The following is a 72,089-nucleotide window of genomic DNA, read 5'->3' as shown; positions in this document are numbered from 1 at the left end:
CAACATATGGTGGAAAATCACTCTAATGTAGTAGAGACTTGGAAATAATTGAGATTCTGATTTGGGAAAACCATTCCCCAGGGTTGTTGTCAGGATAACAACTCCATGTAAGCAACCCTGGGAGGAAGGGTGGGATGCAGATGTTATAAACTAGAAGCTCAGATTCATTCACATATCCACTTTTCGCCATGTTGTAAAGTATGAATATACTGACATTCATATACCTACAAAATTGGTTGAAATGTAGAGGCAATTTTGTCTTTCTTCCACTTCTATTGTATGACACAGAAAAACAACCCCATCATTTTCATCTTTTGTATTTGCCAAGCTCTACAGATTTATCTTAAGCTCCTCGATCATGACTCTCCATGATGGGAAGTAACACTTTGACAGTTGATATGATCGGTTGTCAGATCAGAACTGAACACACTGTGCTGCCTTTTGGGCCAATGAGAACTGAATGAAATGCTTCTGTCTGCCTACATTCAAATGCCAACATGGCTTAGATCTGGAAACCTACCAGGAAAAACATGGAACAAAAGTTCTCTATGACAGTAGTACTCCATGCTTCAAAGTATGTTTTGATGTTTATTGGCAAACAGAGCCAAACCCAACAATCACTACTCTGTTTTCAGTCTTCTGAAGCGACTTCATTTTTTCGCATTTTTTCAGCCAGAGTTGAGCTGGACAAATTAGACAGAGGGTTAGACAGTGAACTTAAAAATGTCAAGTTTTTTATTTTAAAAAAATCGGAACAGCAAACATGTCACTTTAAAAGGGATTTTTAAAACAATTGACTGTAGCCTCTAGCACAATGTAAGCTTGTGCTTTCAATCTGTGAAGCTACTGCACCATCTGGTGGTCACATAGTGTGCATTTCTTTTTCATTTGCAAGTTCCAAACACATTTTTCTGTGTCCTGTTTCAAGCAGGGACAAGTTTTTGCACAGTTCTATTGGAATTTTGTGTCAGAATCCCTGATCATAGCAACTTGAATGCAGACTTTCCGGTATATTCCATTTATCACAGTATTTGGCTCACAGAGTACAATGACAAATTGGTGGTACATATACCCCTGCCATTGTGTTCTTCCTGACTCCACTGAGTGACCTTGGGGTTCTAATTAAAAATACAGTTTAGCTACTGCAAGCTATACACAAGATGGGGAAGCTAATGTGACATAAGGAATTGCCCCATACATTAGCCACCACTATGCTACAGTGATAATAGTGAGGACCAACACAAAGGGAATAGACAACCTAGAACACATACCCAGATCCTCTGAAATATGTACCAGCTCCACAACAGGAACAATTGTCTGTGACAGGCAAGTTGATGTAGAAAATACTGTCCTTAAAGTTTTAAAACCCATTATTTCCTCTACCATCACTTTGCTCTCTGAAATCTAACTTTACCAATCTAATTCCTACAACAAGCTAAAACGCTTGTGCCAAAAGTATCTAAAAGGCCTATTTCCTCCCTTATATCTGAATCTCTCAACTAACATGAGTCCTTGCCAGGGATGGAGGGGCAGGTGGAGGGGGCAAGTTTGCCAGGGATGATGGGGCAGGTTCAGTGTAGTTTTTATTGTTAACCTTTAATTTCCACCTTTCAACGATAAACTACCCCAAAACAGTCAATAGCCACAAAACTGGATAGTAGCCAGTACTGCCTATCTAAACGAATGTTTAATCGCCCTCTAAGACCAAGTTATACATTTCCAGATGCTTTTAGAGATCTAGAATTGCCTCAGTTCTCACATTTGAACCCCAACCCCAATCCTAGCTGGTAAACATAGCCAAGTGGTTAAGCCTGAGTAGGCATAGCTGCTTCAAATCACAGGCTCAGTGGCACAGTAGAATGATAAGATGAGCTTCCTCTGCCAGTCCAAAATTTGCTCGAGCAGGCTGGGAGACGATGCAGGAGGTGTCACAAGAAGCTGCAGGGAGAGCAGGAACCAGCAGAAGTGACCTCCTCAACTCTCTGTAAGTGATTGCCTCTGCTATGTCCAAGGGGCACCGTCTGGTCATCTTCAGGGAAAGACCACAACTCAGTAACAGAGCACCAGCTTTGCCTGCAGAACACCCCAGATTCAATCCCCAGGGCCTCCAGGTCAGCTGCAAAAATTCCTGCTTGAAAGCCCAGTAAGCCTCTGCCTGACCGTGTTGACAACACTGGGCTAGATGAACCCTTGGTGCTCCAGTGATGGAAAACTAGATGTATCACTTCTTGATCCCACCCTTCATCAAAGGAGCTTAGGACAACTTATATGACCATTCTCTCTTTTATGTTTACAACGCCTCTGTGAGGATCACCCAATAAAGGCTTTGAGGCTAACCAGGGATTTGAACCTGGATCTCACAGGTCAAAAGACCAACACTGTATCCATTACCCTACATAGTTGCCTGATTGGGCACCTGTTATGTCCTAACACAACAATAGCAATTAGCTGATAGAGCAAGGCTGGGGGCACAGCTTGGATTCCTTTCTAAGCCAATTACAATAGGTTGTGCAGATGTAGGCAGAACATTTTTTTCTATTAGCACACATATGTGTGCATATCTAAAGTTGGCCAAAAGAGGTCTCTTCTCTCCCTCCATTCTGCTGTAAGCAATGCTCTACTTAATACCTTTTTGTATTATATTTAGCATTGTTTATTTTTTAAGATAGTTTTCTGGAGAAATTTATTGATGCAACTTTTTCAGTGATCTCATGTAATGCTTGAGGTATCTTGCCCCATTCTTCATAAATGTTACCTCAGCCTGAATTTCATCTTCCTTTTCCCTTCAAATCATTCCCCTGCAATAAGTTCCCCTGGCCTTCAGAATAGGCTTTTTCTGAAGTTCGGGATTGGGGGAGTACATATTCATTATATCTATTTATATAAGAACCTTTTCAATGGATTCAGGCAACCAACAGAATCATAGAATCATAGAATAGTAGAGTTGGAAGCGGCCATGAAGGCCATCAGGTCCAACCCCCTGCTGTTGCAGGACACCAAGTTACACCATCCCACTCAGATGGCTGCCCAGTTTCTTTTTGTATGCCTCTAGTGTGGGAGAGCCTTCCACCCCTCTAGGCAGCTGGTTCCACTGTCATATTTCTCTGACAGTGAGGAAACTTTAATATTTAAATATTTAAAACTTGTTTAAAAAATGACAGCTCTTTTCATGCCCTCACCCAGAGTATTGGAGTCTGCAGTTCTCAGCATACAGAGTACTCTATTACTTCGAATAAGCCAAATTCTAAAAGCAAGTTTGTCATAAAACTTGTGATAGTGGAATTCGTTTTTGTTGGTCAACTTTCATCATTGCTCATCAGGGACAAATATAACACATGTGAAGATAAGATGAAATGCAGATTTGTATTCAAAGTTCCAAGTACAGGATTTGTTTGTCTTAATTCATGTTAACCGTCACTACTAATGCACTCTTACTAGATTCTAATTTGTGCTGTAATCCATTTAAAGTTCTGTCACATCAATTTGGCAGCAAGCTGTGTTATGTATAGGGGAAAGCAACTGTGAAAAATGGGCATACAGTGTTCCATCCTTGAAATCTAACCTTTCGGTTCTGTTATTGTTTGCCCTCTTAATGTACTATAGACACTTCCACATATAATTTAAGGGTTGAAGGATAGATCACTGAAATTTGTGAAATTCCACCAATGCCTATGAGGATTACAAAATCACAGTTAAGTCATCTGTGAATTGCTCTTTTACAGCTTTATCCTTAAATTTGTAGTGCCAGCACATAAGTGCTTAGGAGAATGAGGCAAATCAACTGTTGTGTCAGCACTTCATGGGCCACAATGCGCAATGGTGTTGGGGGATGTTCTAGTAAAATTATTAGCAGCTAGAGAGACACAGATAGTCAGCCCTGAGCTCTAAATGGGAAGTTTATTTTCTATTCCATGGAAATGGTGATATCTAGTCTTTGGGAGACCTAAACATGGAACACGGCAGCAAGGAGAACCTAGTTTTCACTGCCTCAAGCTGATTTCCTTGATCACCAGATCTATAAGAACTGTCTAGTTACACATTGCTAGAAAAGAGGGCACCAATTTCTGCAAAGATAGAAATAATCACTATGATTTAAATATCTTCTTAGTGAGAAGACGGAGCAAGTGATTCATGTGTCTATTCAGTCTACCATCCAGGAGCTAATTCTTGACTGGCAACTTAAGGCACCTGATCTCCCTTCTTATGGTCCTTTGACTTTAAAACAGACTTGGGGGTGATTTTTTAGAAGGGCATTTTTGCCACCATTGTAATGCCTAAATCCCTGACAATGATGCACTCCCCAATCTGTTTTTCTTTTGCTATTTCTGCCAGAATTTCTTGGATTTCTTCAAACCAGTCATATAACTACTTTTCTATGTGTTGTGTTTTCCCCATGGTATAGATTTCAATGTCTGCTAAACATGTGGTATTGCTCTGTGAGGGAGAGAAGTAACCCCGCTGGGCTGGAGGGTGGGAAGTGGCACTGCAAGGGGACAGGGGGGTTCACATGCCACGAAAGGCCATGGCGGCTTTTCAACTTTGGTGGCCTGTCATGCTGTCTGAACTCAGTTGTGCTATTTCAGTGTGGGAATTTTGCCTTCAAGAGTCCATAAACAGAAGCAACAGTCTGTTCTATGGTTCTCAGTTCCTCAGAGGCTTTCTGTGTCCTTCAACCTGGAAAACACACCTCATCACGGTGCCAAGGCCAGAACTGTGCAGCTGCTTGGCAAGCCTATTGCTGCTCTCACCAAACAGCTAACCAGAGATTGCCTTTTAGGTCAGAGGTGTCCCCACTGCTCCCCATTCCTGCTCTAAAGATCTTGTTTGGGGCACAGATGGGCAATCAGCTGCTTGGTGCTGGGAGGAGAGCACAGTTGAATTTGATCTGAAGAGCAGATCAGTTGAATTTCTGATGCAGCTCCTGCACAAGCAGGAGCAGCAAGAATCCTTCAGGTGGCTGTGTCCAGTTGGGGTCTGCTCAGGTGCCCCCTGTGCTGCCCGTCTTGCTCACCAAAGTGAAGCCCCTTGTGGGACTGAGTGGGCAGCAACAGGGGTGGGGACCTGTGGGCAGGGCTGTGGAAAGGAACAGCCCTGCTCTGCCCCTTCCACCAGTGCCAGAGTGCAGCTCCTTGCGTGTGCGAATGAGCCAGCCACAGGGGTGAGAAGCAGCCTAGCAGTAGCAGCAGCACCAGTCTGGGGGCCACGCACAGCAGCGGATTTCCCCGTGCTGCCCCCTCATGTGAACTGCAGGGCGAGAAGCAGCTGGGCAGCTGTGGGGCAGCAGCAATACTTGGTTGGGGGCTGAATGCCACAGCAAATTCCCACACTGCCCCCTTCTTTCTCTAGCTTGCCAGAGAGTCATTCCCTCCCACAGCTGAGGGGCCGTGATGAGGGGGAGGAGGCTGGTCTCTCCTTTCTCAATCTGGCTCGCCAAACAAGTGCTCTCAAGCCAGGCACCAGGTTCAGGACTCCCCTCTGGCAAACCAGAATGAGGAAAAGGGTGTCAGGAGAATCCACTGCAGTGTGCAGCCCCCAACTAGGCCCCACTGCTGCCTCCCAGGTGCTTCTCACTTGGTTGCCTATGTACAGAGGGGTTCCACTCAGGCACTTGTGGAGGGGGGCGCAGCCCCTTTCTCTAGTGCCACCCAGCTAATTTCTTCCCTTTTACCTGAACATGGACTGGGCACCTCCCTCACATTCAAGCCATCCCCTCTGGAGCAGGAGCAGAGGGTGCCTGACCAAGTTCTTTCTGCTCTGCTTCATAGAATGAGTCCTGTTTGTGCAGCACAGACTGCTTGACCACCATGACAAGCTGAATTTGGCTCACACTCACAGCTGTCCAAACGAGGAGCCTCATTCATCACCTCAGTGCCCCTTGGGACACCCCCTGAAGGACCAGGAGAGAAGAAAATGGCATGTTACCACGATGAGCCTGACCATCTTTCATATCCATCCATGCAAAAATTTGTACACATTGTGGAAACTGTGCAGGATTGCTTGCTGGGACATGCAAACCTGACCGCAGTGTCTCACAGCCTCAAAAGAGCAGGATCTCTGGCAAGGAAAGAAGGCAAATCAGCTCTCAGTTGCTTTCTCTCCTTCCTGATGTGCCCCCTCCCACGTCTTCTCTCTCTGACTGGCCCAGTAAATTGAAGACTAAATGCAGTACTGATTCCCCCACTCTGTCCTTCGAAAAATAAAGTTTGGAACATCTCCAAATACCTCCTTTGTTCTGTTGTTTCAAAGAACAGCTAGCTGAAAATACTCCAGAAATGTGTCTATTTAGCCATAGATAATTATCCTCAGTAGCATCAGTAGTGGAAAAGTCAGCATAGGAGAAGAGTTGCACTTGCTTTCAAGAATTGGGGGTATTGATCCCACTGGCATCACCCCATTGGAGATGGGAGGAATACAGCGAGCAGCAACACAATCTCCCCCTTCTCTCACCACACTTTCTCCCTTTCTAAGATTTTTCTGGGGTAGGAGGAACCACCCGCTCTTTTTAAAGAAAACCTCCACTCCTTTTCACTTGCACATAGTTAATAACGGAGGTGGGAAGCAACCTTTTTTAAAAGGGCCATTTACTGCCACACATAAGCTTTCCATCTCCTCCTGCTTTTCTTTCAATGACATTCATGTGTGACACAAGATCATGTTTTCAACACAGTGATGGATGTCTTTTAAATTTTGTGGCAGTGGTTGCTGATAAAGGGAAAGGGCTCTGAAGCCAACCTGTGCTCCTTGGACTGGGGAGCCCATCAAATAGTCTTCTGTGAAGTAGGGCATCTGGCATGTATGCCCCTATCGAACAGAGATAGCCCAATTTCAGTAATCTACACTCTGGTAAGCTTTAAGCTAAATTACTGCAATGCACTCTACTTGGGGCTGCCCTTGAAGACTATTCCAAAGTTGAAACATGTGCAAAATGCAACAGCCAGATTAACAACAGGGACCAAACAGGCACAAATTCTGGTCCACTTGCATCGTCTGCCTATATCTTTCAAAATGCTGGTTTTATCCTATAAAGCCTTACATAGTTTGTGATCTCCATATCTGATAGCAAGCCTCTCCTAGCCACAATTTATCCAGATCTGGGGCCTGCCTCCAATCGCCACCACCGAGGGAAGCTCAGCTGGTGGCAACAACGAAAACAGACTCTCAGCAGTAGTCTCCCAACTATGAAACAAGCTCCCCACGGGGGCTCACCAGGCACCAACTTTAATATATATTTTGGCACCAAATTTAGTCTGTTCTTTGCTACAGGGCATGGAAATGGTTTACCATTATATTTAGGATTTGTTAGCTGCTTCTACTGAACTTACAATTTTATTTGCATAAGCTGCTATAGCTTTTAAAAATGTGTTTAAAATTTGGTTTTAAGTTTCATATTTATTTATTTACTTACTTAGGGAACTTCTATGCCGCCCCATTCGCCGAAGCCTCGGGGCGACTCACAATCATAAATAAATAACATATTTTAAAACAATATAATTTAACAGTATAAATTAAGTCGCCCTGGCCAACAAATAAAATAAATAATATTAACAATTAAAATAACATTTGAATAAAAAGGTCTTTGCCTGGCACCAAAAAACAAATAACGACGGCGCCAGGCGGACCTCTCTGGGGATCACATTCCATAGATTGGGCGCCACCACAGAGAAAGCCCTCCTCTGAGTACTCACCCTCCTAATACCCTTCACAGAGGGTTCCTGGAGAAGGACCTCTCCCTCTGATCTCAAGGGGTGGGCGTCCTTATGGTTATTTTTATTATATTTTTATTGCTATCTGTATTTTATGTATTGTTGTAAACTGCCCAGAGAGCTTCAGCTATTGGGCAGCACAGAAATTAGATAAACAAACAAACATGTATGGGACTATAATTCAGCATGATAGTAAATATACATTTATTAATATATCTACATGTATAGTTTTTAAAAAATTATTAGGCTCTACCAAAATTTCAAAGCAAGGCAATTCTTTTCCCAAATAAACCATACGAAATAAAATGCATTTTTCAATCCATTTGTACCCCAAATCACTCCAAATGGATAGCTCCTCTTCAACTGTATTTAATTTGCCTGTGATCAGGTGCAAGAATTACTAAAAAAAAGAGAGGCCCTTGTAGGTTTTTTTCAGCTCCAGTTCACACCTGTGGCATGCAGGCCTGTGCCTTGTGGCCTCAATGCAGGTAAAACTCCAAACTGGGAGTCATATGCTTCCTATGCCAAGAATGAAAGAAGAAAGCAGGGAAATTAGGGGGTGGAGATACGTGGGCAAAGAAGGATGGAATAAGAATTTGGCAACCTAGTAGAGACAGAGGGTGGTGGCTTTCCATGCTCAATTCTCATGAGAAAGGGTAGTTTGGGAGGAAGGGAGTTATATTGCACAGACAGTAGAGCCTTCTCTTACCAACGGCACCCACTTAAAACTGGTGCCCTCATGGTTTGAGAATTAAGGCAGCTTTTGTTTTGTTTTTAAACCATTCTATAGGCACCAGTGGAAGTTTTTTCCCTTAAGCAACACCCCTGACTATTCCTGTCCACTTTTTGATATAGGCCAGATGGTACAATTTACAGTTGTGACAGAGCAACCAGTTTCCATTTGGGTATAAATTGACCAATAGCTTTAGAAAATCAGTGTAGAGTCATCAGTCATGCATAGCTTTAAAACTATTCCCAGAAAGCAGAGGAGAAAAATAGTCTATGCATTTTTCATCTGTATTGCTAGTTGCTACTAACCCCTAATCCTTAATTTTATTTTAATGACCATGTTATTAAGCAACTGGTAAGCCTCATGTCCATTTGGAGGATGTGCAATTGATAAATTGTATGATGCTTATCATTGCTTTGTGGACTGCTTGTTTAGGATGATCACACTTTAATGCTGAGTGGATGGATTTATTCAGCCCTGTAAGCAAAGATTTATTTACGAGAATTAAATCAACTAGTGGATAGTGACTGTCTTTGTATTTTTGTTTTCTCATTCTTTTAGAGCACTGATGAATCCTGTTAGGTTATACTTGTAAATTCTACACCTTCAGGTTTTAATTTGTTTATCTTAATATATTTGACACTGTTATAGTATTATAATGTTTGCATTAAAGAATATAGTTCAGGTGTATAGACTATCCTTAATTATGACTTTTGTTTATGGTACATTTTGTTAGGTCATTGATAGGTAGGAGTAGCAATCCTAAGTACAGAAAAAAAGAGAAAGACGAAGCCACCAATGCCAAGGAACAAAAGATGCCGCAGCTAGAAGTTAGAGTACAGCCAGCTACTGCTATCTCTTGCATTTCTTGGCCTTTTGGCATCCCTCCCTTGCACCTGATTCAGAAGCATCAGCTAAGTGCAGCATGTAGCATCCAGGATGCAACCAGAGTATTGTAATGCATTTTATGTGGAGCAACACTTAGCTAAACATGTATTACATCTGTGTTAAAATGATTGCACTGGTTATTAGCCATGCTCAAGGTTTTACTGTTAACATGCAAAGGCTTAAATAACCCTGGACCAAGATACTTAGCAGACTGCCTCTCCCTATGAAAACTGACTGACTGGTGGGATCTTTTGAAGATGCTTTACTGGTCGTTCCATGACCAATAGAATGTTGCCAGGCAATTAACGCACAAGTGTTCTCTCTCAGCAGCGGCAATCACCTTTTGGGATGCTCTTTCATGTGTGGTTGTAGAGGCAGAAACTGTGGTGAGTTTCAAGTGACTCCTGAAAGCATAGGTGAGAGCCAGTGTGGTGGTTAGAGTGTTGCACTGGGGTAGGAGAGATCCAGGTTGACCCCACTTGGCACCGAAGTTCACTGAGTTACTTTGGACCAGTCATTGACTCTTGGTCTAACCTACCTCACAGGGTTGTTCTTAGGATAAGACTGAGAGGAGGAGGATTATGTAAGCCGCTCTGAGTGCCCTGAAGGAAAAAAAGGTGGGATATAAATATAAGAAATAATTAATCAATGTGTTCACACAGGATTTCTTTGGCATATCATGGATTATGTCATACCTTCATTGTTATTCTTTTGTCTGTAAAGTTTTCAATGTATTTATTGCCTTAAGATTGTTTCATTTCGCATTATATATCTAACACAATAAAAAGCACCTTAAAGATTTTTTTGCACTATTAAGTTGTACAGATATATTAACAATAAAGAAAAATGTGTTAAGAGAGATTAACATATTTGCCATTTCAAAGTAAATATCTACATGTTAAATGTGCTCACAATGTAAACGCATTCTACTGGCTTTGCTCTTACTTCTCACTGCAATCCTAAACTTACCTGGAAATTTTGTTTTAAGTGGAGTCTACTTTTGAATAAATGTCTATAGGTTCTTCTGTTAAGATTTTAATCACCAAATAGCTAGTACTGAATTATAAATCAATGCAGGTAACCAAGCCACTGATGATACTTATGTTTTTTCTCCTTTTTCCAAATGATTGAATTTAAGGATGATACTAGATTTTATATTATATGTTAAATTTAGTGCTATCAGAATGTTCTGTTTTCTCTTGTGTATGTATCACGAACAAAGTTACTGACCGTAGCAACTGAGTGTCCCTGGCCAGTGGTTCAAAGGATTTGAAAGATATTTCAGGAAAAGAAAGATGTAGATTTGCGAAGCACAGTCCATCTTCTGCATAATATACAGTGCTCTGTATAATATACATGAACAGCACAAATCAGTAATTTTATTTTGGAGCCAAGGACCACTTAGTTCTGCTGTCTTAATTTAGTTATACAAGAAGACAAGAAAAAGATTTCAGAAACATTTTTTTTCTTCAGTCAGAAAATCAATACTGAAGCCAAGATCAGATGTCTTACCGTTAAGTGGCTAAAATGTTGGGTCATGCTTGAACAGCTTAAGCATACGCATTATGTTCTGGTAAATATTAAAAACACATAATTGGTTACTGTCATTGCTGTAAACCCACAAATACCAATCTTATCCTCAGTGGAACATCAAATGAGTAAATGGACATTATTAGAGGCTGAAAGATTAGATTTGCTTTTGAGATTTCATATGGAATTGTTTCCTAAGTAAGCTGCAGTTGTATCAAGATAAGATCACACACACTCCACCTTTGATCAGCTTACCAGAAACTTGCATTTGAAACATTCTGATTCCATCAGATGGTTGCCTATTTTTATTTATTTATTACATTTATATACCACCACATAGCCCATTGGGCTCTCTGGGCAGTTAACAAAAGACAAATAAAACAATAGTCATAATTAAATAGAAAATAGTTGATAAAACCTATACAACCAAAAAATAAACAACTCCACAGCAACTATAATAAAATGAATATATGGCATAGCAGCAATAAAAATACAATTCAAACTAAAGTTATCTATTAACATGCCTGGAAAATAAAAGCCTTTTTGGCACAAAAGAGAACAAAGTCCAAGCAAAATATAAATGTGTAACACACTTCTTGCTTTTTTTCCCAAGACTTTCAAGAACTGGGGCAGGTGTGGATTACACAATTGTTGAGAAGTTATCAGGATGAATTTAGACAGAATTAGTATACAAAAGACAGAGCAAAATAGATGTTGATTGTTTTAGTATCTAGAAGTGAGTCACTTGGTAATATCTCAACACATTTTCATATTTGAACCATATTTATCCTAAATCTGTTAGCAATGTGGATATAACTGAATAAACTGTAGCTGTAAGATTATGTTGGATTGTCCCTAGCAGCCAAGTGATTTTATCTATACAAACTTGTAAAACACAATGCATCACAATGCATTATGCATCACAATGTTATGCACAAACTGATTTCATGGTCACAGGCAAAGATGCTTTGCTTTTCCTAAGCATCTTGCAGAAGTAGAGCAGTCAGCATGGGTGTTTTTGTTTAGGTTCCTATCTTCCCACTCCAGAGTAAAGTTGACCTTCAAAATTTATACTTGCATACTGGACAAGAGGTAAGAGTTTGTTTATAAACAATTTCTTGGAATAAGGAAACAATACTTTAGAAAATTACTTGTATCATACTAGACGTATTCTTAAGTAAATTGTATGAATGTCAATCTAGGAAAAAATAGATTTTGGGACTAAGGTCTGTCTGGAAAGAACACCTTATGATTTAGACTCTAGATTCTAGAGGTCTTTACTCAAATCCATGATGTGCTGGGTTTCTCCCTCTTTTTCTCAGCCATAAGGAAAAATTCCTCAACCACTCAGAGGCATTTTCATTTTTCCAAATATCACCATAAAACTTTGGCCCTGAAAACATGCCAGGGCTGACATAGTAGCTCCTAGCAATAGTTAATTTGATGCTACCCACAAGAGAAAAACAATTTCTCTTCTAAACCAAGTTTCAGAAGCTATGCTTGAGTTACCCATGTGGATACCAAGGGTACGTTGCTGTGTTGATCAAACTGAGACCACTTTCCTCAAGCTGGTTTGTACTGGGGCAGCAGGCACTCTGACAATCAATAGCTTGTTCTAGGAGTTGTTCAAAGATTTCTGTGTCTTTCAAACATGGCCAAACAATTTCATGGTGGATTCTATGGATCAGCTGGTGAGGTGCTCAGTAAGGGTAGCAAAACCACGTTGCTACTCTTTGTGATCTCACCCATGTCACCTCTGGTGATAGCTCCTCCACAATTGTTAGTTAGCTACTTTAAAAAATGGTCCCAGATATGAGCACAAGTAAATCTCTTTATTTTTTAAAGTGTATTTCACAGTTGTGCAAGTGCACTCTTGTTGTTTTCCAATATATACAGTCTTTTCTGGTCAATGACCGTGTCACTTTCAGCTGTCAACCACTACAAGACTGATCGAATGTGACTGCATATAGGTGAGATTGCAGGTAGCTGATAGCTAGGAAACAGATGGCAATCAATCAAAACGCACAACCACGGGGAGGGGGGAGCTGCAGAGTAAGTGCACCTCAAAGAAATGAACTTAAGATCTGTGCCTTAGCAATATGATTCTCTTGAACTGACACTTCTCAATGCCCTCCATCTTTTCAATGCTCCCCTGAGTCTCAAGCTAGCTCAGAGAGGAAAGATTTGAAAGTCATCCCCTTTTCAGAGACATTCTGTGGCTAATTGACAGCTGTCAAAAACCCCTGAGAAGGTGGTTGAATGGGGATACATTGAGGAGGACAACCCATTTGATTCATCACATTCTGCCACCTCTAAGGGCTTTTAAAAAAAATTATTGAGGAAATTTGTGAAAAATTTTTGACACGAAATATATGCAGACTTCAAAGATAAGAAGTAAATAGGGGAGAAAGACATGCAGAAAATGCAGGTTGTAATACCAGAAAGTAAATGGAGGGAAAATATAATACACATTGTAGATAATTTTCTGCAATCTCATCTACCTGAGAATCAGTGCTTGTAGTAGGTGTTTGAGGGTGCCTTGGTTAATGAGCAAACAATTAAATTGTCACAGCTTCTTTTCAGCTGTCATGTTAACCAGCCCTATGTCTGCATCATACTTTAAACATATATGATAGTGGTAATTGGTTCCTTCTAACGGTTGTGTATAAGAATCAAAACAGCACACTGATTAGTGACTCAACATGGGTGGTTTTGTTTCTTACTTCCTCTTAAAAAGGTCCTCAATCATCTCTGTCATTAATTGAATGAATCACTATTGCACATTTCTAAAGCAGTTGCTTAAGTTGCACAAAATTCCTCTTTTCTTGCCAGACTTCTGAATTTGCACCAGTTTCCACTGTATTTATTCCATGTCTTTACATTTGTGCAAATATTTCCAGTAACTAAAAGCAACAATAACAAAAACCTACAGCAACTGCAGCAGCAACTGCTGTGAAAGGGAGCCATGAAAAGAGGGGAAGTGAATATCTCCCCTTTCTAGACTTACTGAAGAGTTGGGGGTAGAGTTTTTCCTCTACCTTACTATTATCCCCCCCCCCCCCCCCGCAATTCACTGGCAAGTGTGAATATATTTGCCTCTATGCAGTCTCACCTTGTCCACTTCCTTGTATGTCACCTATTGAATTCAATTCCTTTGACAGGTGAAACTTGCAAGGCTGTTTCCAAGGCATTAGACATAACAACTGTAAGTGCACATCTGAAAAAAAAAACAGTCCACAAACGTTTTTTTTAAAAATGTGAAGACCTTTGTGCAATTTTCTGGTACTGAAAATCATAATTTAAAAAGAATATGATCCTATTTGGATATTTCTGAGGCACTGGGGTCACAATCAGAAAAGAGGAGGGGATCGGATGAGGAAACAGGAAGGGTTCTACAGAGAAGGACACTGGGATACAAGCTAGAAGGACAAACAGCAATAAACACACTTGATTGTTGAGTGTAACATGAGTTATTCCATGAACAAGCCACACTGCATACCTATCTGGAAAGAGGCTTGATGTAATGTGTAAACTCAGCCACACCGTGCTGCAGTAACTTGAAAGAAGAAGCTTCTCTTCAAAGTATCACTTAAAAGAAAACAGAAAACCTATAATGATGTCTCGTTTAGAAAAATTCCCAGCTATCACTGGTCAAGATGACCAATGTCTGACATTCATTACTGCTTTGTTTATATTTATCACCCAACAGTAACAGCTCTCTGGGTGCTTTGCAACAGCTACCTTAATCAGTACTGGAAGAGATAGAAAAAGCAATACAGAAAAACTTAATGCAATAATTTCAGATTATAAATTGATCATTTGGTGAATGGAGCATTAACCTAATGCTCAGCCAGTGCAAGTTACAACACCTGACTCTGTCAAGCACTATTTTGGAATTCAAACAATTACATTGGTTTCAATTCTTAAAATGCACTTGCAAATTACAGTCTGCCTATGGGAAGCTTTGCCATGCAGTATTGTCCATGACTTATAACATAGTTCTCATTCTAAGGATGAGTCACAATTGAGCCTGGAGATAAAATGTTCTAAAATTAACTACATATGGAGCTAATCCAGAACTCCAGTGCATCCAAAGAATCTGAATACTCTACATATGCTGCTTAACAGAAGTATATCTAGTTTTAATTTCTTAAGTAAACAATGGAATCTCAGAAAGTTAACAAGGGGTCAAGAACCAGAGATGGAAAATCATCAGAACAGTTCTCTGATTTTATATTTCTCTTGCCATATGAAGGAAAGAAAAGAAGCAGAATCATTCTCTGGACTCTGTAGAGAGCAGCTCCATTTAACTCCACCTCTCCCTGAACCATTGTTCCCCAATCTGGTGCCTTCTAGTTGTTTTAGACTACAACTCCCAACATGTTCAGTCAGCAGAGATGATGAGATATGTAATCTAGAACATCTGGAAGATGCTATCTTGGTCTATACATTTAAGAACTATACATTTCAGAACTGTATACATTTCAGAACTTGTATCAGAATATGCTTCACACACACACACACACACACACACACACACACACACACACAGAAAGAGAGGGGGGGATTATTGATCTCTAAGCCACTCTGAGAGTCTTTTCCACTGAAGTGTGGGTAAAAATGCTTTAAATGCTTCTTATATTCCAACCTCTCTTAAAAGTTGTTAAGCAAGTTTTGGTACTAAGATAAACACACTGACACTCACACAGGGAAGTTAAGGACTATTCATTTGTTTCTCATATAGTCGCAATGTGCCTAAGAGCTGTGTACTGTATTCTCAATACAAACTGATGGAGCATACTAATAAGAAATTAGGGCAAAACCCAGTGCGGTACACACCAATTCTCACTTGGGCAATGGCTTCCTTCTCTCCCCTGCCCCCCCCCCCAAACTTGCTGCAGAAGCTCCCCAAACATCAGAAGTAGATTTTGAAGGCTATGAGGATGCAAGTGTCTTCAATTTGCTGATGAAAGTTGTTTTTCAGTGGTATGAGTTAACTGAATATCACTTTCTATCTTCAAGCAAATGATCATCACATCAATGTTTTATAAAGTGTACTAAGAGTATTTGGGTAAAATCTACAACATCTCAAATGCACCATCTTCATGCTCAAAGTTCATAATATGGCTGTTACAGACCTGAATTCATGTAGCACAGCATTTACTTCTACAAAGTTGAATCTTAGTACCTACAGCTGATCATACTAGAGGGTAAAAATCAATAAGCTGTACTGAATTTAGAGAGAAAAGGTTAAAAAACTAAATCAGAAATGTTGATATGTGGCATGAAGGGGAAATGAAAGCTTTGATGGCATTACTGACAATTATGAAGACAACAGTTGAGTATAACTGGCTGACAGGAATATGAAAATGTTGGTAAATATAACAGCAGATCTCAACAGCTCACACTGTGTGTGTATTTGATCAGAGTTGTCATATTTAAAACACCATCCTGCAACATGTTCCAAGGTTGACTAAAATAACATGACTTGAAAAGATTTTGTAGGCTATGGCTGCACTGCAAACAACAGTTAAGATGGCAGAGTTAATAAGGACGGGTTTCATCCAGCTTTCTGAAGGTGCAACATTCCTTCCTTGTTCCCTCTTCCCTCTGGCAGCCCCTCTCCATTCACCTGAAAATGCTCTACAGAAGGTCAAGCAACCCTGCTGAACAGGGTGAGTGTGGTACAGGAGAACAGTGGAAGGCAATCCCTGAAAAATCAGGCACAGACTTTTCCTGTGAGGAATTTTCCATCAATGGAAGGAGGATCCTAGTATCAAGTCAATGAATTTGGGGGAAAGTATTCATATTAATTAGTTTTAAATTGGTACTACTTTTTGAAAGACTGTATCCAGTATAGAGCAGCAACATTTCATTGTAGATTGTCCAAATAACTTTGACTATTGGAAATACATAAATTCATTGAAGACCATGCAGATCCTTATTTAGGCACAACATTGGAAGCAGCTCTTATTTATTTAGGGCAGAGATCTAGAATTTCCCTCAGCTCAGCCTCTGTCTCATGCCACTGCAAGATTTAAACATTTGCCAGCATGAAGGTTGCCATGGAGTGGCCAAAACATGACTCACCAATGTGGTCAACAGGCAACGTAATCTATAATATTTTCCAAACACTAGCAAGTCAACATTTGTACAGTCTAGCCATGACTCATTCTTCAACTGAATACTGGCAAATTACAATATAAATAAAAGGATCCAGTACGTTATGTAATTTCTAAATCCTCAAAATCTAGATATTCTTAGAAACATTTAACAAGGCAGCAAGAGATATTTGGAAAAGATAAAGACTGGAACTCAAAGAAAATTTAAAATTTAGAACTTGAGAAAGACCAATAGGCGTTTTGCTTTGAACAAGCCAACAAACTGAATTATAAACCACTTTTGAAATGCCTCTCCCCTTTTCAGAGATGTTTGCTTTGGGATCTCAGGAGCTGCTGTTGATACAAAGAATTCTAAAAACTCTTTGAGCTCATGAACATTTTGTATGGCTCTTTGAATCCTGGCGGCAAGACTAGCAGGCAAAGATACAGTTGCCTAGAAAAAAATGCTGGAGATGGGAAAAGAATAACAGAGTTGTGATGGGATCCAATTGCTCCTATGGTAAAGAAAGTGAACAGTCAAGTTTGGAAACCAGCAGAAATGTAAACATAAAACTTACCAAGTATATATGGTTGGGGCAATAGACATCCATTTAGAACAAATCGCAAAAAGTTTCAGACTAGTCTCTGCATATTAGTTTGAGGAAGAGTAAGTAAAACTAGAGATCAATGCCCTACTGAAGTTATTCTATCTAAACTGATAAACATTTACTAGAAACATAAGATGCTGATCTCATGTATTTCTACTTACACATATTTCAATGTTTATCAAGTAACACAGAGGTAGAACACACCAGAAGAACTTTCAATATAAGAACACTTTCAGAAATTCAGGAGAAGAAAAGGGCGGAGGACAGAAAAACAATTTCCCCCTTTATTATAATTTTGCATGTTTTGCCTGTATTTGAAATTTACTCATGTATAAATATTCATTATAAGCTTGATTTCATGTTTTGAAAAATACTGGAATAATAATATTCTATTATTTTTGATAGATTCTAATGGCAGGACATGTTGCAGCAATAAGATTACGGCAGTTTATAGATCCAGCACCAGAAATTCCTCCAGGGTAAAGTATCAAACAAACAAAACACCTCAAGAATTGGTTCAGACAGCAGAATAATTCCTGTTTGATAAAAGATTTTGTAAGAACATGGCAAACAGAACGTTCAGCCCAGACAGCATGACAAATTCTGAGTGTAGAGCTTCAAGTTACTGCCATTTCCATGCATCACATGTAGATCAAATTAGGATCAAACCCAATATTTCAGAACATCACTTTGTGAAGTTTGAAAACTGCAAATAGAAGGCCTTGTGATGAGAAGAATTTTCCAATAACCAAAAATAGACTTAAAAATGAATGTAAACACACTTAAACTTCATACTAAATACTGAATACTTGAAGCTATAAGAGACCTTGAGAAAACTATAGTGATCTTATACAGGTCTAAGGACTCCTAGCATTCTACAACATTGCAATGAATACAGTGGGTTGGATCCAGAATCTGCCTGCTGAGGACAGATGGCTCCTTCTGCCTGTTGAAGGCTTCTGATCCTGCAGAGGAAAGCTGTGGGTGGAGTACAGGGAAAGCAGTCCCCCATGCTATTCCCAAAACCAGGAGAGGAGAGCTGGGGAGGACCTGAGTAACAGTGAGAGGAGACAAACACGGCACTGAAAAGGGAAGAAAGATTGAACAAAAATGCCTCACCCCTGTATTTTTTCTGGCAAGACTCTGTTCAGGGAATACATATGCTGGCAGAAAAGAAAATGAAATGATGACTAATACAAAAGTGTATTTACTCAGATAAAATTGTATTTATATCCAAGTGAAGGTGAATATCATTTGGCTGCTTATACTATTCTTATTTGCACAGAGCCATGAATGTGCATGACTCTTTACATAGTGTAGTGTGCCAAGTTTTCCTTCCTTCACACATTCAAGGCAACAAACCATTTCTTTGCAAAAGTGCTTCATTAACAAAGAATACCCAACAAATGCACCCCCTCACAGAAATTATCTCTGTGCATGCACAGAGCAGTTTGTTGAACCCAATCTAAACAACTACTTCTGGAAACTCTCCTTCTGAGTAATTCTGGGCCTGATCCCTTCTGAAGGGCCTTTTGGCAGTGACCCTGCCTCTTTTTGATAAGCCTATCCTCTAGTTGGCATTCTCACCTTTCCTGACGCCACATCATGGGGTCAAAGAGTCATACCAGATCAGCCTGACAGCTCCTCTCCCATGTTCCCACCTGACACCTGTGCATCTTACCTATTCTCGGAGCCTGCCTGAGTGCTTGGGAAGAGTGGCTGTGAGAAAGCAGCACTTCTATCATCTCAAAGTCTTAAGCTCCATGTTCCTACATTCCCTCCACCTCCTCTCCTTCATCCCCCATCTCAGAATCCAGATTGCTGTGGCCCATGAGTCAATTGCCACCTTAATTACCAACACATGGCAAAGAGGATGTGTCCCTAGCCAGAGGCATTGACCGCCTAAAATTCACCACAGAGGAAACAGAGAAAGAAGGAAGAGCAGCTGCGGTAAACAGATGAATGAGCTATTATTTCAGTTATGCATAAACAGACTTAGTTACAGGCTTAGTTGTCGCTAATGAAGATGAAACAAAATGCATCATAATTGTAAGGATGCGTATTGTCATTGCAGTTATGGAAAGCAGTGTTTGTACTTGTGTGGCAGAGATGCAGGAAGAAGGGATAATCAGACACCATAATTGAATGTGGTGGTATTGTATTGCTGTATATCTATGATGCCGTTCAGTCAACCCAATATAATCCAGTAGTTAGTATTTAAGTATTTCAGACAATTAACATTCTATTCTTCCATTGAATGCATAGCACCCAGACCAGGTTACAACAACTGGTTGTAATCCTATGGCTTCCTGACATTCATTGGAGGACCCATAGGATTTTTCCGAGTTTCGGCCATGTTTCCCAGATCCTGTGTAACCCCAACCCCAGCTTCTGTCTTTCCTTCCCCACAGTGCTTTGGCTAGATGACCCAAGATGTCTACCTAGAGGAAATGCAGGGCACAAGGCACGCGATGAGTGAGATCACCACTGTCATGCTTTGGTCCCTGCATCAGATGCATGCAAGTCTTCAAGCAGAGATTTGTGTGCATTTAGCACAGAGGGTATTGAATCGTGCCCTTAAAAAAATTACAAGCTCAACTAAAAATGCAAAAAATGTAAAAAAATGAAACTCAGCTAAAGCAAGATTTCCAGTGTTAAGAACTGAAAAAAAAAAAATCCTCCCTTAATCATTGCATGAGAAAACTTGCTTTATGACACAAATGAGTGAACTGGCATTTAATGCAAATTGTGCCAACTGACACAGGCAACCAGATACCTCACCTGACAGAAGGATAATAACCTATGATTTTGCCATAGTATTTCACATATTTCCACTCTACTTGTGTGAGTCCTACAAAAGTTAAAGAACTGAATTTTGTTTGTTTATAGATATTTGAAAACTACAGTTGGGAAACATATGTGGAATTTGCTTTTAATTTAACATGCAACGTGAACACCCAGTTTAAGCAAAAGTATTTGAAGTATGGAATTCTGACAATGCTTTATTTTTTTAACCAGAATTATTCATCATCAGGGAAAGGATGTGCTTGGTTACCATCCAGGGCAACTGGCACGACTTCATATTGAATATCCTCCTGAAGGGCAGCCAAGGTAAGAAAATATTTTGTACAGCTCATCACCCTTTAGGTGTTCTAATGGTTTAAGACAAATTGTCAAAAACAAGCAAATACCTAGAATGTTCTGCATATGGCCTTTTAAAGCCTCAGCTTAGAAATCATTGTGAAGGCAGAAGACACACCATTTTTTCCTGTTTGCCCTGCAGCTCACTCCCTTATCTGATCCCAAATGTCCTTCCTTGTATTTTTAACTACTTGATAGCACTATCATCTAGCTAACTATCTGCTGTCCAGGATCCTTATTCTGTTATGAGAAGAATCCCAATATTACCTGAGGTTGTTTGATTTGCACACATTAGGTGGGTATTGTGAAAAACTTCAGGTGCAGAATTGTAGCAAGGAAAGGAAAGGAAAGGAAAGGAAAGGAAAGGAAAGGAAAGGAAAGGAAAGTTGCATGGCATTTTGATTTAAAAGGAAGAACAAAAATGGCAAAATGCTTACAAAGACCTTTGCCTGACAACTACTTTTCTCCCTACAAGGCTAGATGAATGCACAGCAAGAGTCCCCTTAAATCTCCACAAAGTCCTGAGTGGGGCTGGAAAGGCAGCATGGGGTAGGCTTTGGTGGCGCTACTGGCGGCCCTCCACACCTCCTCCTTCCCAGGACCTGCTCAGGTCTAGAACTGGTTAAGTTGACAAAACGTGAACAATCCACCTAATTTCAGTTGCTGACCACAAGAAAGTGGAGGATCTCAGAGAAAAGAAGAAAATGTACCCTAATGGTTAGACAGGATTAATGTCTCCATTTGAACAGACATCTTTACCTCTCATATGCAGAGCCACACCTTCATTTATTACTGGTCAGAAATGCAGGCCACTGTGTAATTGTATGTAATACTGGAGGTTCAAATAAAAATGTCTCAGGAAGACCCTTAATATAAAGCAACAACCCTCATACACACAAAAACACAAGACAGCCACACACCCTCTAGTGAATATTGGAAGAGATTTATTGTATGTTACAGTAGGCTTCTACAGTAGAATAAGTCAATGCAGTTTATACAGATTACCTACAAGATCCACAGCCTCATTTGCCCTATTTGAAGAACCTGATAGGGCCAGTTGAAGAACAATAGTTTATTATTAAACTCTCACTCTAAGCTGTCATGCTGCTAATGCCTATTAGACTACATTTGGATTATAGCTGAGGGGTCTATTTCAACAGGATATTTGAATAAGCATCCTGATACTTGGCTGATATGTGTTCATGTGTTATGAAGCCAGTTGTCAACATGAGATTATTAAACTATTTATGCTTTGCATTTAGACCTTTTACAAGACTGCAACCAGTTCCAGTAAAACATGAAACTGTACATCACCATGAGTATGACTATTTAGTTCTGAAGCAGTATATCCATTACCAAAGGATGAAGAAGAGAGTCCATGATTGGTATACACAAACCACATATAGAGAAGCATTCACATTGCCATGTTACAAGTCAGGTGGGTAAAGCACAGCCATTTAATATCTGCAATTCATATTTTGTTAGGAAAGCTCCTAGTGTTATTAAAAATTATGCATTGATTGACATGGTCACTTATATATTTATCTGTTGCAATAAAAAGGCCAACAGAACCTTTCAACATTACACAGACTATAGTCAAAGCTAGTAACTTCATTTGTAAGGAATAATTGAAAAGATAGCCAGTAGGTTGGGGTTAAAAAAAACCCTTTACCTTTTCTATTTACTTTATAAAAACATTTTATATAAGACATGGATGCACATTACAGGCTTCATCATAACTTGGAAGGGAGCCAGTAACCTCATTTTCCACTTGGAACTGACCAGAGTAAATATCAGAACAAACCAAGAACGAGCCCCCAACAGCACCACTGCATGTAGCTATACTAAAGTTTCACATGGCATTTAAAGGGTTTTGTTTGTTCCAACACCTAATTCTTACACTCTTAAACTGTACAAGCAATTAAAATTAGTATGAAAGCCTTCTTCAACTTTGCTTCACAAATCAAGTAAAGCCATTAGACCATGGATTAACAGGCTTCCATCAGATAATCCTTGCTCTAATATTTTGGCAGAAAGCCTTTCCCCTTACAATTGGCTACAGAGTTGAAGAATTCCTCCTCGTCCTTTCCAGAAGATAAGCTTGCACTTTCTTTGTCCTGCTATGAAAATATATAGGTCTGGATCCAAAGTTCCCTGGGCAAAAGGAAGCTTACATCTCTCAAAAACAAGCAAACTCCCAACAATCCCCTAAACTACATGGTAACACTTTTTTCAAACTGTGGAATCGGCAAGCATAGGAATCAGCAAGCATTATGACACTGTGTGTGTATCTTTTATTCAATGAGAAAAAGAGTCATAATAACAGTTCTTTTTAGAAGCATACACAACCTCTGTCCATTATGTTTTTCCAGCAGTCGAGTGGCTGCAGCTAAAGTGCTGGACTGATCCATGTATTTTTCCTCCCCAAGGAAGAGCTTGGTACAATTTTTAGTGGCTCCAGGCAAAGATCAACCATCTTAACAGTCCAAGCTATGCAGCTGCTCTTCTGCAATCTGGCTGAGATTCAGATAGGATTTATGAGCTCAGAATAACTGATGGAGAATTATTGGGCTGGGAATCAAATTAAAACACAGAATGAAGCAAATGATGAAATGAAACAAGAAAATGATACAAAAGCCTTATGCAGGGCATGATCGAAAAAGGGCAGTCTACTGAATCTTCAAGAAGGGAGCATAATCTAATGCCTAACTTGGTAATATTGATCTGAATGATCCAACGGCTGTTTGGGGCAGTTGTATCAGCAGGGAGGGGGCTGGGGAGAGGCAAGAGGAAATATTAGATGGTTCTGCTCAAGATTACCAACTTTTTTATTCATTAATTTTTCCTGAATTCAAGAAGGGCCTGTAACGACTTTTTTTTTTTAATTATAGAGGGCATTGAGGATAATCTTCGCCCAAGAACCACTGCTGAGGCATTGGCAGCTTGGAAAAGTACTTCTACCAAGAGGAGGGACAAGGTGAAGCCTTCATTTATGGGAGTCTGAGAAGTTATTTCACCAGAGCTTAAAAGAAAACATTATGGACATCCTTTCAAGATTGCTTGACAAAAATATTGTGGACTATGACTAGTGCTAAGCAAAATGGTGTGCCGTATTAAAAGATGGTCTGCAAGGATTTTAACCATTCTACTTTAATTATGGAAAATCTTTAAAATGTGTGTCAAAATGGAAAATGGAATTATAGTAAAATAGTTAGAACAGGGGAAATTGTAATGTTACCTTTCAGAATTGTAACAGTGCAGCACAGATTAGCCCATACGGCTTCACAGAAACAAACAGCTCTAGGCTCTCTGTCCTAGACAGACATCAGGGTTTTTCAAAAGCAGTTAATTTTACAAAATTTAGGAATGTGTTTCCCTCATTTGCTTTATCATTATACAGTTTTACTCTGCAAGGAGTTTTTCACCTGTGAATGGCGAATGCAGTAATTCTGGAACTGATGCCTACACTTTGCTCTTGCTAGAAATTTCACTGGAATTACTTGATTAGATCCATTTGGATTTCTGCACAAACACTCCAGTGCATTGACTAGCTATGCATTAAAAAATAAATCACCAGAAAGGTGCTCTTTCACCAGCAAGTGCTGTTATTACCACAATGTTCCTTACACCTATTCTGGTTCAATTTTTGTTCAAGTGCTCCAGTGCCATACAGGTACAAATGAGTTCACATCACCAACTTTGTATCTCTTTTTTCATTCTAAACTGCATCTGTTCACCCCATTTATTAAAAGTTAGGTTGAACTGGCATCACTGTTAATTTCCCAGTCAACACTCGAGAGAAGATGGTCACTTAACTACAGTATAACTTGCAGGAGTGCTAACAAAATGCTCCAGGTCTGTATTTAATGCAGCCAAGCAAAGGGAAAGTGATCTAACTTCTTGCTTCTACCTCACTATTAACAAGTCCCAACCAAAATTCCCCCATCAGTGTTGCCTATCATCAGATGAGGTGCTTATTATAACTTTTCTTGGAATGTGAACTAGCACAGCAGTTTGTGCTTCTTTCATACCTGCCTCCCATGCACATATTCATGAAGGTTGCATGGTCCATGTCCACCTCTGAGAAGTCCAAAGATAGTGCTTAATAGCAGACTATTAAAAAAATAAAACATGTGCCCTTAAAAAAAAACTTTCAGGGGTAAAGGAATGAGCTCTTACACAACACTATTAGAGCAAGGGCACTTCTACTTTACGCTTCAGTGGCCTGCAGAAGCCAACACAATGCTGGAGAGATCAAATGCTTGAATGCATGCAAGCACATTTGCTTTTGATTCTGCAATTGCATTCCTTTTAACAAAATCTGAGTCGTTAGAGCTTAAGGACCTGTGTGTGTGTCATATAGCCCTCCTCCTTTTTGTCGGGCAGTCAAGCCCACATACATCACAAGGGGTGATAGTTATAACAGGAATAAGTCCTAAGAAAAAAGAAAGCTCATTTATACCATCTGCGATATCATTCAAAGCCAAATAGGATGACACAGTAAGAGACTTTACAAAAGAAAAATGAGTTCTTCTTCCACTCAAATTTTTGACAGCTTTCAAAGGACTCTATAGGTGCACACGGAGTTCATCCTTGTTTGTAGTGTGCTGAGTATGGCATGCTGAGTATTCCCCATGTAAGCAAATGCATGTATATTGCAACACAACAAAACTACACCACACAGGCAGTCATTAGGTGATTGGAGGCAAGGTACCATCCGTATGCCGGTGACATCCAGCTCCGTTTCTCTGTAACTTCTGAACTGAGATAAACTGAACTTAATCTGAACCAGTGCCTGTATTTAATGATCAATTGAATGAGAGCCGACAAACAGCCTGAATCCTGATAAAATGGAGATTGTATGACTGGGTGTTTCCTAGCTACAGGAATTGGAAAGACAGCTTATTTTTCACAGGGTTGCATTCCCTCAGAAAGAACAGGTACATGGTTTGAGGGTGCTCAATATTGTCATTAGGAGTCCAAGTGGCTTCTGTAGCAAGAGGTTGCCTTTTACCAATTCAGACCGGCAACCGTAGCCTATGCACCCATGCTTAGATTACACTAATGCACTATCCTTATGATTGGTCTGAAAGCTGCAGCTGCTTCAGGAAGTAGCAGCCATTCAGCCCAGTGAAGTGTCTGGGCTTGTACCTTTATATCACATTTGACACAATTGCACCTGCTATTAGCTACTGAGCCAAGTACAAGGCATTGCTGTTGCTACTTAAAACCCTGAGCAGCATGAGATCAGATTGCCTTCATCAATACTTATGCAAGTGTTAAGGTAATTCTTCAAGATCTTGCTGCTTAGGCCAACACATACAGATTGACATCTTGCAGCAACCAGGAATGAAGCCTTCTCCATGATGGAGTCATGGAAGAATCTCTGCCCTCATATTCAGGGGGGTATCAACTATATCATGATTTAGGCACCAATGAAAGACCCATTTCTTTATTCAGGTCTCCCAGGTGATGGCTGGCCGGTCTATTTGTTTCTAATTATGGTGCTGTTTAAACTAATTATAGTATTTTCATTAATGTTCTATACAAATGTGTTAGCAATTATATGCATTTATGCATAATGCATTTTGTTAACCCCTTAAATATGTTCAGGTGTATATAAATCTATTAATTATTATTGGTAATAGAAAAAAATAACTGTACCTTTAAAAATAGAATATAAGAAAAGCCCTGCATGTGGCCAGTAGTACATATGGCCACTAGCCCTCTGCACTCCACCAACTGGAATACAGAAGTATGAGTCACTCTTGCATTATACATGCTGTCAAAACAAAACAACTCAACCATGGACACCATTAGTAAAATAGGCAGAAAAGGAAGAAAAAACTGGAGTAAAGAAAATCTGTTCTCTGCATGCTATGCAAGTTCTAGAAATTAAATCTAGATGAAAATCAGGTACAGAGCTTATCAGTGAGAATGTTAAAAGGGGCAGAATCTAAAGTTCCATGGATAAATGTGTACAGTGAGAATTTTAAAGTGCCATAATCAAAGCTATGTCCAGGAAAAAAATATAGTAAATACTATTCTGAGCTTCAATGTTGGGTTCTTTTTTGAAGTTTTCAGAAGTCAGAAAATGAATCTGGGCACAACAGTGGATTATTGGCTCAAAAATGATCAGCTCAGCATATTGTACTGAAGCAAAAGAGAGAAAAAACTAATGCTGTATTTTTCAGGAACAAGTGCATCTGAGTGGGTATTGTTTGAGTCAGAAACATTAGAGAGCAAAAGCATATTTAGCACTTCCAAGAATAAACTTACATTTGGGTTTTAAAAATAGTTTTACAGGGTTGTTTTGGTTATTTAGAGGCACTTGAGAAAGTTAAAGGTTGTGGGGTGCTGGGGACATTTAAGGTAAGAATTTTGAAGGGGTGCAAGAATGAGGAAGCAGAGACACCTTATCACGTGAGTTGATTACTGCTCACACAATTCTGAATCCAGTCCCTGATTTCTTAAAGAAAATGCTAGTATTAGTTTAATCATTGATTCCTGCATAAAGACTTTCTTCAGCAACTGTATACAGTAACAGATTAATAAAATTTGGGGGACCATTATGTACAACATACAAAGCAAGCCAAGAAACCCAATTCTGAGGGGGGGAGTGAGGGGGGGAGAAAGAGATTAAGTGCCATGGTTTATCTCATGTGAAACTTAAGCTTCTGATCACATTCCAATTAAATGTAGATACATGTATATTTTTGTACCTATGATTTTGCTACATAACTGACACAAGCTCACTCAACAGTTGGTAAGCATCACCTAAGTTAGTTTTATTCTAGTTGTTCTAAATGTTTACCCATTATAAAGATTGTAAGCACTGTCCTTTGCTCCTTATAGGTTTACTTAGTAATCTTGTTGTATAGTTGTGTCTATTCTTTGCTTTCATTGTCTGCATTTTTAACTTTATCTTAAAATAACATTTCATGTAGGGAAAAACAATAGAGATGCTAGTTATTACGTTGTTGAACTGAAGGTACATTAAAGACAGGATTACAGTCTGTGGCGAGTATGAGGCACAGAATAATTAGACACACTTGTCCTTTCATGTACTACTGATACCATTCTAGAACTTACAACAAACTTTCCCAGAAAGTGAGAGTGGTATTTTCATAGAAAATAAGTGTTTTAAGTTCTTCCCTCCCCCACCCACCTCTTGTAAATTTCCACCAAAAATTTATGATAAAATCCTCTTTTGGTAAGAGTTTGAGCTGCCAATTATTTTTCATCCAGAACTTAGGAATGCAACTAAAACTTATTAAAATACATTTTCTGAAGCATGATCTCATTCATTACAGACTTTAGCTGGACTAACAAACTGTTATACTCCTAGATGCTAGCAGCTTACACTCCATTTTTAGACACTTCAGCACTAAGAAATGTGTAGGGGATTCTTCTAGCTGTTAGCAGTGTAATTTAGGCAATGGGCTATTAGAAGACTAACTAGCAGCCTTAACTCTTAACAAAATGTCAGTAATACTATATATGTATGCCCAAATATTGAGTAGCATGTGCAATTCTGTCTCATCTTTAAAAAAATAATCACATTAACAAAGGTATGGAAGGGTTTCTCTATAAGAAAAGGACATGTTTTTTAGCTTACAGAGAAAAGCCCTGTGAGAAAGAGCAGGCCATGAATGATATTAGGAGAGTTAAAGAATGTAGTGGAGATTAAAGTTACTTATACCTCAGTTGAACTGGCATTCAGTGTAATGGCTTTTGCAAATCACAAGCATGAGCTACATAACTGATTGTCTTTGCCAAACAGTCTAACACAGATTCAGGTAGTTTTAAAAAATCAATTTATAATAAGACACTGCCTTCAGGGACTATTTACGTAGGTAGACAAGAGCAGCCATAATTGGACTGCCAAAATCTGATGTGCATACTCAAGGAATAAGCTATTCAACATCTATTAAGCCTATTTCTAGTCATTTTTAAATAGCTGATACTGGATAGATTTAGCAATAGGCTAATGAACTGACGGATCATTGGTCTGAAGAAGAACAAGCTGCAATGCAAAAGTGTTGTAACTTTTAAAAACTCGGTGATCTTCTTACAGTAGTGAGCATACGACTCCTACAATCTGTTTTCAATATTTTCATTTATAAATTAAGTTGTTACACTGGATACATTTTAAGCACCAATTCCAAACTATCACTCATCATCTTAGTTTTAATAAAAACTAACAAATTTTCTTTCTTCATTATTAAAAAATCATCCCTTTCTTTAATCACACACTACATCAGCAGCCATACAGGGAATAACAGCTTTAGGAATACAAATGGGGATGTAAAATTCTGTGCAAAACTGCATTACTCATTCTAGGCATCTAAAATTTCAGGAAAATTTGACCACCAAAAGCAGAGAGGCAATAAAGACAAATGGTCATTAAATTAATACAATCTTAGACCTTGAAATAAATTTTGGGAGAAACAGTTGAAGAAAATCTCTGGTGGCACCATGACAATGGGTGGCAATGGTGACAAACACTCTGGAATTTGTGAAGTGGTAAGATTAACGATACTGATAGTTGTTAAAGTCTTTACAGCACTAACAACAGTTTTTCCAGATCTTCTCTAGCTCTTTTACATACAATGTCCAACTTTCCAAAAACTTTGTTTATTGGACTAAGGATAACAGATATAAGAACAAGCAGTCTATGGAGTGTGCTTCCTTTTCTTTCATTTCTTCTGTATCTTTAGAAGAGCTGAATCATTGACTCCCTGGATTTCCCTACTCCAATCCATTTAACTGTAAAAACAAAAAAAATTCTTACATCAGGTTTTGAAGGAATTGATCTCTTACAATACAGAAGACACTTTCAAAGCCTTCCCAAATCAGAAGATTTCAGTAATTATGGCACTATATTGGGCTAATTGTGCGATATGCTACTATAGGAGGTGCCAACATTTTGGGCCCATGGGTAATTTTGGGAATTTGATAAATTGCTGTGGGCATCATCACAAAATATCTATGTATCACATCTATGGGTCTTAGGTGGCATCTTCTTCATGAAAACAGCATTACTGTATTACATAGATAGACTTTGTACTGGATCAGTGTCCATATTCACTGATGTACAAACTCTTTTAAATTATTTACCTGCTTCATGGAAATAACAGATAGAAAGGGAAATTGCTTCTCTAAGCTAAAAACTGGTATTACAAAACTGACTGACACTTACCTCCTATAATGCAATGAACTGAGGATTTTACAGTGCTTTCAATATAAGAACAGGCAGCATAGAGATGCCATGTTCAAATGGATACATTAGGATATTTGTTCTAGTTTTGTTGAAGCCTGTGCATAAGTGCTAGACAATGACATTTCAAACAAAGCCATGTATATACATTTTTAAAAAGGAATATAAACAAATAAAAAGTAAAAATTTGAATGCCCATTATCACCTTGTAAGGGACCCCACTGTGGATTCCTCTGGAGGTACCTGTGAGTGCTGCACTGTGAACTCCTGTACTACTACTTGATATGTACTGATCTGCACTGTGGCATCATTTATCTGTGTGGACTGTTGTGCTGGGTAGCAAATAACACATGGTTTATTTTAGGGTTATCTGAGGATCCTCTGACCCAGGAACAATCCCTATTACCAGGGTTTGCAAGACATAGCAAGCCAAAATCCAGTGAACCAGAACACATTTGATCCTCTAGTACAGGTGAACTAAGTCCTTTCAGGTGAATTAAGCTTATGATGGGTTATTTTATCATGCAAACAGGCCCACTGCACAGATACTCCAATCATGGAAGGCCAAAAATTTTCAAGCAGTTCTGCCAAGTCTTCTGAAATTACATAAGAACAATTTTGGTTTTACAGGCAAAACTACAGATTTTGCTGATATTTGCAAAATCTAATATATGATGTCTCTAGTATTTATTATCAAGTAATTCCTTCTTAGAACTGAAGATGTAAAAGTATTAACAATAATTTCTAATGTAAATTCAGTCTATGCAAGTATCAGATTTATCAAGGAATGAAAGCAGTCATTAAAGTTTAGCAAAGCTGGGAACACATTCAGCTAGTGCAATTATAGAGAACAGTAATTTCTGAATATTGTTCTCTAGTAATCCAAGGTGACTCAAAAGGTTCTTCCCATTCAATTTAAATTTTGCCTTAAATTGTAACAATTCCCTTTTTAAAAGCCAAGGCCACAAAGTGCTCTAGAAACAAGCAAATCACTTTACAAATGGAAATGTTACCCACATTAACTTGGGAAACAAAGAACTCAGATTTCTTGGTATTTCATTGTCACTGAATGTGACTTGTATGGAACAAATGCTTCTAAAAAGAGCTACCAACACAAATTAAGTACTGTTGTAAAGCAGCATGCAGAGTCTCAGGGCCATTTTACCAATTATGATATTCAGAGTTACATTTACAGATCTGAGTTGGCAAGAGATCAGTTATAAATACATTGAACAGTAAACCTCTCTTTAACAAAGCATCTCTTTTGAGGGACTTCTGCTTCAAGTAGGTCTCTTGAAACCAACAAATCTAGTTTACTTGAGACTCTTGAGACATACAAATCTGTTTTACTTACTTGGAATGCCTAGCTCCATTTCTATAAATCGAACATAGTTTTGTGCATTTACAGGCAATTGATCAAAGGTCCTTGCATGTGATATATCTTCTTTCCATCCTGAGAGGGTCTCATACTGAACCTCCACTTTATTTAAGACTTCCTGGTTTGCTGAGAAGAAAAGTAGCAGTATAACAACACAGTGACATCAGATCAATTATGCTACTTAAGAAATTCTGTAACCTCAAGTGACCCATGGTATAAAAGAAGTTACACTTGCATGAGAATTTTTAAGGTGTGGCTATGAACAGCTCAGAAACAGCATGTCCTTTATTTTATCTCAGAAAATTATATCATAAAAATAGGATTATGGAACAAAGGTTTGGCTGTCCAAGAGCTCAGGAACAGACTTGGTGCATTTGAAAATGGGAGGCTATCCTAAAATTCATCCTAAAATACAGAAAAGATGTTTAAAAAGGAAGGAAAAAAGTAATTCTATTATTTTATGGTTTGCGAGCTGAATTATCAGTACAAATAATTAAGAATGCAATGTTATTCCCATTTACCCTGTAAGTATACTTCACTGAGCTCAGAGGGACTTGCTTCTGAGTAGACAAGCATTACTTTGCACTGTGCAAGTTCTAAACTTGAATAACCATATCAGAGAAGTAAGTAGTGTGGAGAATTTCAGAGTCCTTATAGGAAAGATACAGGGAACCCTTTGACTTTCAGATATTGCTGGACTCCCAATTCCCAAAAGCCTCAACCAGTATGGCTCAACAGTCAGGGATGAAGGGAATTGCCATAATCTACAGGGCAACTTGTTCTTTACAGTTCTCCTACAGGTTTGTAGGGAAATTGTACAACAGTATTAGGGAGCTTCCAGCAGCAACTATAATAGTAGCAAAGTTATAATATGAACACATTCACTCACCTGGAAAATGAGGTATGATTTTATTGTCTATTTTGTAAGCAACACCAACTTTAATTTCTGGAAATACATCCAAAATATCCAATTTGGTAAGAGCCAATCTGTTTTGAAATAAAAATATTGTCTTTTTAGTTCTAAGTAGAAAAGCATGAACTACTAGATTTCACATTAAATTTACCTTTCAAAAATGGTTTAAAGTTTGTTTTAGAATTAATATAAATCTGCATCATTAAAAACAGAAAAACTTTTATCACTAGGTTTACGTAGCATGCCAGTACATTGCTCATTCTAGGCAATACTGTCAATTGATGGCCTATCTGACTACAGTCAAGTATTTCATGAAACAAGAATGTGTGTTGTAGGTTGCTTTTACAATGGTTTTAGAAACAGACTTTTGTTTAATACTTTGTTATTTTGCTTTGTTTCTATTTTAATTACACTGTTTTAAACGTATTGAACTATTGGCAAACCCTGGTGTTCCAAGGTAAAAGCTTAAGAGACAAACAGTTCAGTGAAATTGGTCACATTTACCAACTTTGTTAATTTTTTAAAAAACTGTAATAAATTGCAGCGAATTACATCCACTCTATTGCTGACTTCAAAAACTGATTCACATTTACTTCTCCTCACCCACCAGATCCAATGGCAGGGGGAGACCTCATAGAGCCAGACCTCTAGTGTTGATCTATGCACACTTAGAGGTTAATATGGGAAGAGCTGATCCTTCACATGTTCCACTCCCAGACAGGGTAGGGCTTTTAAAAGGTCAACACCAACACAATAAAGACTGGGAACAGATAAGCAACCAATATTTGTTTGTTTGTTTGTTATCTATAACCCCCAATAACTCTCTGGTAGCTTATAACAACCAGTGGAGCTGAAACAATAGAAGAGTTACATGTTCTGTGCAATATACACTAGTTAAGCACTTAGCTGCTGCATTTTGAGCCAATCACAATTTCTAGACACTTTTCAAAGGCGAAATAACCTTTATCTTGCCTCCATTCAGCTCCATCCAGTTTTTCACAGGCTACATAGTTCTCTTCACAAAGATCAGTTGGAAAAGCAAAAGATGGGGAGCTCAGAATCTTCAGTATATTACTGACGCTTTAGCCCATCTGCTTAAACTAGCCCAAAAGTTTCATACAAATATTAAACAATATGGAATGGAAGATAGACTCCTATGGCACCCCACACAGCAAAGTGACAATTTCTAGCAACTTCTAAGTTCTGAACCTAGGAAAAAAGAAATCAAACGTGTTTTTATAAGAAGGGGAATACTTGGCTCAACAATACTGCAAGTGAGAAGAATTTTAGAACTGTTGCAGATCATAAGCAGAATATGAATTGACAATGTGATGTGACTGCAAAAAGGGCAAATGCTATTTTATGCTGCACTAATGCAAGCATCATCTTTCAAATCCCGTGAAGTGCTAGCTTCCCTTCACTCAGAACTGGTTAGGCCTCATCTGGAATAGTGTCCAGTTCTGGGCACCATAATTTAAGAAAGCTGCAGACAAGCTGGAAAGGGTTCAGAGGAAGACAACAAGGATGACCCAGGGACTGGAAACAAAGCCCTATGAGGAGAGATTGAAAGAATTGGACATGTTTAGCTTCAACAAGAAAAGACTGAGGAGGGATATAATAACAAGTCTACCAGTACTTGAAAGGCTGTCACAAAGGGGAAGACTAGGATCTCTTCTCAATCGTCCCAAACTGCAGGACACTGGTAACAGGAAGCCAGGGTCTGGCTGAACATCAAGAAGAACTGTCATACTTAGAGCAGTGCAACAATAGAACCAATTACCTAGGGAGGTTGTGGTTCGACGACACTAGAGGCACTCAAGATGCAACTGGACAGCAATCTGAGAGGGATAGTTTAATCAGGAGAAGATGGTAAGCTGGATATAAGATTTACCGTATTTTTCGCTCTATAAGACTCACCTGATCATAAGATGCACCTAGTATTTAGAGGGATCCATGGAAAGCTTCCTAATAATCACAGGCACATTCCCCACCACTTCCCCATGGGCTTCATTAAAAGACGGGTTGCCATTTGAAAACACACACCAACCTGTGATTAACAGCTCTCATGTGTGCTGGAGGAGGGGGGCGGAGCAGAGCGTGCCGAGCAAGTGCCAGCCAGGTGTGGTGTAGCCGGGCTGGCAGCATGCTGGCGGTGGTCTTCCGGGCGGCATGGTGGCGGCGGCAGGTCTTCCCGGGCGGTGGGGGTGGGCAGTCCGTCTCTCCGTGTGGCCAGCGGGTTAAAGCCCGTGGCTCCTCCTCCTCCGCACCACTCCCCCTGAGAGGCACAGCTCTCACCTGCGCTGGGGGGGACGGAGGAGGGTGCGCCGAGCACGTGCCGGCCAGGTGGTGCCACGTGGTGCAGCCGGGCCGGCAGCGCACCAGTGGTTGTCTTCCAGGCAGCGCGGCGGCGGCAAGTCTTCCCGGGCGGTGGGGGTGAGCAGTCCGTCTCTCCATGCGGCCGGCGGGTTAAAGCCCGCGGCTCCTCCTCTGTGGCAGGTCTTCCCGGGAAGTGGGGGTGAGCAGTCTGCCTCTCCGTGCGGCCGGCGGGTTAAAGCCCACGGTTCCTCCTCCTCTGTGGCAGGTCTTCCCGGGCAGTGGGGGTGAGCAGTCTGTCGCTCCGTGTGGCCGGCGGGTTAAAGCCCACGGCTCTTCCTCCTCCACACTGCTCCCCGAGCGGCACAGCTCTCGCCTGTGCTGGAGGGGGGGCGGAGCAGCACGTGCTGAGCGTGTGCCGGCCAGGTGGTGCCACGTGGTGCAGGCGGGCCGGCAGCGTCCCGGGCGTCAGGCACACACACATTTACTCTATAAGACGCACAGACATTTCTTATAAGACACAGACATTTCTTACTTTTGAGGGGGGGAAAAGTGCGTCTTATAGAGCGAAAAATACGGTAATCTGCAAAGTGTATTGCAAACTAGTGGGCTAAAAGGAAACTTTTTATTTCCCCTGAGTACATTTTTAAAAGGCTATTTGTCTTTCAAACCAGCAACGCTGGATAGCACTACATAAACACAACTGTGGCAGAAAAGTAATTTTCTTGCCATCTTCACCAATACTGAATAAAATAATTGTTACTCCTCAAGCACCATGTGCGCCATTTCATGCCAAGCTGCTTAGTAAACTAAAGAGCCAACCAGAGTCTAAGTGTGAGTGTAGTAATTACCAGAATTCTCAGCTTCTGAAACCAACCAGGCCATCAAAGCCAGACAACTCATTCAGTACCATCAGCAAACCACAAAGATTAATCAGTTTCTGAAGGATTAACATTTTGACTGGTCTTCAAATTCTGTGGCGTTGTCTGGTTACTATAAGCTTAATATTTGGTTTGCATGTCATGGTAGCAAACCATGGGTTGTTTGACCCATGATTTGTGGGGGGGGGGGGAATGCTGTGCATTAAATGCTTCCATTTCCTGTAAACAACCTGCGGTCAGATCATGTGTAGGTTGTGGAGCAAATCTGGAGCACTGAGTTGACCAGATATTAACCTCTGGGCGGGTTAATCTCATGGTTGTTTAGCTCCTTGCTTTTGCAGGTCATGTTCCAAAATCGACAAACAAGCCAACTAAAGGTTATTTACCATAAAGGAAAACTAAGTACACATTTATCCACTGAATAAGCCAGTAGTCTAGGTTCATATATCACAGACACCTGCTGATCATGTACAGTAAACAGAACTGCTTCACATAAAGCTTGTGCCCCTGAAAATCATGGCTTAATCAATCCACAATCTGCTGCTCTGTGAGAACTAGCCAAGTAAACACAATCCAGTGGAAGCTTGCATGACGGACAAGAGGCAGAGAACATAGCAAGCCTTCTCCCTACTCACTGCCTACTCCTACAAGGTCCACTTCATCACTCTTTGAGGAGTTGGGGGGGGGGGGAAGGTAGAAGACCAAAAGGTAATACAGCAGTGGATGCTTTTATTTAGCAGAGTGGGGTGGAGCGAAAGGGGAATAATGGTGTGTAGGCAAACAAATGGCTGGCATGCTGCTGCTTGCTTGCTTGCTTGTTGTGAAGTCGCGTCCGACCCATTGCGACCCCATGGATAACATTTCTCCAGACTTCCTGTCCTCCACCATCCCCCAGAGACCTCTTAAGCTCATGCCGACTGCTTCAGTGACTCCATCTAGCCACCTCATCCTCTGCCATCCCCTTCTTATTTCGCTGTCAATTGTTCCCAGGCATTAGGCTCTTCTCCAGGGAGTCCTTCCTTCTCATTAGGTGGCCAAAGTATTTGAGTTTCATTTTCAGCATCTGGCCTTCTAAAGAGCAGTCAGGGTTGAATGCTGCTGCTAGCAAGATGGAAGTGTGACGGGGAAAACAGGGAAGAAGGAGAGTGTGGGAGGCTAGCATTGTAGTGGCAGGAGAGCATACCACTGAACGAAATGCTGGTGTGCTGCTGCTAGCAGGAAGGCAGTGTTAGGGAGGGACAGAAGAGGAGGAAGAGGGGTGGCAAGTAGCCTCACAGAAAAATGATGATGCCATGATAGAGTCCTGTGCCTTTTTCCAGCACAAACTGAGATCAGAAAAGTTGTTTTGTTGTTTATACAAAGCTCCAATGAACAAGTTATACTGCAGGAAGGGATATTGCTCTGGTAAAACAAGCTTTCATCATTAGGAGTGTTCCTGAGATGAAGAGAAAATGATACATATCCAGACATAAGTGGACCAATGGCAAACAGGCTAGATACATGTCAGTAGTTGCCCACCCATCAGTGCTACAAACAATCTAAGGCTTACACAATGGAAATGGGTAAAGAGAGTGAAGGGTAATGAGCCACAGGTTACAAAAAAACAAGCCATGTTGTACTCGACTGTTTGGCAGTGGTGCATGGGTTAGCTGTGGATAAAAACCGACTGGCTTAATTAGACCACAGGCCTTTGTGCTTTGTGCATCGGTCTAGTCTTTGCCACTGCATTAAAACCCAAAATGGATGCAAGTGTAAAAGATTAAGCCCACCGCTGCCCACTAAGACCTCAGTAATACCTGACAGGTAAGCACACTCATCTAGGACAAGTCCCAGATGTGCATGCTACACTATGTACTGATTTGGCAATCAGCAGCATCATTCCAAGAACTGGGTTTTTGCTGTAATGACAGCCAGGGTACTACAGACACAACAAAAACAAATGGGGAAAGCTCTCTAGACTGGCATGTTCCTCTCCTCCTGCCCATTGGGGCACTAGGCCTCCACAGAGGCTGCATGCCCAAATCACAGAACATACACTGTAACCCTTTTTAAGCCACAATATCAAAGTGAACAAAACCTTAAGCTAAAAGCTAACTGAAAAATCAAAAATCAGCACTTACAATAACTCTATCCATAACTCTACCAACATTACTCTTTTTCTCACAGCATTTTTCCAAATAAGGGAAACTAAGAAAGCAGCAGTTAGAATGGCAAACATATTTTAATATGTTACTAAGTTACTAATTTTAAAAGAAACAGCTGAAAACCTTTTATACCATTAAATCTTAGAAGGCCCAATTAAGATTTTCCCATGTAAATTCCAAAGTTTAATTCAAAGACAGACATATTAACATAATATACTTTCCTTAAGAAAGGAATGATATTACAATTCATGTAGTCAACTTCAGTATGGTAACTTTTAACGTGTATTTCTATAGTGGAACCTAGAAAACATTGCTTTTTGCTATGGGGCTGGGAGACAGTTTCATCCCTGTTACTTTGTAAGTGTTAGTACTGCATCCCTTATGGTGCATATGACGCTCATCTTGTCACCACTGTAAACTACTCACGCAGTGAATCCATTGATCATGTGAGCGTATCTAAGCAATACCAGATCCAACCAGCCACATCGTCTCTTTCGACCAGTTGTCACACCAACTTCTTTTCCTCGTGTTTGCAGTAGTTCTCCAATTTCCTAAGAAACAGAAGATAATCATGTTAATATTTTATAATATATTTTATAATGATATAGTAGTATTTATTATACACAGCATTTCAGGCAATAGAAGGAAACAATAAATTTTACATTCCCAGCTCCACACAGTACATCAAACTATTAAAAATACTGAAGCTACCCTTATAAGACCAGGTTTCAGTGTGAGAATACTAGCTGAGAAGGCCAGTTCTCAACATTTCATGTTGATTCCACTGTATAATGCCTACCTTCTACCTCACAGGAGTGTTGTAGCTCAGTTATTGTTTGTGGAGCTCTGTGATCCTTGGCCACCTGTTAATTCAGCTTGAAATTAAAAAAGCCAAACTGGATCAGGTGCTTCACTATTATTAACAAAGATTCTGCAACTGGAACTTAGTTAAGAACTCTGTTGTTGATTCATGCAAGAATAGAACTACTCTCCAACAGAAATATATGCTCTGTAGGACTGGGGAATAAGCAGTAATCAAAAACCTTTAAAAGCACATATAAACATTTAAGTAGATCTGTGGAATGAGGAAATTTTATTTAGATAATTAAGAATGCAATTATTCATAAACTGACACTCGTTATAGTACAGCCATGCATACTTTAAATAATATTTCTCAGAATAAAACATTTATTTACTTGGGCCTAGTAACTCATTAACTTTAATAAGATACTTACATTGTCTTGTTCTGTAGGAAAGGCACCAATTCCAACTCTGGTTGTGTATGCTTTAACAACTCCATATACTTCACCAACATTCTGAGGTGGCATTCCCAGGCCAGTGCAAACACCACCCACAGTGCAATTTGATGAGGTCACAAAAGGGTAAGTCCCTACAGGGAGTAGGAGAGAAGAAAGAAGTGAATAGGAACATCATCTTCTAAAAGGTCTGTGGGTGTGGAGTACTGTAAATCACAATAAATGCTTATTCATATATTATGGCCCTGGTGCTGATTTAATTCTCATATGCTGCGCTTTAGTTTAAAATATAGTTGTCCACTCCCGGAAAGTTTCCAGTGTCCAGCAAAAGTTACATTGTGTACCTAAACATTTCTAATGCTGTCACATAGCAATTTACGCTTCCCTCATTTTGCTCCAGAGTTGCTCACAACTCTCTGTAGCAGATTTTTTAAAGCATATTGTGTGCAGGAGAAATCTACCCCCACCCCATTCCACTGATGGAAGTGATTCTGCCAGGAGGCGGCATTAGCTGGATAGAACCCATGGTTTCAATGCTTCTTTGAAGTTAAGTTTATGTAACACAAACATCACTTGCAACTGCTATATAATCCTTCAAGTACTCATTTCCAATGGCTCTCTGCTAGGGGACCTGCATGGCAAAAACTTCATACATTGTGAATATGGCAAGCACAGAAATTCTTTCCAAAAACCAGGAGCTTCTATACTTACCAAAATCAATGTCCAGCAGTGCTGCATTTGCACCCTCTACTAAAATCCTCTTTGGTGGGCCATGCAAGGCTTCATACATAAAATATACACCATCCCTCACCATGGGTTTGATCCTTTCAATGTAACCCTAAAACAAATAAGTATATTCTAGAAATGATGATTAAATTTGTGAATTGTGATATACAATACAATTTTAATAAAGTCCAACTAGAAAAATAAATTGTTCTAGGCTAGTAATGAAGCCAAAGTCACCTCCATTTGAAATTTATCATGAATGCCAAAAAAAAAAAGTACACATCATAGAGCAGTATCATAGTTTAGGCAACATTTAGTGTTCTCTCTTACATTAAAAATGGCAAAGAGCCCTGCTGAATCAGATACAATATCCATCTAATCATTAACCCTATTTCCAACATTTGCAAATGAAGCAGAACAGAAAGAAAACAGCCATGCTCTATTCTTGTCTTCCAGTAGTATTCAGAGGTACACTGTTACTGAAACTGGAAGATCCAGTTAGGTGTCATGGCTAATAGGCATTTTTAGTCCTAACTGCAAAGAAATTTGTCTAAAGTCAGCTTGGATTAGATAAGTCAACTACCTTAACTACCATCATCACATCTTTTGGCAGAAAATCTTGCAATTTGTGTTGTGTGACTAACCTGTTGACCTGACCATGGACAGGCATCCAAAGGGTATGACAATAGTCTGAAGCTAGCTTTGACAGGTAGCAGTTAATATCAGTCCTTTATCACTCATCGTCTAGATTGTCCCTCTAAGCAGAACCAAATTCAGCCCTCCAGAATGCCGCACATTGCCAGAACCCCTTCCACTGGGGTTATAAAATGCACTTTCCCGACCACTGATAATTGGGTGTTTTTGTGTTTCTCTCAAGGCTTAGTCACTGGCAAGCAAGAGCTTTAAAAATATGCTGGTTTTTGACCCCACTCTGGTTTGTTGCCTTTGGACCTTCCCTTCACTGTGAAGTGTCCCCTGAGGTATTTTCTTTAATCTGGCCCTCAGGCCAAAAGAAGCCCAACATTCCTTTTCTAAGGCCATTTTATTCCATTCTTCCTGAACTGAAGAAGGCCTTACATGGCTACTCCGCTGACCTACCAGCTCTTAGCTAGCCTCTGCTCTGTGTATCATCTGCATCGGTGAACAGTCAGAAGGGAATGAGACTCCTGGTTTAAAGGTGACTAGGGCCTAAGGGGTGCCAGTTCAGGAGTCCTTGGTTTGATGAGGTTGTGGACTCAACTGCTGATTTCCTGATCCAGCTCGCCCCTTCTCTGTGTCAGTGTTCTTGGCTGTTGTACAGGGTTGGGATCATGAGATTATTGATTGTCAAACTGAGCACAGATGTTTTTGGAGTAACCATGAGCTCATTTTATAATACAGGAACAGAAATGTAGGCCCATCCACTTTCTATAAACCATGTATAATTTTATAATTATTTATAGCAAAGAATATGTACCAGGAATTTTCTGATTTATGGCACCTGTCTTTCAAACTTAGAAAAATGGCAAAAAAAAGGAGACATGATAGCGATGAACAAAATTAAGCTTGGTATAGAGAAAGCAGGCAGTACAAGAATTTGAAGTCACAACACAATGAGCTGGGGTTTGAGTGCAAGAACCTGGGTTGCCCCATGAAGCTGACTGGCAGGAAATTCAGGACATATAAAAGGCAGTACTTCACATAGCACATAATGAAACTATGGAATTTACTTACATAAAATGCAGTGATGACACTAATTTGGGCAGCTTCAAAATGTGTTTGGAGAAGAGTTTCAATAGCTACTAGTCCTGATAGCTATATTGTACAGTTATCAGAGGCAGTGTGCTTATGTACACAAGTTACTGGGGAACAGGGAGAGGGGGGGCTGCTGCTGTTTGCATGTCCTGCCTGTGGATTTCCTGTGGGTCATCGTGTGAACAGAATTCTGGAAAAGATGAATCCTTGGTCTGATCCAGCACAGTTCTTCTTACATAGAAACACAGAATGAGTCAGAAAGGGCATCACGGGCCATCTAGTCTGACCCCTGGCTCTAGCCAGCTCTGCTCACAACATGCATTCTTAAATAAGTGACAGTGCTACATGAGTTTTCAGCATGACTGTCACATCAATGTGGAATATACACTTTTGAAAGGGAGTGCAGGTTCTTCTAACAGAAATAAATTAACTACTACATAATCACCCAGTTTACAGTCATCAGGGCTTGTTTAAGCCACGGATCATGCCAGGAGTCATGACCATTGAGTATGTTCAGACAACACAACAAAACATGCCCAGGCATGTAATCAGGCAAATGGGATCTTGCACCTGCAGTGGCTTGCCATGGTGACTTGTTTAAACCATGGTTATTATGTGAATCAGGCCATTAACTTTAATCAGTAAGTAACTCAGAGAGTCAAGTCTGAGTTCCATGCCAAAACATCTGGTCATCTTTTTAAAAACTGCTTAGAAAATCCCATGCATGTAACTTAGTAATCAAAGCCAAAAATTAGTTTTGACTGCTGTTTTCTGTGTCAGAAGCAGTTAAAATACGTCTCTCATTAAAAAGAACATACACTGAAAAATCTGGCTACATATAAACAAATAGCTCTATAATCTTACCTTGAGTCTTTTCAATTCTCCTTCAATGTCTATTTGTAAGGTAGGGTAAATAGACTTATACTGGTTGGCCAACACTTTGAATCTAAAAAATACAGTAAGTAATATTTGAATACTATTATAATCGGAACATTGCATACAAGCCTTTAGTAGAGATTCTGACTTGAGATGAGAGAAAGAAAGTAAAAATATGAATGAGAAATCCAGTAAGGATTTATTAGAATACAAAATCAGAATCTACAAGTAAGTAAACTGATAGCCCTAGTAATTAATATATTTGAAATGTAACATTACTCTAGAGAAGTGGTTACCTTTCTGAAAATTCATTGAAGTCAGAAACTAGATCACACATTCTGAGCCCACTTCGAGCTGCTTTAGAAGAATACACTGGACCAATTCCCTTTTTTGTAGTTCCCAAGCTTTAAAACACAAAAATAAAAAAAACACACACATACTACACAATCTGGTGACTCTCAATCAAAACATGATGACTAATTTGTTCATTCTAAATTTTTCAAAATATAATCATTTTAGTAGCTTTATGCACTGGGGTCAAATATGCCCAAACATGATATCACATTTGGAGAAGGATGGCCTAGAACCGATCAAACAGTCCAACTTATCCCCATGAGTGTTAATCGTATCACTCATGTACAAATACTTTAAAAAGTACATAAAAGGCAACAGGATAACCACTAATTTGCTTTCAGATCTCAACAATGAACATATGTAGCATATTTATAATATCACACTGCTTAAATACACTTGTTTTATGTGGATTGCAATACAAAACTCTTGAGTTTTCAAAGGAAGTCAAGTGTTTCCTCAAGGTCTTAATGGTGTAAAGCTTAGCATGCTAGGATTACAAGCTTTGGGAAGCTTAAATAAAAGCACTATGAACTGCTGTGAAATACCAGTAAAGCAACATAAAGATTGTTTCTTACACATGCTTCAGTGTTGCTAAGATTTGAGATTATTAAAATAATACTGAGTTGTCAAGATAGGCATTCAACATAGGCTGTACAGTTTATTCTTTAGATTAAAGATATTTGCAGCTGGAAATCTGGAATTTGTTATGTGCTCTGCAGTATATTTTTACCTTTGACTCTCAAATTAGTCAGTCATCATATATGATATGGAGAAAGTATTTGCCTATTTCTACCAAAAGAGTTTAAAACTACTCAGTTGATCTGTACCACCTGGACAACAAATTAGCCAATGGCTTAAGATGGGATGGAAAGAAAATAGATTTCCAGATGCTTTAGATTTCAGTTTATAACATGTATGACCACTGGCAGAGGCTCCTGGGAACTGAAGTCCCAAAAATCTGGATCTTATCTTCTGCCCACCCCTAGCATAAGAGAGGCAGGACAGACAGAACCAATATAGATTACAATTATAAGTATGAAGAAATAATAGGATAAGAAGGGGACTACAGAGGAATGCTAGCACAGCTACTTGCTAGTCTAATATAATCAAATAAGATAGAGAACTGGTGAAATTATTTTAACAGACCCAACCGGATTTTGTTTTGTTTATTCTGTTACTTTATATGATATACAAGTACCTTCATATACTGTAAACAAAGATCACATTCTGAGATGTAAATATGTTAATAGCAAACCAGTCTTCTCAGAGAAGGATTTTCCTCCCCAACACCAGTATGAGACAATAGTGCAAGGACATCTTGGATCCATTTCCTATGCTCCTTCTGAAGCATTAAATAGCAATCACAAAACCTACTGAGGTGATTGCAAGGACTAAGTTTGTTCTGTTGATCTCTTTAAGACAATACTACTGGTTATTGCTTCCTCCTCCTCCCACCTCCCCACCATGTCACTTCTCTGTGATGGTAAAACACATAATTTAAAGATGAGTTACTGACAGAAACTTTCTTTTTTCTAAAGGTAATTTATTAAACATTTGACTACACTGTTTAGTATTGAATGGATGAAGATGAAATCACCTTTAAATTGTGCTACTGCTTAGGAAAAGATCAAAAGGGGAAAATCCCTCTAATTTTATCATTGTTCTTGCTATGGAGCACTAAATTTTACACTGTCAGCTGACATAACAAATAAATGAAATCTGTCTCACTGACTCTCAGGATAGACTGCCAAGGTACTAGCCAGGATTCTCTCCTTTTCTCACTCCCAACACTCTGATTTTGATTGTGCCATGATGTTGCAATGAATTCTAAGTGTTGAAACATATAAACAATCCCTTAAGTTTAGCAAAGGGTCTGCAAATTCCTCAACTATTAAGGACCATAACGCTGTCATTTCATCATGTGAGGGTTAAGTAAGTACCCACCACCCTCATGTAATATGGTATAGAATACTTTTCTTCTATAGAAAAGCTTGAGTAAAACTTCTCATTTCAAGTACTTGGAAACAACTTTTAGCAGCTGCATGGTTTAGGCTTCTGCTCCCTATATAGAAGGTGCACTCCGCATGCCTCCAAATTCTGGCAGAAATTGTCATATACACATCATTCAGACTACAGAACATCTGCAGAATTGATTAAGTCTGAATTTGAGAACTTTTAGTCTTATGACATGACAGGACATGCTGCCTTTTTTTGATTTTATATATTTCATAGTATGTATTTTAATCTGTTTGTATTTTAATATTTGCTTTATACCAATATTTGTATTTTATATATGTTTTATGGTCTGTTGTAAACCACCCAGAGCTTTGGATGTGTGGCAGTATAGAAATGAAATTAATAATAATCTCAATAGCTATTTTTCCTGGTTCTGGTCAAGTGTTCAGTATGATCTTAGGACAACTGCATATATGAGGAAGACTTTTGAGTCCCAGATCTCTAGAAGATACCCACAGACTAATATGACAGTAGCAGTTCAGCTATAATTACTGTTCCTTCTTAAGAACAAGGTCTATGTTGCTGATGAACATTTTTAGATTCATACTGCACCTTAGAAATAAGAACAATGCCTTATTCAGATATGTCACTTGGGTTACATTAGGTGCTCTGGTAGCCAAACTATCCAGTGAATTACAGAAGTAATGAGGCTTACAATTTAAAATAAAACATATATGTATTTCAATTTCAAAAAGATAATTTTTTGCATTTTGGACTGAAAATAAGCAGCTTTTGGATTGTTTAAATTACTGCCTTAATACGCACATGCATGCACACAAATCAACACAGATTTACAGATGCTTCAGGCTTCCTCTGGGGGCATTCAAAAACATCATAAAGTTCCCTCAACAGATTTTAGAAATGAATCCCCTTGCTTTACTCAAAATTTCTTCCATTGGGTAACCGTTATGACATCTAACAAAACAGAACATACTTCTTTCCTGCTTGCTCTTGCCTTTGCTGTTCCTGGATGCCATCAGCAGCTTGATGGAAGTCAAATACTAGGAAATTTGAAAGGTAAAAAATGAACTCTGGGTATATGTGTCTGTATTAGGTACCAAGCTAAAATAAGTTAGTATTTCTATTAATTTATGGCACAAAGTTATACATTGTGGATAGCATCATTTAAATTAGCTGCAAAACAAAATAAGAAAAATCAGAGAGAATATAGTTGTTGCGTGAAAAATGGATTTGATATGTGAGGACAGAAAGTCAGGGCAAATATAAACTACTATACTGCAAATCCAGTCATATCATTCAACATTAGTTTTTCCAAAATATTACATTTATCCAGACCCAGTGATAGAAAGAACTAAAAATACTCTTGATCATCACATAAGATAAAGCCAGTTTGCACATGACAGCCATTGTTTAAAGTCCTGTGGGCTTTTGGATATAAGCAGGAGAAAGTGGGCTAAACAACAGTTCACTCAATAATAACCATTCAGCAAACTCTTAGTATGCTTTGCTTCTAAACAACCCAGTGCTTCCAGTTTGAAAGTGGAACCATAATACACTAAGGAGGAAGTACACTCACTCTTTTTCACTCATGCATGACAACCTATGGGTTATTTAAACCATGGGCTGTTGTTACATGCAAACTAGGTTAAGCTTCCTCAGAACAAGGGCATTATATCTTGTTATCCAAGCATGAGGACATTAACTGAAATTGAGAAACACAGCCAAAAAATTAAAAAGACACCACAATGGTCATGCCTCGTTGTAAGAAATGACAGAATCAAGTACTGATTGTCCAGTGGCTTAGTTTAAAAAATCCAGAAATGTTCTAAGTACCCACTCTTCATCATGAGATACTAGAAATAATAACTGATGACCTCCTGTATGCTAGTTCAGCTTAAACTAAGCTCAGGAGACTTGGCTACTTTGCCTTCCTTAAACTGGAAAACAGATCAGTTTAAGAGTCCCATTTGTCAGTGACCGACATAGAGTTATGACAGGCCCAAATCTGTGTCCTATCTCCTGAGAGCTCGTAACTCCCTTATCCAGTTTTTTGCTGCTGAGTCAGCAGCTGCTGCAGCAGTGATAACAGTATTAGCAGGCAGACCTCCCTCCTATCACCACGGCACTTGGAACCGGAGCCCTAAGACAACTACGTTTCCCAGATCCCTGGTATCTGGGACTCTGTCATAGTAAGTTCATCTGATTAGCTTAATTGATAGGCTAGAGAAGTGCCCCTTGTCTTTTTCTCTTATGGCCTTTGTAGAAAATGCTGCAAAGGCAGAAAAGAAAGCCAAAATACTTCCCATTCATCCATGTTTCGTACAATGCTAGTGGAGGTGAGACAAACTCACATTGGTTTACCACTTTGCCATCCCTGGACATAATTTAATGGAAAGGCAGGACATCAATTTATTTTTTAAATGATATAGTATGTAGTGTTGAAGACACAGTACCAATCTATTTAGTAACAAATGTAATACATGAACAAACCTCTTTCTGGCAAAACGTCTTAGATGAATGGTTGGAGGACCATCTCTTTTAAGACTGAATATTATAAAATCAATTACTAGCGTAGAGAGAAAAATAATTTCTTGCATCTAAGAGTTTGGCATTTAATTTGACAGGCAATTCAAATCATCGACATTTGAACAAAAAAACTAGTTTCAGCATTGAAATATTGATTAGTGTAACTATTATGGGTTCTTCTTTGGCAAAAATGATTTGACAGGTATGTTAATGATAGCAATAGTATCTGCTCTTGAATAGAGTCTTCAGATGCTACAGGACTGAGAAACAGCAATTCAATTCAATTAGCCCCTTTTGAATACACATGCTGCCTCATTTCTAAGGTGATCTAAGGTTCTAAGGTTACTTCTGCCAAGTATGGGTTACCATGTCATCCAAACCAAGCAAAGTTGGGTGCGTTTCCAAATTGCCCCAGGATCCTAAAAAGAACCATGTGTGTCAGTGTGATCTGAAAGCCACACAGACTGCCCACCTCACTAAATTTGGACTACATGGCAACCTGCTCCCAGTGCAGCTAATTATGGTTAAGAGATGTAACTTGCACATGCATGACACAGAAGAGAAGCCATCATTGCTTCTTCTCCTTCTTTGATTGTATGAACCTTTCTGTGGTATTGGAGACTGATTCAAGTTCTCCCAAATCGACTTGTTGAGTATTGCTATGTGGGTGACTAACGCATTTCTTTGAACCTGAGCCCATATTACTGCCACAAGAGAAAGACATATCAAAGTTATCAGAGATAAAATAATACTATGAATAACATATATATATATTTATTTACCAATATGAGCTCTGTCAGATATAATTAATCGTTTCTCCCAGCCTTCTAATCCTGTAAAAGAAGAAACAGCATATTACAAAACATTCACAAATCAGTTTTAATTTTTTAAGAAAATTACAGTGACTAACAGTGCAAACTTTATGCATGCTGCTTAGAAGTAAATTTCTTGGAGTCTAATGGTCACTAGGTTTGCCTAAGACTATAGTCTATTATAAGCTGATGAAAGAAAAGACAGTTGAAGTGACACCACAAAATTAACTCCATGTATTTGGAGTTCATAGATGTCATGCCAGTAAACTGTGGGTTAATTAAACAAATTTACCCTTGCACTTTGAGCAAGGTGCTCTAATTCCTGGTGTAAGCATAATGCATGAGCCTGGACCAATAGGTTGTTCTGAGGCTAAACTACACAGTGGTCAGACTATGAGTTCTTGTTAAGTTTTGGGTTGCTTAGCCCCTGTACAATTGATTGGTCATTATGCTCACCACCTCTGATCAGATCAATCAGAAGTTATTTACAGAAAACTGGAACTGGTTTGCAATCAGTGCATGTCCCAGCACAACATGTGTTAAATGACCCATGACTTCCTAGTGCAACAAGCAAACTGGGTCTGTCTCTACCACTGATTATCTGGAAAATGCATAACATTTAATAATTGGGCCTTCTAACAAAGGCGGGCAGCTACAGGTGATCTGAGGACTGATTTCTACCTCCTGGAACCCTTGCTGCTGCTGCTCTACTGACAGAAAAAAATCACTGGTTCGTTACTAAAATTTATTGAAAACTGCTACAGGACCCCTGATTACAGCTGATATTTTATTGCACTTTAAAGATGCAAAAAGTTACAAGAAAAGTGAGATACACCACACATTGAGAAACACAGCACATGAGGCTGGTTAGTACTGAAAAAAGAGCATGGTGTCCCCAAACAGTGTGTAGTTCATAATGACTTACTTATCTTTAAAGGTTTCTTTACATTTTCTAGACGACACACGTCATTTGCAATTTTCCACATTAGGTCACAAAACTCCCAAAAAATTCCCATTTAATTATTGATGGAAAACCCCCAGATAACCAAATCCGGGAAGGTTAAACCCTGGTTCAACTGTATTTCCTGAGGGAAAATCCTATAGGAAATTTCTTTCTCTTTCTTTCTTTCTTTCTTTCTTTCTTTCTTTCTTTCTTTCTTTCTTTCTTTCATCAATGCACTAATTGCATGTCATAAAGTAGCCTTCCTGAGTTTGGTGACATTACCTATATTGTTGAAGATGATGGAGACAGGGAGGGCACCAGATTGAAGATGGCTGCAATAAAGCAGCTGATTATGAACAGCACAATAGCAGTGATTTGGAGTTCTGCTAGACACCACTGAGAGGATCCTTGTCTCCTCCTTAAAAATAATACCTTAGAAACCTTTCCTTACCTTTCCCTTTTTTAACATTTTTCTCTGCTTCTTCAAACAATCCTGGCAAATGAATTACCACACCATTTCCTGGAAAAGGCCGTCAAAGACAAAGTTTAATGAGGAATGCAATATATATTAAAATTCTCCTCCCAAGTCCGCAATTTTACTTTTGAGATGGGGAAAATACATCGATACTGTTATGCAAGTTATACTGTTAACCATTTCAGTTAAAATTCAAGGACTGTATCCAATGATAGGTTTACATTCACAGAAAGTACTTCCACTTGTGCAAGATACAGTACCTGCTCTTTATTAGCCTCCCAAAGTAATTATTTCAAGAGAATCATTGAAAGAAAAAAGTGTTAAAAAATAAACAATTGGGTTGATCTGTTCCTCAGGCAACACAACTTATGGTCTGGCTCCAATTTGAGAGCAGGGATTCTGCAACTGGAGCATGCCTGCCCTGCCACCACCCCCCAACCCTGCTAGGGCAGACAGACCTCTGCTGCTGGTTTCTCCAAGGTCATAAAACTGACCTTAAAGAAGGGGTTTAGGAAGCAGAGGGGGAAGAGAGCAGAGGAAGCAAGCACCACCAAGATATGAAGAATCCTGGCAGCTCCTCAGGCTCCTTTCCTTCCAATCTAAAGTGCCAAAATTAGACAGCTTTGCAGGGCATGAGGAGTGTGAAGTTGACCTTGCCTTGATGATCCTCCCCCCTTGCATAGGATGCCCATAATCCTCTGGGCATCTCTAAGAAAATGATAGATTATAGAGGAAGGACAAAGTGGAAAAGAAACTAATGGGTGACTAGCATTTCAGCATTTCATTTTTTAAGGTACACATCCTTTTCTTTTCGTTTTTGCACCTAATAATGTTTGAATACAGCAAATGTGTTTTCAAACACATGTATCATACAAAACACCCATCAAGGAATTGGGATTAGCTGAAACTCCCTACTGAAAACATCAGTAAGTTCAGGGTTGTTATATAGGGTGTGGAAAGCCCTTCAACCTACTAATGATCAAAATATACAATTTTTCCAAAGAAAAATTATCCACAAAGCTGCTGCTTCTCCCCCTCCCCCCGTCCCACCGCCATCAAAGGAGTAAAAAACAGTATAATATGGGCAACTAGTGCCTGTCCCCTGCTTTCCATTGTTGCTAATACCAGTTTTAGGAATTTCCTAGCAGTGCTTCACTGATCCTATTAACACCTCTTAGAATTTCCTTTGAAATAAAGGATGATATCAGGAAACTCTATCATGAGTATCCAAATACATTTCTTGGCCCCGAGAATTTCTACAGATTGCAAGAAGAAAACAAAATTTGCAAATGAACAACCAAACATAACTACAAATGCCACCAAGAATCATAGCTGGAATGTGTTTCAATATGGATATCCACAATGCCTGCTTAGGAAAAGAAGGAAATACAGGTATACCTGAATGTACATTAAGTCTAGCTATTGTACAACATGTTTCAACGTTGACAGGAGTATCAAGCAACATTAATAATCTACTTTTGCATTTTTTCAGGTTGAGAGTTAAGAGCCTCTGGACTCCATAAGTACATTGGATTTTGAAAAATCATCACTCACCAATAAATGCCATGACTTTGGGATTGATGATACCACTGGGCAAGAGATGAAAGTCATATTCCACAGAATCTACTACAACAGTATGTCCAGCATTGTTGCCTCCCTGCAGGTTAGACAGGAGTTACTGTTTTTCACCTTGTCTGAATATGTATACACATATTTTCACATTAAAACTACCAGAAGCTTTTAATATCATACTGTGTGATTTTCTGTATAGGCATACATAGGAACGCACCTTGAAGTTCAGTATTTTAGACATTCGTTCAGAACCACTGCAAATTCAACAACGCTTTCTATGCAGTAAACTACTGGTGCAAGCACACCATTAACATAGCTATATTTACGCTCCTCTCAAATGAAAATGCAGTAACGCTGAGACACTTGAGCTGATGAAGTCCAGTTACATAGGGGGAAGGGAGCATGAAAGGCTATCAAAGTTCAAGCAGTAAAAACCTGGCTATACTAATGCACAATGAATATGAGAAGATATATTTTTCTACCTAAACAAACAGCTAAGATTTGCATTTCATAAACTATTTTGATTAATAAGTAAAGCAAGCATGAGCTTGATTATTCTAAGGAACTGAAGAAAAAAATAACCAACTATAGGGGCAAAAAATCCAAGAACAATCTCATGTATGCTTCCTGAGATGCAAGGCATACTGTGCTCAATGGAACTCACTCCCAAATAAATGTGCAAAAGATTGCTCCTACATAGTGCAGTCTTAAGCATATTTGCTTAGGGGTAGATCTATTGTGCTCAACAAAACTTGTAGGATAGTACCTTGAAATTAACGCAGGCTTAAGTTGATTTGTTTTAAATTGAATCAATTTAACTGTGCTATGCAACAAGCACACACAATGTTCAGTAGCCACAGTAGTTGAGTAAAATATACAAATCCAGCCTTCCAGTTCTGCAAACATGCTTGGCATATTTTTTCTGACAGGATTTACCTTGCAATAGTCCATGGTGCCAATATTTATAAAGATATAGCACGTCACCTCTGCCATGGTTTAAAACGAGAGATTTAGAAAGCCTGTAAGTCTGACAGTAGTTTACTTCACCATCCTACACATTCATTTGTCATTTTAAGACAATGGCAGATCCATTGAGAAGATCTATTGGTATATCCACTGTGCTCAAGTGAATTTGCTTCTTAGGATAGCAACCTATAATTAACAACACAGGCTTATGCTCATTTGCTTTAAATTAAATCAATTTAACTGTGCTATACAACAAGAGCACACAATGTTCAGTAGCTACAGCAGTTGAATAGTAAAATATACAAATCCAGCCTTCCAGTTCTGCGAACATACTTGGCATATTTCTTCTGACAAGATTTACCTTGCTATAGTCCATGGTGCCAATATTTATAAAGATATAGCACGCCACTCTGGCATGCATTAAAACAATAAGAGATTTAGAAAGCCTGTAAATCTGACGGTCATCTAATCCAGCATCCCACACATTTATTAGTCTTACACAGTTTATCTTGTCCGAGTCTCTAGAATACAGAATTTAGTTCTAGCAAAATACTAAAAAAAAAAAAAAAAAAGGGAACCATGGCTTTCACTTAAAAAACTTCTTCCAACATGTGAAGACCTTTACAAATTTCACTTTTGCCTGGAATAAGCTGTATTCAGCTTTACTATCACACAGCCATCCAGCCACTGCAGCTGATATTGGTAGGTGCTAAATGGTATTATCTATTTGCAAACTGAGTTTCTGAAGAGGAAAACAGTAAGGTGATGGTGGGATGTCACATTCAACTGTTCCAGTTGCTTCTGCTGCTCCATGTGGATAAGTAACCCCTACCACCACCACGCCTCTTCTGTGCTACAGGAAATAGCCCAGAAGAAGCCTACATGATCCAGTAGGTAGACTTCACTGTCTCTTATGAAAAAAAATCATACTTTTTTACTCTGCCTCAACTCTGTACGTCTCTCAAGTATCCTCTTCCTGTTCAACTCTAATTTCCACTTGCTGTCTCCCTTGTTTTTCCATCTCCCTCTGTAACTGCTGGTCCTTTGACCTCCACCAGCCATCTGCAAAATTCCAAATCCATTCATCAGTTTTGACAGAACAAGTGTTCTCAGCCCTGTGGCAAGCAGGATAACCAGCAACACACATGGCTGTCACATGTTTTCACTTGCTCTAGAGTAAGAAAAGGGAGTGTTGTTGCTGTTTTACTTTCTCCATTTTCCAGAACAAAACATGGAAATTCCTGTTTCTCCATCATCCTGTGTATTCCAGAGAACTTCACATGGAAAAAGGATTGGTTGCAAACTCAGATATAAGCTAGATTAGTAAACCCAACCAATACTTGTAAACTTATGTCACAGAGACAAAGGAAACTTTTTTCTTTCCCATTATTTAGTTTTTTGTGTTCCCCAGAAACTTAAACTCAGGGGAGTTTGTTTGCTGCTGCTAGCCTTTTACAGATAATTTCTGCTTCCTTTCAAAGAAGAATGCCCTTGTCAGAATATCTGAAGAATGTAGTTTGTTGGATCAGCTAAGGATCATACTCTAAGGATACTAGGTCCTAGCTAATCCTTTCTGAACTCCTCTCTGATGAGTATGTTCAATTCTTAGGCATGTAACTAGTTTTAGGAACTGTCAGATTCAGATCAGCTTGTTGTTATGTGCCAACATAAGTCTCCAACTTATGGCAATTCTAAATGAAAGCCCTCCAAAATGCCCTATCCATGCCAGCCCTGTTTTTCTAAATTCAAGACTGTAGCTTTTTTATGCAGTCAATCCATTTCTTATTTGGTCTTCCTTTATTCCTCTGCCTTTGATTTTCCCTAGCATGATTCTCTTTTCCAGTGAGTTTCATCTTCTTATGATCTGACGTATGACAGCTTCAGTTTTGTCATTTTTTTATCTAGGGGAAGTTCTGGCTTGATTTAGTCTAAGATCTATTTTTTTTTTTTTGTCAGTTCAGGGTATTCACAAAGGTTTCCTCCAACACCATTGTTTGAACACATCTATTTTCTTCCTGTCAGCTCTCTTCACTGTCCAGCTGTTGCACCCATACATGGTAATTGAGAATACCATAGTATTGATGGTCTTTGCTTTCTAATATAGCACACTCTTTCTCACAGGATTTGCCTTTGAAGAAGTCTGTCATTCTTTCATCTCTTCTGTATATTCTTTTCACCTTCTCTTTATTTTTTCTTGGTCAGATATTGTGTCCCCATTTGTCTTTTAGCATTTCTAATCTAGGTTTAAGTTTCGCTTTGGCATCTTAGATTTTCTGAAAGATTTCTTTTGTTTTCCCTATTTTGTTGTTTTCTTCTCATTCTTTGCACTAATCATTGTAATAGTTCTTTTTGTTTCTACACCATAGACACTGAAAAGTTGCCTTCAAGATTCTGACTGTTTCTGTCACCTATTGCTATTTCTTCTTGCCTGTTGTTAGAAACTGTATTTCTTCTGTCATCCATCTAGGCTTTTTCTTTCTTTTTGCTACAAGAATAGTCTTTTGGCATTCTTCCTTAATAGTGCCTTTTGTTTCAGTTCACAGTTCTTTTGGCTTACAGTCAATGGCTTACAGTAATGCAAATCTGTTCTTTTATGTGAACTTTAAATTCATCAAGGATGTTATTCAAGTTAAATTTTGGCACTATGTTTCACTAAAGACTTTTTTTTAGCTTGACTTTGAATTTTGGTATTTAAAATTCATGGTTACTATCGCAACCTGCTTGTGATCTTGTTTTGGCAGTGCAAATACAGCTTCTCCATCTTCTGTTTCAAATTACATAGCCTATTTGATATCTGTACAGTCGATCTAGTGGTGTCCGTGTATAAAGTCATCTGATTGGGTGCCTCGAGTATATATTTTTTGATAAGCAGAGTGAGTGCCTTCCAACCTGGGGGGGGTGGGTCTCATCTTCTAACACTACCTCTTCTTTCATTTTTCATTGTTCCATCATAGGGTTTTCAAGGTATTAACCAGAGTTAGTTTGAGCATTACTGCCATTATCTGTAAAAGATCCTTTGCCAGCGTCACCTTTGACTACTGCTGCTGCCAAGTGGCTGCCCTTCAGAAGTTTGTCTCCATCCCCATCAGAGATATCCATTCTCTTCTGCTGATGTGATCATTAATCTTCAAGAGGGTGGATGCACCTTAGTCTGGTGTCTCTGGTTTGCCCATTCTGCCTCGGGTGAGCCTCCTAGGAGGCCAGCCTAGTGAGATATTCTGGCCTCCTGGAAGCATTGCTCTTGGCTTCTCTGACATTCTCAAACCACTTTACCATGTTAAGGTGTGCATCCAAGTTTAGAGAACCTGGATAGAGGAAATATTTTTTTACTAAATGTTTACCTAAATGAAGCTAGGAAAATAATAAATACAACTTGTAGAAAAAGGTAAAGTACAGAGGATTTCTACATAGAGGTGCTAAAGTATTAACTAACCCTAGGCAGAAGCTGTAGACTACTACAGCAGTCTTTGAGGTGAGGTTGGAGAAGCCTTAGCAATTCACAATAAAAACACTTTCCTGGCACTGCTAATAGCAGCACTGGAACAGCATATCCCCTGCCCCCGCAGTTCGGCTGAGCCACCCTCTTCAGCTGGACTGAGGTTCTCACAGCTCTGAAGGCTACTCAAAGTACAAGCAAGAGCTGCATGGAGCACACGAGCTGTGCATCTCTAATGTGTTGTAAGCTGCCCCGAGGCTTCGGCAAGGGGCGGCATAGAAATGTAATAATAATAATAATAATAATAATAATAATGTAAATCTTTGCTTAGATAGAAAGATCTAGCAGTAATGCATCAAACAATTGGTAGATGAAAATTCTCAACCCTGAAGCCCTCCATGCACTGTTAAGAGCTATTCTTCTTTAACCTTTAAAAACACTCTATTTAAAAGACATGGGAAATAAAACTGAGAGATTTACTGCCCTGGGGGAGGCATTACAAAGTAGCTTTTGATGTACTGAGTCAAATGTTCTCTGGAAAAGTATCAACCACAAGAAGTTATATGTCCTGGTGTAGTGTCCATCAGATATTTCCACCACCATTACACACAAAATATCTGGGAAGGAAACTAGTTTTCCCATTTGTCCAGTGGAAAAATTGAATAAGAAAGTTAAGAAACACTTCAGATTCTCTTTCAGAATGACTGATGAAAGAAACACTTTTTAAAATATTTTAAAGTAATATGATTACACTCAGTTCCACCACTTTAAAACTCTTACAACAAGATATTCTCCGGCAGTAGTGTCACTGCTAGCATCTGCCTACCTTACTAAAGCTATACAACATTCTTAGGACCCAATTGGGAGACTGCTAAATGTATTGCTCCTGCAACTTGGTACCATTTTCTATTTGTATAGCATCACCTCTGCTTGTTTCACACTTACACAAGACAGAAAAATCTGAGGCATCCAATACAGTAAAGTGACAAAGAACAAATACTTGAAAGACCAGACAAGTTTAATTTGTGCCAAACTGAAGTCAATGAAACTCAAAGTGCAAGTTCTACAGACAATATTTTTAGTGCAATGCCCATTTCTCCGGTATATACTCATAGTGCAATACTATATGTACCTGCTCAGAAGTTCCACTAAGTTCAAAAAGCATTACCCACCTATAACTGTGAATAGGATTAAGATGTAGATACCTTAGAATGCAATTCTTATCATGTTGTAAGCCGCCCCGAGGTTTCGGCAAGGGGCGGCATAGAAATGTTATAATAATAATAATAATAATAATAATAATAATAATAATAATAATAACAATAATAATACTGCAATGATTGTAAGCCTCCAATCATTAACTATTAGCTTACAATCAGAAGCTTACTATTATCTTCTGTGGGGTGGGAACAGCAGCAGAGGTGATCTCCATATCCTGCCTTTCATCCTGTACTTTTGGTAGAGGCCTTTGCCATCTAGCAACAGCATTTCAGAACAGAAAGGGAAAAAATTGGGGAGGTCTCTACTCCTCCTCCTGCTATGTTCCCTTTCTTCCTCTCTAAGGTAACTTCATGAAGATGGAGAACAGCCACAGTTCTTTCTGTGAAGAAGGAAGGGGGCTGTAGCTCCCTCTCCTAGCTCCTAGATAGGAGTGCTGTTTCTGACCTTAGAGCTGAGAATCCAAAATATCCTATGTGGCTTCAAGCTCTGTCTAGGGGTCATAGCATTGCTCCCTAACAGATGGGCTGCAAGCTGCTCCATCTGAAACAGTGCAGATAATTGTTTCAATATAACCAACAGTTTTATGCTCTTTAATTGTTTGAATTAAGCTAAAACTTTATACTTTTACATTTAATAAATATAGAATAGTACAAATTTAAGTACTCTGTTACAGGATACACGTCATTTTCTTAAATTAAGGGAAATTCAGTTTTGACAAGAAAGTATTGGACATATTTCAATGTTGCCTCACAAACATTCTTTTGCACTATGACTTCAAAAGGACCATTCTTCTTCATGTTGGCTGTGGAGGCCAAAGGTATAAAGCTATTAGTCACTGAGGTTGCAGTCCTTAGCGGAACTTACTTCTTACAACACATGCATAGGGTAATACTGTTAGGTTTCTTAAAGCATCTCTTTCTTTGGTTGCCTAACAGGAAAAGCCAGCAAAATTGCAGGAGGGCACTGAAGAAAGAGGGACTGTACACATCATCACTAAACTTTCCACAATAACGTCTAACATACTGTACAGAGCAGACAAAGAGGCTCCTAATGAAACTACAGCAAACATCAGGGAAATTAGCTCTGTTTGGACAACTGTGGTTTTTTCATAAAATTTAAGTTTTCTTTTATCTAGAATAATGTTTTAAGGCTCTAACTTAAGTAGGAAATATTTACAGAAAAAAGTCTTCTCCTGGAAAATGGGAAAGTTTTAAGTTATGAAAAGCTGTGTGTTTTAGCATGTTATCTCTGAAACCATAAGGACTAAATGATAAGAAAAATCTTCAAAACTTCTCATCCAGCTCCAATGCCCTGGTGTGTCCAACTTCTAAAAAACGCCATGGAACAACTATTAAAAATTATCTTCCTTTGTCATTTCTATACATCATATATTACCAACCTTGTAAAATTGGAGAAAACAGTTTTAGTATAATTCTACAGTATTATACCACTATATACAAAACAGTATTACAGTACATTGTTTTGCCTGGCGTGGGGGTTTTGAGGTGAATTATCTGAATACATTTCAGTTTGGCTCCAGGCCTGGTTATGGACAAAGGCTGCTTTGGTTACCTTGGTGGGTAGTTATGCTGGAAAACGAAGGGGAAAGTGTGTAATTCTTGGTTCTGCAGGACCTTTTAGCAACTTTCAATAGCATCCAAGGAGTCTCTCTGAGGTGGGCCTTGGTACCAGCTATTCTATGGTAGCTCTTGTCTTTCTAGGCAGGGCACTTTTCGAAGCTGGTGCCAAGGGATTTCATATTCCACACCTCTGAATCTACTGATCTTAAGTAGGCAATGCACTAGATGAGGATAAGCAACTTAAGTTTAATCCAGTCAAAATAGATGTTGATTCAAATATATATAAAGTGTCAATGGGAAACTTGATTGAAGTCAGCCTTTTTTTTCCTTGCTGATTTAAGTCAAATACCTATGCAACCATACAGTTCATGTTGGTAATACTAGTGTCAATTGTTGCAGGTGGTTAAGAGCAAGTCCTGAACACAACTACACAGTTACTCTATCAAGAGAGATATTCATGAGCACTCCAGATAACATTTTTTTTCTTTAAAGTAAACCCATCAAAGAAGGCAGATATATTGGAGGCACTTCCCTGCTGTGATCTAAACAAGGCTAAATATGTTTTGTGTGAACAAAATTTACCTGCAAATGAAAATCAAAAGTCCTCCTGCTAGGAACTGGAAGTACACTGCAACATTTTGTTGATGGTCCCCACTAACTTCTCTTCTAATGCCAATGCCAGAAAGAAAATAAAAATGCCCTCCCTGAACTCCGAAGAGCATTACAAGCATTCTGTTCCAAGTTGGCTGCAGTCCTAAACTGGAATAAACACTCCAGTCAGGCACTAAAGAAATATGAGAACATTTTGTTGCAGGTTACCACTTGTTCATCTTCTTACATGAGTGCTGGAGTAGAATCCCAATCTGCAAATCCTCACATGCACATGATAATCTTCGCGCATTCATCAATGAAATGAACTAGAGAAGGATGGGCAACTGCAAGGCACATTACCTAGCTAAATTCATAAGGCAGGTCTCTCCTATGTTCAAAATATCTTTATTCCCTTCCCTCATGATATGGGAGTTAATTTCTGCTTTGAAGCCAGCAGGCATCATTTTCTGCAGAACAATAGAAATCATCTACTCTAGGGAGCTCAGCATCTGTGCTTCTAAATCAATACCAATGTGAATAGTAAGAATTCCATGAGAACTATTTTTCCTTTATTAGATCTATATCCCACCATTTTTCTTATAAATAATTCACAGTGATTTACATAATGTTCCTGCTGCTGCTCTTAATCTTAGCCCCACAACAACAGCCCTGTAAGGTAGATTGGATTGAGAATTTGTGAATGGCTCAAGGTTACCCAGTTGGTTCCATGGCTGAGTGGGGATTAGTCCCAGTCCTGTGCACTTAACTACTACACCATACTGGCTCTCTTTAAATTGTAGATTTATGAGATTTAAACTTTAGATTCTAAGTTTAAATAGCATTTCATCATCTCATGAATATATTATCATTTGCAATCAAATATTTTCTCTTCAGAATTTTTTTTAGTAAGAGTAAGAAACATAACATTTAAATTAATTAATGTTTCCAACATCTAAGTGTGGCTCATCCAAAGAAAGTTACTAAGTTCGTATCCTTAGCTGAACTACTTCCCTGGAGGTAACTTAATCTAGCAATCTCTTTATGCTGAAGGCTTGTGAGCTACTTGAAACCATTTCATATATTCTATTTCAGAAAAGATTTTGCAGCTTCTAATACCATGTTCCACATCAGTAACATGGATTTCCAGTTCAGGTCTTTGGTGGGCAGCAAAATGATTGAAGACAGAGAGAAACACTGGGTCTCTACAGAAAGCTGGAATCTTCAACATATGCAGAATAATCTTGCATCTTCCTACCTGCCCGTCAAAATCTGAAAACTGACTTCTGCAAGGGATGGGATATGTGAACTTGCCTCTGCTACAATAGAATGTTCCTGTAGGAAGTATAAATTATAAAAATAAACCTTCAAATTACTCCCCCTGAACACTCACCACAGGGCCAAAGATCTCTCCTCACTCCAGTAACTACTTTGGGAGTGAATAATCCTTCCTTAGAGATGCATACATGATTCCCCCCACCTCATCTTAACCTTTAACAACATTGTGAGGCAGATTAGGCTGAGATGGTGACTTTCAGTCAGTCCCATGACCTCTGTGGCCAAAAAGGGACTAAACACTTGTCTTCCTAGTTCTACTTTTACACTTGTTATAGCTAGATCAAATGCTACTTTTAATTTCAATTAAAACTGTCACCAGAAGGCATTAAAAAGGACTAACTCTTATTTTGAGATCTTTGCTCGTCAGTACTTTTAATACAAGAAAAGCTAGAGTTTAATTCTTATTCAGTCAAATTCTGTGCATATTAACCAAAATCAAACAAGAATCCCGCCTCAGGAGACTATCACATGCATCATCCCTAATGTGCAATTGTTTTGCCACCAGGTCGGAAAAAGAAGAGGATACAGACTATCACATACAACAACTACCTCCACCCTGGTGCCTTCAAATACATTGGACTTCAACTCCTCTCAACCTTAGCCACCTTAACCAGTGTTCAAGGGGTGTTGGAAGTGGGCAGATCCTACTGTGTTATTAGTTACAATCTAGTCAGATCTGCTGCTGCAACATCACACAAAAATATCATACAGCACCAAAACTAGCAGATACTTTGACAACAATATTTTCAGGCACCCAGTTTACACTATCTTATATAATCAATCTAACATAGGAAGAAAATAAAATAGGAGTACAAATGGCAGGGTGTAAAACATGTGTCAATTCCAGGAAAGCACTGTAACTGTGCTGGCACAAGTAACAGTCAGTGCAACTATGGACAATCACATTAGCTACTATTAGTATGGATATATCGGGTATCACATCTCCTGAAGGCGAAAATTAAAATGGCATTAAGTAAAATCTTAATCTTCTGAAATACAATTATACCTTTTCATTAGACTTTGCTACAGCAACTTTTAAGGATTTTCTTCATGGAAGTAATTATGGTCTCTGCCTTCTAAAGAAGCTCTAACACCAGATTTTCCTGAGGATTCATGTTCTAAGAATGAAGGTAATCCTTCAGGTCCAAGACACACCCTATCAAGATGACATTTATTCTTATAGCATTTTTTTTATTTTATAACTGCTGTGGCAGAAGTGCCTTTAAAAAAAATCATAATCAGTTGCTCAGATTACATTTCAAACAGGAGTGCAATCCCTTACCACTAGTTGATAATCCTAAAGTATCCAAACCCGTCAACATGCACAGCAGTTAAATAAACATACTCAAAGGAAAAATGAGACAATAATTTCACAAATTAACACTTTACTACACAAAGACTGCTCATTTCCAACATGGCATATTATAAAGATTAACAGCTGAATCCTATATATGTTTACACAGTAAAAAAAATCCCAGTATGTTCAATGGGGCTTATTCCCAAATAAGACTGGTATAAGATTACAGCCTAAATTAGCACTAGAGAGTTGCTTGCAAATCTGATGAAATAACTAGAGAGTTTCTATGACAGACTTATTTCAAAGCTGCAGATGTAATCAGTGGCATCTTTAAAAGGAAGTGTCTATACTGGCTGAATATAAATTAAAGATACTTAGAAACAAAGAATCAAATATGGTATGATTTTTACCTGAGGCAGAAAGTTGCTTATACAAAATGTTCAGAATTACAGAATAAGTACTATAGAGAAAAAGAAGATCCTGGCATTTTACCCAGCCGAGGAGTGAAACAGCGGAAAGGATAATTGATAAAAAAACAAACAAAAACACTTCCTTTTTATATTTGAAGAGACCATGAACCTCATGGCTTACACTAAAGGAATGTGATAGCAAATTGATTTATGGAGGGTTTTGGGTTCTATTTTGCTCCTAGATACCCTACAACAGGGGTCCTCAAGCTTTTTCTAAAGGGGGCCAGTTGACAGGTGCCAGCAATGGGTGTGGGCCACCAAGGTGGGGGGAGTGAGGGGGGGCACACATGCACGTGAGGAGGGGGGCACGCGGGGAGAGGTGCCGGCGTGCTCGCAAGGAGATTGTTTTCTCACGAGCAAGCCACGCGTGTGCACCCAGCAAGTGCAAAACATGTGGGGCGGGCCGGATCCAGCCCGTGGGCCTTAGTTTGAGGACCCATGCTCTACAACAACATAGTTCTGGCATGTCATCTTGCTTTGTGAGTTAAAGTATGAGAATAGTATTGATACCTTGCAACTTTCATTTTCTTAACTTTTTAGCACTTGATGTGTATGTTTACATCATTCAACTGGAGGATAAATACACAGTAGCTAGAATTAACTGAAAATAAAGGAATTAACAAGGTTAAATATATATCTGAACTAGTTTGTTTTTTGAAATCTAATTTCTCCCCTAATTTTAGAGTTCTTAATATATAGTTGAATCAGAGGAAGTTGCAAATGTTGAATTATCATGTTTGAAGAAATACAGTATCTTGAACAGCACAGTTCCATGCTATAAAACAAACTGCTTTTGAAACACCCTACAATTTCAAATGCAAGCTTGTCATAGGAAGACTGTTGTTCAGGAAAACTTGAATCCTATTTGAGTTTCAGAACTACTTTTGCAGTTCTTGGGATCCTGATCATAGCTTGCACCTTTCTGGTCTGAAAAAGGTGGACCTCAAGGTATTAGCATCAACTTTTGAGCTGCTGCTTCAGTCTTCAAGCAACAATTTGCCTATTCTACACAAGCATGTTAATTCCCATGATGGCTGCAAATAAACCATACTTTCAACAAATCCTCAGGTTTTGCTCCTAGAACTATCAGTATTTCATAGGCTAATGTATCATGATTCCATAAAGCTGTGCAGGGGAGGATATTTACCAAGTAATAATGATATCAAAGCAAGACATGTAGAAGAAAGAACTTCAGTGAGAAAGTGGTGTGGGTTTTTTGTTTTCCATTTCAACAACAGTAAAAACAAGCATCGTTTTGCCATTAATAGCAGGTTTTCAAAACAAGCTAATTGAAACTTATTCAGATTTTTTTTAATTAGTCATGTGATTTTATGAGTAACTTGGGTATAGCAGATCTGATTTTTCATTTCCCAAGAATGGAACTTCTATTAAATTGCATTCTTAAGAGTGAGAAATCTTTTCTAATCTGAGCATATTTTGAATATGTTGCCTACAGTTACATAAAAGAATCCAAAGAGTGGTACGTATAACTTCTAGACAATCAACAAGCCCGTTCTCATGACAACACTTACGACCTCTGAAGGCTGGAAAGTCTTCCGGAACAGCATCTAGTGCTGTACAACACACTGCATTTGTAGGATAGTATAGTCACATTTATTGACATGCATTGAATAGCTTAAGCATGAACATGATATTCTTTGAATCTTAGCCACAGTTCTGTTATAGGCTGTAAACACGTTACAGGGTGCTTGGACTCCCCTGACTTCCAGAAAATGAGAACAGGTATTTTAATTATTAGGTTCTTACAGTACCTAAGAATTTAGGTTCTTAACAGTACATAGCATTATCAGTGTACATGGGGGATATGGTTCATGAAGAAATGCTGGTTGCATATTTATACCGCAAGAACTCACGGAATCACTTGTGTATGTTCTTAAAAAAAAAAAGATAAAGTAACACATCCCGCCTTTTTGCCAGTGCACTTGAGACTCAATGTTTTTCCTGCCGCCGCCAAGAAATTCGGGATAGAGGTTAAAAGAAGGGGGCAACCCCCTGGTAATGGGGCGGCCAAGGCCTCGCCAGCTATCCCTTCTTTTTCCACTCTCACTTCGCGCTTCTTCTGCAATGTTTTCCTGACCCTTAACATCTCCCCTGGGCGAAGGCAACCAGCACGACCAGAAGGAAAACGCACTGGACAGCGGACAGGCGGATGGCAAGTCGCTCTCCCGCTTCCCCGGCGGGAAATGGCCTTAACGGCTTGGAGGGGAGAGAGGACGACAAGGAAGGAGCAGGTCGCCGCTGTGGCTTCTTCCCGTCACAAAGCAGCGCCGCCGGGGAACCCTCTAGGTGCGGCAACCCAACACAGTAACAATGGAGGGTGGAGAAGAGGAGAAGGCGCAGGCGGACCCAAGCTTAAGGAAGGCAAAGGGGAAACCCGCCAGGGAAGGAAAAAAGGAGAGATACTCCTACTGACTGACTGCTGATTAAGAGGGCCAACGAGAGCGAGTTAATATCGAACGCGGTAGTTACCATAGAAACGAAGGCGGGAAAGACCACGGAGACGCTTCCCCAACCTCCCATTTTGTGCACAGAATACGCCGTCGGGAAGCGCACAAGGAATCCATCTCAGCCCATTTGGTTCCTCACCTGGCACCTGCAGACGATGTCCGCGTCCTGCGCGAGCAGGTCCACCACTTTTCCTTTCCCCTCATCGCCCCATTGTGCTCCCAGGACCACGGTCACTTTATTGCCGGGTTGCCGGGGACCACCCCCGCCATTGGGGATGGCGGCGGACGAGGAGCCACTTTCAGACATGGCTCCCGTAGGCAAAGGTTCCTCTCTTGCTCTTAAGACACATGCGAAAAACAGAATAGGAAGCGGCGCGCCCGACTCTGCCGGCGGCGACTACTTCCCCGCCTTCTCACATAGAAAATACAGTTGCCGCATCCAGCAGCAGCTGTCGTCACCTATTGGTCTCTCGTTGACATCCTTTTTCTACGCTAACCAAAGGACCCGCCCCCTTATCTGCATAGAATGAAAGGGAGACCGCTTCATACCCATTTGTAGAAAGAACTACGTTTCCCAGTGTGCCTTGCGTCCATCTCTGCAGTGTTTCCGTGAAATGCTCGCGCGTAACCTTGTACGCGTCTGTACTGTTGTCGTCTCTCCGGTCTGCAGAGCTTAAGCGCTGCTATGATAGGCTAGTAGGGCACGCGCGCGAGAGGCGTCGGTTGCTAATAGCGGTTTTCGGGCGTCCATTAGGCCATGCCGATGGCGCGCTTTTTGTTCTTGGTTGTGAGGCTTCTGTTGCTTTGCCTGGGGTTGAGTGGCTGCTGGGCCTTGTGGAGGTGCGTGAGAGAAGGATGGTATCGGGGGCTAAGTAGATCCGGCAAGGGTATCGAAGACATGCAGAGGGAAGAGAGTGTAATATGTGCGGGTAGTGTGCAGCTCTCCTAGTGAACCACAGCTGGAATCCACGTGACGAATGAAAGTAAAACATGTGAAGTAAAGCATTGCCATGGCCTGCCTCCTCTCAAGGAATGTTAATTGGTCTAACACAAAAATAGAAGTATCTGGGAGTTATATGTGCTTTTAGATTTCCGGTTTTACAATGTCAGGCAGCAGCAATCAGAAAAAAGAAAATTTCAGTTTTAAGCACCCTGGTTCTAAGTACATCTGTCTTCCTTTATGGAATTGATTCATCTCATATTAGGTCTTTCTTTTCTGATGCCTTTGAATTTCCCTAGCATGATTGTCTTCTGCAGTAAGTCTTGCTTTCTCATGATGTGAGGCTTCAGCTTCAGTTTGTCATGTTTGCATCCAGGGAAAGTTCCAGCTTGATTTGATCTGGAATTCATCTATTTTTCTCTGTTACTGGGTATTCACAAAGCTCTCTTCCAGCATCATGTTTCAAATGCATCAATTTTCTCCCTGACAGCTTTCTTTATTGTCCAGTTTTCACACTCATATATAATGATCAGGAATACAATAGGGTACATAGTCTTGACTTTGGTCTCCACTGAAATGCCTTTACACTTGATGATCTTTCTATTTCTCTTCATTGTTTCCTTCTAAGTCTCAGTCTTCCTCTATATCTTGGCTGCAGTCTCCTTTTGAATTCATGATTAAATAAAAGCTGTGCAAAATCTTTCACAATTTCAGATTCCTCATTGTTAAACAGTAAAGTCTTGTAATTCTTGGTTTTTGTTTTCATAATGTTCAGCTGCAGGCCTGCTTTTGCACTTTCTTTTCTCACTTTCACCAGGAGTCATCTCATTGTTGCTTTCTGCCAGTAATATGACATCATCTGTGCACCTTAAATAATTGATGTGTCTTTCACTAATTTTCATTCCTTCCTCCAAGGTGCCTTATTACATAGTTCCATTTTATTCTCACAACAGCTCTGTGAAATAGGTTAGGCTGAGGGTCTGTGACTGGCCCAAAGTCACCCAGTTGGCTTCATAGCTGACTGGGCACTAGAACCTGGTCTCCCAAGTCCTGAGTCGAATACTCTAACTACCATACCACAATGGCTTTCTATTTATTTCCCAGCAAGCACATCTGGGAGGATGGAATCTATTTTGGATCACATTGATACAGAATGTATGGAACATAATATTCAATCATGTAAAGATATAAGCATGCCTTAGTTTTGTTTTGTATATCTGATGTTATTTGCTTCAACTGCATTGATTTTCTACTGCTGTTTTTAGAGCCAAGCAAATGACAGCTGGGGGCCGGGGTGGGGTGAGCTGGCCAGAGGGGAAAAAGTATTCAGAGATTTTGTGGCTGGTTGGCAAGAGGAGCAGCACTACATACCTAAAAGGTCAATATGACCAAAAGAGTACAAATCGGTATGTGGTGATTTACATATGCAGATATATGTGCTTAATTAGAAATACTCCAAATTTTATAGAGGGCAAAGTAATTAACCTCTTTCTTACTTTCAGGACAGAACTCTGCAATGTCCCAAATTGTGCTTGCTTAAAACTTGCCATCTGCACACTGGGAGTTTTTCTTGGTCTTTCACATGCTGCATGCTGATTGGGGGAAGGCTGGGAGCTATAACACTTTTTTTGTTTGTCTATATTAAAGTTAACACCTTAAATTGGGCTTGGATTTCAATTGATAACCTATGAAGTTGATACAGGATTGGTGTTATATGATCACATCTGCCAGTCCTAGTGAGCAGTGCCTCCAACCCCCAACTCAGCCAACCTATCCAGAAGGATACCACGGTTGATGGTATTGAAAAGCATTGAGAGGTCCATAACAACGAACAGGGATGCACTCCACTATCCTTCTCCGGGCAAAGGTCGTCCCACAGGGTGACCAAGGCAGTTTCTGTCCCAAAGCCAGGCCATGAACCTGACTGGAATGGATCCAGATGGCCGGTCACCACCCACTCAAGCAACTTGCCCAAGAATAGAATATAAGCCACCAGTCTATAATTGGTGACAACTTCTGGTTCCTGGTTTGCCATCTTTAGAAGAGTCTGATAACGGCCTCTTTCAAGGGGGCAGGGACCAGCCTCTCCCTCAGAGAGTCATTTACAACTTCTTCTACCAACCTATCCTTGGCTTTGGTGATAAACCTTGGGATGTGTGCCCACCTAGGTATTTGGTTCAGCATTAGGGCTAGGGAGGGAGGGTTACCATAATCTATAGGAATTCCATCTCTTTCCAGGCATCCTGTCTGTTTGACAGTTAGTTGGGAATGTTTGTACCTTGGGTTGATCAGCAGGGCAGATTAGGGATTTTGCTGGTGTATCTCCCACTTGGCAACCCATCAGTCTCCCTACCTGAGCTTATGGAGATGGTTTGGATGTGGTGTTATAGGGCCTATAGGTGTTACAGGGCCAACAACCTCAGGCTGTTGGCCCTAGGGGACTTCAACTTTCATGCTGAGGGCACTGTATCCAGGGCAGCTCAGGATTTCTGGGTCACCATAGCAATCATGGGGCTGTCTCCCCATGTCACTGGCCCATTTGTTCTCTTGCTTAATTCTTAGCCAGTTGTAAACACCTAATGGATCCAGCTTGGTGAAAATCTGAGCCTGGCTAGAGGATTTTAATAATTCAGGAATGAGAGGAGTAAGATACTTGTTGGGGATTGTGAGTAAATTCAGTTTTCTCTACTCATACACAGTGCTGATTGTTAGATTGTTTTCTTGAGAAACAGATAAGAGGGCCCAGCTCAGGATGAGGAAGGATGGATAAATCCTTGTTTTAGGTTGGTATCCAAAAATTCCCACAGTAAAGCTAATTATTTGGGAGACATAAGATACAGGGTCCTAGCAAGAATGGAAGTTTATGGAATTGATAGTATGGTCAAAAGGGCAATGTGGAAAAAAGGCTATCTGCCTCTTTGGGGTCCCACTGGACATTTTCTACTAGGTACTGGGACAGGATCCAAGGCAAACCATTCAACATCCCAGTAGTCCAAGTCGATGCCCCAACCACTGAACTTCTGAGCCTTCTAAAATGAAAAGTGTAAAGAACTAGAGGAAAACAATAGAATGGGAAAGACTAGAGATCTCTTCAAGAAAATTGGAAATATGAAGGAAACGTTTCGTGCAAAGATGGGCATGATAAAGGACAAAAATGGCAGGGACCTAACAGAGGCAGAAGAGATAAAGAAGAGGTAGCAAGGTTACACAGAAGAACTATACAAGAAAGATCTTAATGCCCCTGATGACCACGATGGGGTGATCACTGACCTTGAGCCAGATATCCTGGAATGTGAAGTCAAATGGGCCCTTGGGATGCCTTAACAACAACAAAGCTATTGGAAGATACAGTATTCCAGCTAAGCTATTCAAAATCCTAAAAGATGTTGCAGTAAAAGTGCTACACTCAATATGCCAGCAAATTTGGAAAACTCAGCAGTGGCCACAGGATTGAAAAACGTCGGTTTACATTCCAACTCCAAAGAAGGGCAATGCCAAAGACTACTACCGCACAATTGTGCTCATTTCACATGCTAGCAAAGTTATGCTCAAAACCCTACAAGCTAGGCTCCAGCAGTATGTGGACCGAGAACTACCAGAAGTACAGGCAGTGTTTCAAAGAGGCAGAGGAACTAGTGATAAAATTGCCAACATACGCTGGATCATGGAAAAAGCTAGGGAATTCCAGAAAAACATCTACCTCTGCTTCATTGACTATGCTAAAGCCTTTGATTGTGTGGATCACAACAAATTGTGGCAAGTTCTTAAAGAGATGGGGGTACCAGACTATCTTATTTGTCTCCTGTGAAACCTGTATGCAGGTCAAGAAGCAACAGTGAGAACTGGACATGAACTACTGATTGGTTCAAAATTGGGAAAGGAGTAGCAAGGCTGTAAGTTGTCCCTCTGGCTATTTAACTTATTTGCACAGCACATCATGCAAAAGGCTGGGCTAGATGAATCACAAGTTGGAATTAAGATTGTTGGGAGATATGCAGAGAATACCACTCTAATGGCAGAAAGTGAAGAGGAACTAAAGAACATCTTCATATGGAGAACACAAAAGTTGGCTTGAAACTCAACATGAAGAAAAGTAAGATCATGACATCCGGCCCTATCACTTCCTGGCAAATAGATGGGGAAGAAATGGAGGTAGTGACAGATTTTATTTTCTTGGGCTCCAAGATCACTGCAGAAGATGACTGCAGCCAAGAAATTAAAAGACACTTGCTCCTTGGGAGGAAAGCTATGGCAAATCTAGACAACATACTAAAAAGTAGAGACATCACCTTGCCGACAAAAGTTTGTATAGTCAAAGTTATGGTTTTCCCATTTGCAATGTATGGCTATGAAAGATGAACCATAAGGAAGGCTGAGCGCCGAAGAATTCTGGTGCTGGAGAAGACTCCTGAGAGTCCCTTGGACTGTAAAGAGATCAGACCAGTCAGTCTTAGAGGAGATCAACCCTGACTGCTCTTTAGAAAGCCAGCTACTGAAGATGAAACTCAAATACTTTGGTCACCTAATTTAGAAGGAACAATTCATTGGAGAAGACCCCGATGCTGGGAACAATTGATGGCAAAAGAAGGGGATGGCAGAGGATGAGGTGGCTAGATGGAGTCACTGAAGCCGTGGGTGTGAGCTTTGTGGACTTTGAGGGATGGTGGAGGACAGGAGAGTCTGGAGGAACATTGTCCGTGGGGTCATGATGGGTGGGGCGCGACTTTTCGACTAACAACAATTGGAACGGGCTGCTGGACAGTGTTCCAGGTGGAAACAGGCAGCTGATTCACTTGATCCCATAAAGCCTGGTTTCCTGCAACAAGAACTTCAGGCACATTTTCCATGCTGACCCCAGAAAAAAAGTTTGGATTCAAGCTGTCAGAAGTAGGTCTCTCCCTCTTTCTTTTTGCTCTCTAGCAGACTTAGATGATGTCTTAGAAGTCATTTTATTAGAGTTTAACAGGTTACAAACAGCATAAATCAAAGTAACATTCTTTGACATTTAGGAGGAACATCTCTGAGATTTAGGAGAAGCAACTGCCCATGTGAAAAACAATCCAAAATGAAACAATGACTCTGCCCTCAGGGTAGTTCCTATTGCTTGAGAGCTGGATGGACTGTGAGGGATCATCAGACATTTCTTAACTGGTCCATTTACTTTTATCCTTGCAGAGTCAAGAAACTCCCTCTCACCTCCTCTCTCCTTTTCCAAGGATGGTTCTCACAATCTCTCTGAGTATTTTCACCTGGTAACCTTGAAACTGTGAAGTTCTCCATCTCTGCCTCTTCTTCAGAATCAGATGCATCTATCTAGGCAGACTGTAATGTATGAGAGCTTGGCCCTATCTCTGAAGGCAGGTCTCTGCAGAGTTAGGCACACACCAAGAAGGCAGTAGCACTGTTAGGCAATTTTGAATTCTGAATTTGGTGGAAAAGATGAGCAGACTATGGAAGGAAAAGTAGCAGTCTCTCCTCTAATATAAAAAGCTGGTGCCTTCATGCTACACTCCCTATTAAGTCTGCTAAGAGAGTGCATCCTGACTAGTAACTGTATGGTTACTGATGTCAGAGGAATGTAGTAAGCCTGTATTGAAGCAAAGCTGGCAATCAGGCAAACTTAAAGCATGCAGTGCTGAAGATCTGGATCCCTATGCTTAAGTTGGCTCTCCCCATGGTTGGCAATGGTCAGTTTTTGTGGATACTGCTTCATGGGGATCTGAAAACTTTGTGCCTGCTCCCCTCCCAATGAACCTTTATTTACAGTGGGGATGAACAGTTTATTATGAAGGGTTTATGTGGAAAAGGATTGAATCACAAACTGAATTATTCTTGCTGATTTAAAGCATTAGTTTAATCCATCAGTGGCAATTAATGTGATGGCTGATACATTCATGCAGGTCAGTAATGACTGATTACTAGTAATTGATTAATGTGCATGTGGGAATTATTCTTTAATGTTTTAATTTTGGTGCATGAATTAAATCTAGGACACTGGTAATTGGGCAAATGATGTGTTCTGCCTCCCTCTTGGTTTTTATAGTCAGCTCTTCAGGATCTCATTCTGTGTAACCACAGTGAGATTTACCTTTATTGCTGCCTAAAGATTTCCTGTTTCCAGTTTATTCCATAGATTTTCAGACTTATGCAAGCAGAAAAACACTGAGAGAAAAGAAAAATATGGATTTATATGTGAATTTAGAAGCTTCATTTTCTGTGATCAGATATCATCTGAAGTGGTCAACATAAAAAATCCTGAACAATTGCAGTTATTACACAATTCTGTATTCACTTGGAAACACAAAGAAACAACATATGATAATACTTTAAAGTATATGAATGTGGCATGCTCATGAAACAATTTCCAATTTATTCTTCTTAGTAACAAAATATTGAATAGTGAAGTGATGAAACCATGCTCAATATGTCACCTAAGGGCGGAATAGTATTTCATAAGGAAAACGCATTGTCAAGTCAATGACCAGTGATTGCCAGCTTCCTTCTCCTGTCCCATGTGTGCTGGTCATGTGTCATATAATTTGCCTAATTATTATAGCAGGGTGCAGCTTGCCATGTTCTCTGAATCTGGTGAAACCACCCTAGAACACATACTTACTGTAGGCTCCTGAAGCAGTTTGGAAGCTCTCTAGCTTCCTTTCCCCAGTAATCATGATAATGTGGCTAGTGTTTTCCTCATTCGAAAGAGGCAGGGTAAAACAGCAGGCAGTGTTCAACTTCACCTTGTGTGCTGATTTGTCAACAAAAATCTTTCTTAGGCAATTTTAAGTGTTTTTCCCAGCTAGATTCAACAACTGAAACTTGTCTGTGAGAGGGATCAGCCTGGGAGTCCTTTGCAGAAGACTATCCAGCAAAGGAATAAAACATCCCCCACCCTCCTGTTTGAATTTTCCTCTACACATGGACACATTTTCCTCTACAAATTCATTCTACGTTTTCATTATCTTTGCATACAAGTTTGGGAAC

General features: G+C 39.6%; 2 protein-coding genes across 3 annotated transcripts; one reads left to right on the top strand and one right to left on the bottom strand.

The window, feature by feature from the left end:
* The first annotated feature begins 17,755 nt into the window (after positions 1–17,755).
* Positions 17,756–23,705, top strand: CUNH1orf100 (chromosome unknown C1orf100 homolog). The gene is made up of 4 exons (XM_044419430.1): positions 17,756–18,039; positions 20,579–20,671; positions 21,964–22,139; positions 23,593–23,705. The coding sequence occupies exons 1-4, from the start codon at positions 17,972–17,974 to the stop codon at positions 23,703–23,705; spliced, it is 450 nt and encodes a 149-aa protein (XP_044275365.1). The 5' UTR covers positions 17,756–17,971.
* Positions 21,629–64,589, bottom strand: ADSS2 (adenylosuccinate synthase 2). 2 transcript variants are annotated; one of them, XM_044419410.1, is made up of 13 exons: positions 64,305–64,589; positions 50,784–50,886; positions 49,206–49,274; positions 47,782–47,832; positions 45,447–45,513; positions 42,439–42,546; positions 42,131–42,212; positions 39,518–39,644; positions 38,786–38,940; positions 37,977–38,101; positions 32,189–32,286; positions 31,276–31,425; positions 21,629–29,470 (listed from the first exon to the last, which is right to left on the bottom strand). In XM_044419410.1, the coding sequence occupies exons 1-13, from the start codon at positions 64,470–64,472 to the stop codon at positions 29,418–29,420; spliced, it is 1,356 nt and encodes a 451-aa protein (XP_044275345.1). In that variant the 5' UTR covers positions 64,473–64,589; the 3' UTR covers positions 21,629–29,417. The 2 variants fall into 2 exon arrangements, with proteins under 2 accessions (XP_044275345.1, XP_044275350.1); XM_044419415.1 differs by lacking the exon at positions 42,439–42,546.
* Positions 64,590–72,089: the final 7,500 nt, after the last annotated feature.

The sequence above is a fragment of the Varanus komodoensis genome, unplaced genomic scaffold (genome assembly GCF_004798865.1).
Source record: "Varanus komodoensis strain SLA01 unplaced genomic scaffold, ASM479886v1 scaffold1, whole genome shotgun sequence".
In the NCBI taxonomy this organism is placed as follows: Eukaryota; Metazoa; Chordata; class Lepidosauria; order Squamata; family Varanidae; genus Varanus; species Varanus komodoensis.
Note: the sequence above shows the minus strand (reverse complement) of the source record. Positions and strands in the feature narration are given on the sequence as shown.

Excerpts from the sequence above, each read along its gene's own strand:
- CUNH1orf100 (XM_044419430.1), top strand. The coding sequence starts at position 17,972 with ATGGCAGGACATGTTGCAGCAATAAGATTACGGCAGTTTATAGATCCA. Across the intron at positions 20,672-21,963 it reads CCTCCTGAAGGGCAGCCAAG|ACCTTTTACAAGACTGCAAC; the intron begins GTAAGAAAATAT and ends CTTTGCATTTAG. Across the intron at positions 22,140-23,592 it reads ATTGCCATGTTACAAGTCAG|AGGGCATTGAGGATAATCTT; the intron begins GTGGGTAAAGCA and ends TTTTAATTATAG.
- ADSS2 (XM_044419410.1), bottom strand. The coding sequence starts at position 64,472 with ATGTCTGAAAGTGGCTCCTCGTCCGCCGCCATCCCCAATGGCGGGGGT. Across the intron at positions 47,833-49,205 it reads AAATGTTAAAAAAGGGAAAG|GATTAGAAGGCTGGGAGAAA; the intron begins GTAAGGAAAGGT and ends CTTCTTTTACAG. Across the intron at positions 45,514-47,781 it reads ATCTGACAGAGCTCATATTG|TATTTGACTTCCATCAAGCT; the intron begins GTAAATAAATAT and ends CAAATTTCCTAG.